The sequence below is a fragment of the Primulina tabacum genome, chromosome 12 (assembly GCF_025594145.1).
Source record: "Primulina tabacum isolate GXHZ01 chromosome 12, ASM2559414v2, whole genome shotgun sequence".
Taxonomy (NCBI): Eukaryota; Viridiplantae; Streptophyta; class Magnoliopsida; order Lamiales; family Gesneriaceae; genus Primulina; species Primulina tabacum.
In genome coordinates, this window is record NC_134561.1 from 8,509,787 (window position 1) to 8,581,875 (window position 72,089).

At 36.6% G+C, this 72,089-nt stretch overlaps 1 protein-coding gene across 2 annotated transcripts; it reads left to right on the forward strand.

The window, feature by feature from the left end:
• Window positions 1-37,831: 37,831 nt before the first annotated feature.
• LOC142520815 (uncharacterized) lies at window positions 37,832-50,124 on the forward strand. Of its 2 annotated transcripts, XR_012813996.1 has the most exons (3): window positions 37,837-38,014; window positions 38,188-39,567; window positions 49,903-50,124. XR_012813996.1 is itself a non-coding variant. In XM_075623962.1 (2 exons), the coding sequence occupies exons 1-2, from the start codon at window positions 37,919-37,921 to the stop codon at window positions 38,305-38,307; spliced, it is 216 nt and encodes a 71-aa protein (XP_075480077.1). In that variant the 5' UTR covers window positions 37,832-37,918; the 3' UTR covers window positions 38,308-38,353. The 2 variants fall into 2 exon arrangements, 1 of the variants encoding a protein (XP_075480077.1); XM_075623962.1 differs by lacking the exon at window positions 49,903-50,124 and having other exon boundaries at window positions 37,832-38,014; window positions 38,188-38,353.
• Window positions 50,125-72,089: the final 21,965 nt, after the last annotated feature.

The window sequence follows — 72,089 nt, forward strand, 5'->3', positions numbered from 1 at the left end:
CCTTAGTCCAGCTTCGACGGCCTTAGCTCGTTCGACTGCCTCCGCGTAGCTCATAGGTAAACCAGAAATGACAAAAGTATATATAGCAGGATGTAAACCATTTACAAACCTGTTATATTTTGCTTTTGAATTCGCAGCTACGTGAGGTGCGTATTTCAACAAAGTAGAAAACTTCGAGACATATTCTGCAACAGTCATTGTTCCCTACTGCAGACTATTGAATTCATTCTCTTGGGCAGTATAATAAGAAAGAGGAGAATACTACTCCAAAAACTGGGCCTTGAAGACATCCCAAGTGACTTCAATCCCGGATCCTTTCAATCCAATCTCAGCGGCTTACCACCAAGATTTTGCTAGGACCTTTAATTGATACAAAGCAAGTTTTGTTCGCCGAGCCTTAGAATATTCAACAATATTAAACAGGTGCTCGATATCTTTCAACCAGGCCTCTGCTCTTTCTGTACTCTCAGTGCCAAAGAACCTCGGTGGTTTCAAATCCTGGAATCAAGCCATCACTAAATCCATGGACAATCCTTCAAATCGTCCAACTATCCTCTCAGTATTGCTACTTGCAGTTTCATTTGTAGGATCCATCTACAAATCATAGGATGAATATCACAAATCAATATCAATTTCACATCATCATCATCTCATATCATCAATCTCATCAATAACTTACTCAAACTAAATCAAGTAGGAGCAAGTAACACAAATAAATCAAACACATGCGCACAATTCATTTGTGCCTATTACGTGTACACAAGACTCAATTGAGCATTTCCAGCTATGCTCTTAACTCCTAATCGTTATTACAACACATCTGATTATGGTTAATTAAATACAGCGAAAAACGAGCTTAAATTTTCTTTACAATGAGCCCAAAATATCTCTTCTATAATTTGAATACTAAAAATAGTATTTTATCTCACATCATAAAACATGCCCATACATAATAAAAACCAATCACAGACAAACAACTCATATTCTCGGGACATGCCCCGGTATATAGATACATATACATATATACTGGGATAGACCAATAAACCTCAGATCAATCATAAATCCCTCCAGAAGTACCATCTCCGGTCTCCTGATAACCTGAAGTACCTGTCATTGTCAACATACAAAGAAAACAACAGCACCCTCTGGGGTGAGCAAAGCTCAGTCTGAAGCAACCACAATATATACCACAGATATCTAAACAATGATATATGATATTCAATGCATGTATGTCGTGTAGGTATCAAGTCAAATGCCCATCCATTGAGCACATGTCAGAATCAAACAAATCGCTATCAAATCAATGCTCGAGCTGGCACACCGGCCTCAATCAGGGATACTCGTATGATAACGTCGACAAAACGTCATCAAATCCCAAATCTCAATTAATCATCGGGACCACAATGACTATGCTTTAAGAGTCACGTAATACCAATCATAGCATCGTGTTCACAAATCCCAGAATCAAATCAAATCATATCAGGGTATCCAAGGATCATAGCTCAACGTGCATGTCATGTATGCCACATAACTCAACAAATAAGACATATAGACATGTATTCTCAATCCAATCAATCAAACATATATCATATGATACAAATACCTGTTGTATGTTACCCGATCGCAACATACCTCAATTCTTCGTTCCAATCGATGTAGCTTGAAGATATCAGTATAATAAGCTATCTACATCAATAACATATTCATTTCAATCAATAACACCATTCAAAATCAACAATATAAGTTTCAAATATCTTTTGAAACTTTTAAATTTCATATCAAATCCAAATCATAACATAATTCAATTTCGACTTCAAAACTTAGTTTCTTGTCGGTTATTCTTGAAACGTCTGCCCTTTTTATTGCTTTAAAAGTACTAGAATTTTTTTTAAACACTCAATTTTTGGCCATACACATTTACTATATGTAAATATTTTTATAAAATATTTTACCCTTTAAAATAAAACACCAACCAACTCGCCTTTTAAAAATCAAGTGCAATAGTCATAAAATGAAATCATCAACTGTTTTACTCAACCTAAAAAGCAATAAGTTTGAAAAGTATAGTCCGTACTAAACCTCTCAAAAATTTCTCAAAAAGCATAAATAAATAGTCTTAAAAATCTTTATCATAAATCATGAGTCATAAATCATAATGCGGAAAAAGTAGAAGCGCTGGTCCTCGGGTTGTATGTGCCATCAGTCCAGTCAAATTATCCGTCAAGACCTCCCTCAACCTCACCTGCATCCATCACACCTAGTGAGTCTAAAGACTCAACACACCATAATCATAATAACAAATAATACGTAATACAGTCAACATATAACAGTGAAAAATATTTGTACTTAAAATATCGTTTTCATGAAGATGCATAAACTTCAAACATGACCATTTTCATAAATATTTTCATGATGCATAAACTTTAAATAGAAACATTTTCATGATGATGCATCAACTTTAAGCATAAAAATTTTCATGACATGCATCACATAAACCTTTTTCCTCGACATGACATAAACCTTTAACATGATCATGAACATTTTCCTTTTCTTTTTTCCTTGTTGAATTCAGATCGTTAATTGTGACTTTTCTGACATGCCATGAACATGAAAAATCGATGGATCCATCTACATGAAACCGCAGTACTGGGCGGCGGGGGACACCAGCAACACTCTCACCGATCAACTGGGCCCTGGCCTATCCTGATCGAATAGAAATATGATCATCGGGGTTCCCTCGGGGGCCTTTTCCCATAAATGGATTCCCTCTGGGGCCTTTTCCCCTCACGATATTCCCATTCTTACAGTTACCACAAAACTGTTACCACATATTCGTAATGATGAAAATACGATCGTCGGGCTCCCACTGGACCGTCACCCTCACGACATCTCCAACATTAACGAATGAGTCACAATTACTTCATTTCCTTCAACATTTACATTCTCATCACTTTATAAAAATCATGCATAACATTTAATTTTGTTTTTGAAACCAAGCATGCAACATGTCTTTTAAATGTCTTCCTTAATTCATAAAAATCCCATGGACATTTAAAAATCTTAATTTAATCATGAACATTTCATAAACATTCAAAAATAGTCATGATATCATAAATATAGCATTTAGGGCACTGCCATGACATTTACTAATTTTTAGGTGTAAAATGACCGTTTTACCCCTGGACGTAAAATTTCCCGTTTTTGACATTTTCCTGTATTCATTGACTCTTACATGTTCCAAATAATTATTTAAGCCTAAATTAATTTTTCCATATTTTTATTTGGCTTAAATCGATGACTTTTAATTTAATATTTAAATATGACGTATTAATGAGTTTTAATCCCGAATTAAACCAAACCTTAATATAAAATTCACAAATAAAAAACTCAGACTTCTAATAATTATTTGAGCTTAAATATAATTTTTCATAATTTTATTGAGCTTAAATCTAGGCGTTTTCCTATTCGTTTTTAAACTTAGACGTACTTCCTAGTTTTGACTCGTATGGACTCGAAACTTAACCAAACTTTACGAAACTTGAACCAAAGATTAATAACACCTAACTAACCCATATACAACCAAATTCCAGCCCATTAATTCCCTTGAATATGCCTAGGAAGCTACTGAATTTTTCTGCACAAAAGTCCTAGTCCTAATATGATTCGAACCTAGGCTAGCTTCGCCTCCAGCCCTTAACCACCATGTACAGCCTCTACCCATCCCTCCTATTCAGCCCAATTAAGTCAAGTGGACCCTCCCTAATCGTATCTAGCAGCCGTGACCCTCAAAGACTCCTAGTCGAAGAGTCCTTTCCCTTAAGAAGTCTATTTTCGTTTTTATTTCTTCCATATTTTCTTCAGCCTTTAAACATACACCTATGGGTGGGTATGGTACGGTATACCGTACCGAACTATGGTACCGTATACCGTACCGAAAATATCGGTATGGAATTTTTCGATACCGATACCGATACCGGAAATTCGGTATACCGCACATTCGGTATACCGAATTTTCGGTATGAAAAAAGTTCATACCAGTACCGTACCGACACCAAAAATTTTGTCGGTATACCGAAAAAATTGTCGGTATACCGAAATGTTTTCGGTATACCGACATTTTTTTCGGTATACCGAACTTAAATTTAAAAAAATAATAATAAAAAATTATTTTCGGTATTTCGATATATACCGAAATACCGAAAAAAAAATATTCTGTACCGATACCGATACCGTACAGAAATTTTCGGTATACCGATTTTTTCGATAAGTTCGGTATTTTTTCGGTACGGTATTTCGGTATTTCGGTATTTTTTCTCCCCTACATACACCTAGGGACCCTTAAACATGTGGAAAAACATCCCTTCAAGTACCCCTACCATAGCAGCCCCCCTGTGCATCATTATGAAGAGTTTTAAAAAAGAAAAACTCTTGTTTTGTGCATGTATAACCATAAAAACGAAAATATAAAAGTTGTATCATATTTTAATATGCAATCATGTATCAAACACATAATATGGTGTGAAAGATGAGAAAATGAGATTAAGGCGTGCCTTTGCGTTTTAAACGCACGAATAAACGTTGACGATGAAAAACGATGACGCGGAGGACCAAGGCTTGCCAACCCTTGAAGCTTACGATTTTTTCTTCAATTGATATGTGTGTGCATGGTTTCGTGTATTTGGAGGAACTTTGGGATGAAAATTCAGAAAGTGGCGTGTGATTGTGTGAGGTTAAGGGTAGGTTTTAATATATTATATACTAATTAATTTACTAATCAAGGCTTAGGCCTAATTAGCCTACCAATTAGGCCCAATAGTCTTAAATTTGATTTAATTAAAATTTTAAAATAGTTTTGTTAAAAATGAGTTTGTGAATTTATTAGTCGGGTTGCCAAAAAACTCGTATTTTATTTGAAAAACCAACACCGATAAAATTTACGTCACGGCGTATAAAATCACCTCAAAACCTCTTATTTTCAAAAATAATAAAAATCCTCACCCATATTAATTAAAAACAACTATTTAATAAAAAAACATTTTCTATTTTTCAGCCCTTGGTCTCCGTTCCTCGATCGCAACTCGAATAATCTTTTAAAAATACATTTTAATGCAACAATGTAGAAAAATATATTTTAAACATGCAATTATGCACAACATAATTAATTAAGGCAATTAAAACATTTAAATAAAATACAAGATAATTTAATAATTACATGCATGTGGTTTGCGTGGACCTTTAAATTTTCGGGGCGTTAGACTTTCTACCACATTTATTTATCGGAATTAATAATAACTGACAAATAATTCTTCAATCTTGGCCCAACGATTAAAAATTCCCTAATTATAATAAATTGGGAATAATTCAAAATAACATCACCATAATCATCTCTTCTTCGTTAAAATCATACACTATTCAACAATCTTCAATTCCAGTATGATTTAACAATTTATCTTATTTATTCCAAAAATCGACGAATTTCAAACATCACCAAAACTATAAAATTTATACCTCAAATCGATGACCTCGTGTCAACGATCCCAGAACTGAAGTCAGTTCGTCGATTGGATAAACCGATAAGTCGCAAGACCGAAAAGAAAATTCGAAAACCTTCTTTCTCTTTTTTTCTTTTCTCTCTCTCTCTTCTGTAACTTTCTGAAAGTTACGTTGATAACTTTCAATTTATCTTTTTTTTATTTTTTTAATTTTAATATATACATGGTTTATAAAGATTTGTGAAAATGTTTTTTATCATCCTGCTCCAAATTGGTTTTTAATTTGGTGGAAAATATTTGGTCCACCTGCAAAGATTTTGCCAGAGGTTTTTATAAAACCCATGAATACTTGATTAAATAAAATTCTGCATTGATCTTTGCTCTAGCAAGAGATCCTTTAGTAAAATCAATCTTTGATTTATTATCCATTAAATACTAAAATTCATTTCTGAAACTGTATCAGTTTCTCTAACTTTTTGAAAGTTACTCTTATGAACAATATTATTTTGATTAATGATTAATTCATCTACTGTATCTTGTACAGAAGACTCAACATCTTCTCTTATGTGAGAAGTAGAAGCTCTAGAAGTCTGAGGAATATCTACCATATAATCTAAAGGTGAATAAAAGAATGACTAGATCTTGATCTAGTATAGATAGAAGATGGTAATAATCTTCTTTGTTCATTATTAAACTGTATTTGAACAGATCCTTCATTATTTTGTATAACTTGTAGTAAATCCCTATTTATTATAGGATTTCTAGGAACAACTTGTTCAATTATCCAGTTTTCTGGAAATTAAATTTCTTCCCATTTTATAGATCTACGAATTGTAATATTAGATCTATTAAAATTAGTTTCTATGATAATAGTTTCATTTAATTTTTTATATATTCTTTTACACATAGGATTCAGTGTAAATAATGGTTTATAATAAATACGATAACAGATACATATAACTTCTGTTCCAGGAGTATATCTATAACCATGAGTTTTAACATTTAATGTTAAAGAATCTAATATATTAATATCAGACAAAGATAAAGATAAATTAGGATAAATATCAAAATATACTGGTCCATGTGCCAGATTAGATTTAATTATTCCCATAAGGGATTGTTTCCAATTTAAATTTCTACCATCTCTTAAAGCTGCTATAAAACTTTCTGGTAGTCCTTCTAAAGTTAAAGGTCTAAAAGCAATTTGAATTAAACATATATGCATTAATCTATAATTTTTCATATAAGGCAGAATATCTTTATTGTTTAACAATCTAATAACCATTTCATTATTATGAAGAGATACTGATGATTCTGTAGTTTTAACTACTTGTTTAAAACCAATTCTTTCAAAGGTTCCTAATTTATAGATCATTTTAGATTCTATCTTAGGAATAGTCCATTTATTTAATAAATCTAAATTCTCAGGTAAATCATATTCTTCATTTAAACTGTTTTGAACAGTTTCTTTCATACCGAAAATATTCATTGAATAAAAATGCTAAATTATTATCCAGACTATTTCCATGGCTCTGATACCATCTGAGACTTGGAATCAAAGTGAATCTGATACGTGGCGTTGTTTTACCAAAATTTTCCTTAGTGGCTTTCACACATATGGAGATTATTGGTTTCCAGCCTATATATCATCTTCAACTCATACTGAGCTAAGAAAAGGAAGAATTAAAATTCCAGAATAATAATGAATATAAGGTTCTTATTTTGAAATTTTACAAAACATAAAAGGATTTATAAAAGATATACCAAAGAAATTAAATAACAGAGGATTTTACCGAGATCCCATAGAATCATAAATTCATAAAAATCGCCCATAAACGCGTTAAACGTCATTTCTCGGCTAAGCAGGCTGAAGGCTACAACATGAATTTATTTTTCCTGGTTAAACTCGAACCTTGTGTTTACCATTTCCTGGTTCATCTTTTTAACTTATTTTCTAACCAAAGACTCTTATATTACATTAAATTCCAAAAATTTAAATAAATCTTTTATTATCTCTATCTGATCCCAAGTTACAAATAAATATAGATCATGTCATAGTAAGGTAATAATTTAGCACGAATACTTTAGCCTGTCATTCAGGCTAATCTTATGAAAAATAAAAATTTAAAACAGTAAATAAAAACAGAAAATAGTAAGAACTTACAAAGTTGTTATCTGAACTTCAAACTTTTATTGATAAACTTCAGAAGGGTTGTTTACAAGAGAGAATAGAAGGGAGCAAACTCAACCGTGTCCTTCTAAGAACACAGAATGAACCTATAAATAGATAGAAGAGCCGGACATGAGACCCCGGATTCCATCTCAAAATATAAATAGTAAAATACTTTATTAAAGCAAAAGTAACATGGTTACAAAATTCAAAAAGTATACAGTGATATGTCACCCACTTTTGTCATGATATGCCATGATGTGTTATTCCACCAAGTCTGATGTGTTATTTCACCAACTCTGAATAGCAAGATTCCACTTGCAACGATTTTAAATCATCTTTGATATTGTCTTTTAGAGATTTATTCAAATTTTCAAAGATATCATCTATTTGGGATAATTGAGGAATATCATCCTCTGGATCCTGTGCATCCTGCATTTGCATTAGATGTATAAATTGATTTTCACTTTATTCAGACGCCATAAAGTTATCTGACTTTGAATCAGAACATCCAATATTCTGAAAAAGATCCTTTTTCATTTCTTCAATATAAACCTCAATCATTTTTTCTTTTGAAAAGATCTCATAATATTTCTGAGTGAGAATCTTGAATGGACTCATAGAGGCTTTTTTCTTTTCCTGTTGATTATGAAATTCTTTCTGATATAATGAAATTTTATCCTCCATATGATGAAGAGTGTCATGACCATAGGGTTTACCAGTTTCTGGATCATCACGTAATAATTTGTCCCAAAATTTAGTGGAAATGACTCGTCATATGCAAGGGATTCCTTCATCAGTGTATCCAAATTCTGGTTGCCATTTCCAGATCCAAGGAATTCCAAATTCCATGAAGAATAGACATAAAGTCTTTCCATCAATCCAATGTTCAGAGAATGATTTTTTAATACTTGGGGAAACATTTAACCAAGTATTCATGGGTTTTATAAAAATCTCAGACAAAATCCTTGCAGATGGACCAAATATTTTCCACCAAATTAAAAACTAATTTGGAACAGGATGATAAAAAACATTTTCACAAATCTTTAGAAACCATGTATGTTTCCTTTTTTCATTTTCATAAAATAGAGTTTTATTAAAACTCTCAATATAATCCCAAAATTAAATTTGAAACTCATTTTATGATTTTCAGAATAGAATTCTTTTTCAACCAATGGAGATATACCCCATTCTTCAATAGATATTATATTTTTGATAATGAATTTTGAAAAGTTATAACTTCCTTTTTGTTGAGTATTACTGAAAAAGTGAGTTATATCAACACTTTTTGTGGATAACAGAAGATTTTCATAAAATACTCTTTGCTTATAAGAACCATATACATATGATGTATTGGTTAAGTATCTCTCCATGATAGTCCATGGAGTTTTTCCCATTGGGTATATTTTTCTTCTATAAGAAGAATCAATTCACGATGTTTTGTTTCTGTATATAGAGCTGAATCATTATCATCTTCTTTGATGATATTAGTATATGATGCTGAAGATTGAGAATTTGTATTACTTCTCTGCTTTTGTTTCAAAAATTCTTGAAACTCATTGTATAACTTATTATTCTGCTCAGTATTACTGGCTGATGAACTAGATAAATTCTGGGCTATTAGCCTTTGTTTTTCATGCTGGGCAATAATATTAGGGGGTTTCCCATACCACCTCTTCCTCTATAAGAGGAATCTCCTCTTCCTCTAGAATTCATATCTGTAGATAAAGACATTAGAATAAATATTCTCGAGTTAAGAAATCAGGAAGATGATTATCTTCATCTTTTTATAAATGATTTCAAAATCAAAGGGAGCTAAATGAGCCTGCCATCTTGCAAACATTTGCTTAGACACATCATGTTTAAAATCTTTATTAAACATAAATTTTGCAGATTTGCACTTAGTTTTTATAATAAACTTTTGATTATATAAATCATCTTGAAATTTCAAAATACATCTGACAATAGCTGAGATTTCTTTTGCTACTGTGGAGTAATTTTTCTGGGCATTATTCCATTTCCCAGAATAAAATCGAATAAGAAATTCTTGTTTTGCTTGAGGATCTTTTTGTTTTAATATTCCTCCAAAACCTATATCCGAGGCATCAGTTTCAACTATTTTATTTCATTGGGGATTTAAAAGCATAAGACAAGGAAGATTTTTAACTTTTTCCTTAATATTTTTAACAGTCATAGTATGTCTTTCAGACCAAGGTAAATGATTTTTCTTTAATCTATCATATAAAATAGCAGAATCCTTAGTAAGATCTTTAATATAAGGAGAAATATAATTTAAACTTCCTAAAAATATCTGTAACTTAGTTTTATCAGTTATAATATCAGGAAATTTCGAACCAAATTCTATACTTCTTTGTATAGGAATTATTTTTCCTTTTTCAATCATATGACCAAGAAATCTAATATTAGTTTGAAATAAAATCATTTTAGATTTTGATATGACAAGACCATTTTGAATAACAATATTTTTAAACATATCTAAATGTTTAAAATGTGTTTCTATATCATTTGAAAAGACTAAAATGTCATCAATATAAACAATTATAAAATTGTTGTAATTATAAAAATATAATTCATAATTTGTTGAAATTCTGAAGGAGCATTTTTAAGTCAAAATGGTATTACTGTCCATTCATAGTGTTCTATTGGAACATTAAAAGCAGTTTTATATCTATCAGATTCTTTTATTTGAATCTGCCAAAATATTGATTTTAAATCAAATTTTGAAAATATAATTGCATGAACCAATCTATCCAATAAATCTTTTTTATTATGAATAGGATGCCTAATCCATTTTAAAACCTTATTAAGGGGTTTATAGTTTAATACTAATCTAGGAACTCCTCTTTCCTGCTCAGAATGTTTATTAACATAAAAAGCAGTACATGACCAAGGAGATTGAGAAAGTTTTATTAAACCTTTATCTAATAAAGAATGAATTTCATTGTTACATAATTCTAAATATTCAGAATTCATTTGACAAGGACGAGCCTTGGTAGGAATATTTTTTTCATCAAAATTCTCTTCATATGGAAGAGAGATAATATGTTTCTTTCTATTCCAAAAAGTATTTGGAAGATCATTACATATTTCTAAAGAAATTTTATTATAAATAATTTTAATTTTTTCCTGTAATTTAGGACTGTTTAATTTATCATCTATGGTTAATATTTTAACTTCTTCTTTAAAAAATTTATCTGAAAAGTTTTCCTATCAATCTTTTCCTGTAATTCATTAAGAATTCTATGAGCATGTTTAGTTATAAACTTAAAAAAAATAGGATTACCTTGAAAAGTTCCTATTATACCTGTTTCATCAACATAAGTTAAAGGATAAATTTGATAAATAAAAGGAAGATCAAGTATAAGTTGGCTAGAAATATCTTTTGCTAATAAAAAATTGGTTTGAATACATTTTTTATCTTTGCAAATATATACTTTAGGTAATTTATAATTTATTTCTAATAGTTCTCCTCCTGCATGAGAAAGAAAATGAGTAGTTTTATGAAAATATTTCGTTGGAATTAAACCTTCGTGTATAACATTTAAATCTGCACCACTATCAATCATGGCAATTAAATTTTTCTTATAAGAATTCTCAATTAATAAAGTTATATTGGTGTATCATTTTTGAGATATAATCATGCTTAAAATAGATAAATTTTTTGATTTGAATCAAGAAATGAAATATGTTTAAGATTATCAAAATTATCAGAATTATTAACTGAATTATTATTATTAGTTTCAATAATTGAAATACGAAAATTTAAATTTTTATTATTATGTTGTAAAATTTTTACTTGTTCTTTAAAATTTTCTATTTCTTTTACTAAATCCTGTATAGTAACTGGATTTTGTTTACTATATTTTTGTTGTAGAAGATTTTTTACTTCTTTCATAGAATAAGCTTGTTCTTGTTTAAAAAGAATGTTATTATTATTGCTAGTTGAAGCAGTATTTTCCATTTGATCTATAATTGTAGATTTTAAAACTGAATCCTTAATCATTTTAAGGAATTCTAGAATATTATTGTTAGTTAACACATTAATATTTAAATCATTGAATTGAGACATGAGTTTATAAAAATCATCATTTTTATCATTAATATGATTTATACAAGATTTTCCTTGTATACAATTATTACATTCTTCTAAATCAGAAATTTCTGATCCACTATCTAGTATTTCTTCTGAAATATAAGATTCTAACAAACTCTCAGTTTCACTGTCAGAATTATTATTCGAATCTATTATTATTTTAAATAATGTTTCTTTTAAATTTTTATCTATATCTAAATTATTAATTTTGTTTTTAGCCCAACATTGATTGGCATAATGACCTGGCTTATTACATTTTCTGCAAATTATTAATTTATTTTTGTATTTTTCTTCTCTCCGTAAATTACGGCTTTCTTTTCTTTTCTTCTTTTTATCTTTTTGTCTTTCAGACAAATGTCTTTTCTTTCTATAAAATTTTTCATCTTTTTTTTTAATTTTTTTCTTACCTTTATTAGGTAAGTCAATGCCAAATTGATCACAAAATTTACCTAATTATTTTTTCTCAAGTAAATTCTGTCTTTTAATTTGATTATTTAATTTTAATTCATTACAGAGAGCTAAACCCTCTTTAATGCAAGTATTAATTAATTTTCCATAAGTATAATTATCATATGGAATATTAATTTCATCTTTTCTTAAAACCTTTCTAATTCTTTCAGCAAATAGAAAAGGTAAACAATCTATAAATTTGGCTTTCCAAAAACTATTACTACAATCTGGTATCTCATAAATTCGAGATAAAAATGTATCTTTATACCATCTAAAATCAGTAAGTGTTTTACATTTTAGATTACTTAATAAAGTACGAATTTTCTCACTATCATCAATGAATTTATCAGTAAAATGTTCAATCATTGTCATTATTAATGAATATACTACATTTTCTGATTGTATATTATTCTCAATTTTTATTGAATTTATAATATCTCCTTTTTGGAATTGATTTAAATAATTATCCCACCAACCTTTAAGTTGGCCAGTAAATCCTTTCAACTTATTTACGAAAATGTCATCAAAATAAATTGAATAATTTTCAACTTATTTACAAAAATGTCATCAATGCTATTTTATTTTCGGGATCTCACAACTCGGACAGAATGTCTGGCGCCCGAGCGGTAGAAAATGACCGCCCGAGCGCCAGTGTACAACAAGTATAGTGCTCGGACAGAATGTTCCGCGCCTGAGCGGTAATTTTTAACCGCCCGAGCGCCGCCTGAGACTTGCAGTACAAGAATGAAGCCACATGGCCTTGCCATGCATTTATAATGTAAATCCTTTCAATTCTTCAAAAGATTGGCAAAGAGAAGAACCAAGAAGCTCCCACGAAGAAATCTCAAATACTTGATACTAGAATTCGATTCGCGAAATATCCGACCGTCAGAATTTCAATCCGTGTTTAGTACTGTGTTTCTATCGACAAGAGCTCCAAAAAGACGTAAGTTTTCTTATGTTTTGTTATGATTTGGAAATCTGATATTGGAGAAATCATGATATGATTGTTATTTGGTGTTCTTGAGATATTAGACATCGTATAATTGAAACCGGATCGAGAACAGACACTGTATGAAATTGTTATCATTTTTAGATTGAATTTGATTGAGATTATACAGATTTGATACCAGATTGAGTTTGTTATCGATTATGAGTTATGATTTGTATCTGTTGATATTATATTTATGGGTATATCGAGATTGTGCCGTTATACCGTTAAAACAGAATTAGATTGAGTTCTGATTATATCCAGTATTGGTTGGGTTGTATAGTGATATTGTATATTTCGAATGTCATTGCCAGATTGAGTATTGACAGGCTTCGAATTCGAGACTTCGACTTCGTCAGATCAACAAAACAAAGGTATAAATCAATGTTATTGCTTTAATACCTTTGTATTCTTTGAATGAATATTCTTATTCTATTGTTTTATAGAAAAGTAGGGAATATAAGATAGATATCAAGAAAGAGTCATTGGCAGAGGTGCCAAGTCTTTGGCAGAGCAGCCAAGACACTGGATGTTTGGTTTATATCGATGTGCTTAGAAGTGGATCGACTTCTATTGCAGAAATTCGATATAATGTGCCGACGTCCAGAAACCGGGATCCCTAGACTAGATGAGAGTCGAGTCTGAGATTAAGAGTTAAAGAGTTTGATTTACAGTTTTATATCGATTCATGTTTTTAAGATTTTGATACATGCTATTGATAATTGTTCCATGCTTTTATATCTGCTTATATGATTGCATGTATTCATTATTTATACTGGGAATTATATTCTCACCGGAGTTATCCGACTGTTATTGTGTTTCTCTGTGTGCATGAAAATAGATGGGACATGATCAGGGTCGAGAAGAGGATGAGAGATCAAGATTAGCATGGAGATCCGGACTTAGAAGTAGATTTAATTTTCAGCACTTGATGTAGTTGTTGAACACTAGTTGATCTGAACATATGTTGTACAAGACTTGTACTTTACTTTCGATGTTTATATCAGATTGATTATCATATGTTGCGCACTTATGTATTTAAAAAAAAATTTAGACCCATATTAATTAACTGATCCACTTAATCCCGGAAGACGAATTATGTTCGGGTCTCCACAAATATCGAATCTAAAAGGTTAACTGAGAAGACAATAATCAGTTGGTCCTCAACTGAAATGACTCAGCTTACAACTGATCACTCAGTTGCTGACCTAACCGATCTTCTCCAATAAGTTAACTAATAAATTGATAAATATTCCATAAAAGGTGATGTGACTGATAATTACGCATTTAATGCATGTCTTTCAATTAATAGTGTTTTATAATGTGGAAACACGTAGTCCATTTAAATTTTGCACACATTTTCTTCACACGTACACTCGATTTTATTCAATTTATTTTGGACTGACACGTGTCTATAAATTTGAACAGTCACATACATATGTACTTATCCCCGCCTCACTTCAGTTTTTCCTTTACGCGCATTTCAGTTTATAGAGCAAATCAATACACAGAACTTTCTCTCTCGCAGATAACCAATCCTTCAGCAATGGCAAATCAAGTTCCGGCATACATGTTGAATGCAATGGCAATCGACTTTGATTCAATCATGACTCTCCAGGACGAGGACATCAAGAATATGTTTCTCAAACTAGAGACTGCTGGACTCAAGACATTTCTGGGACTTTCTTCCCAAGAAATCTGTCCAAAAGAGATTCAAGATCTCTATGCAAATAGATTCATTTCTGCTGATGTCAACATCTCTACCACCGTCAACAATGAGTTGCTGATAATAGAAGAAGATTCCTTCAACAACTTCTTTCAACTACAAACTGATGGTCTGGCCAATATCTCTGATGTGAAAACCTCTGATGTAGAGGAGATGCAGACTCTCCCATCAGCTGATGGACGGAAAATCAAAGTTTCTGATCCTAAAAAGGAACTGAAGCCAGAAATCCAGTTGCTGGCGAACATCGTGGCCAAAGAAACTGATGGTCATTTGATGCTCTCACTCTAGAGAAATTTCAATTCATGACTGCTCTCATGGTTGGAAAAAGACTGAATTGAAAAGGTATCATCTTCAACCTCCTTAAAAACATGTTTCAGTCTTCAAAACAGTCAAAGGATTTGATGTGATGCTGAGCTATATGCTTAAAAGCAATAGCTTGGTGGGTGACTCCTCTGAGAGGTCATCTAAATTCAAGATATTCAATGACAAGAGTGTTCAGCTGCCGAAGCTCAGGCTGGACATCTCTCCTAAAAAATTTATTAATGTGAAAAAGGAGATTGGGATGAATGAGGCTCACAAACTAGTGAAGAAAGCCAAGAAGACATATCAGAAGAAAACTGATTGTCAGTGAAACTGATTGTCAGTGAAACTGATTCTGAAAAGACTCCTTCTCCTAAGATCGCCAAGAATCCTAGAACTCTGAAGACAAAACCAGCAATCGCTGTGGGCACCATTCCAAGTGAGAGGATGTTACTATCTGGAGCTGAACAGCCAATCCAGGCTACTCCGTGACGGACAATATTTGTTATAGCCTTAACTGAAGAGCAGTTACCTCCACATGATGCTCCTCTCAAGAAGACTATCACAGAATCTGGTGATAAGAAGAAACCTGCTGGAGTTAAAGCTCCACTAATTATTATCTATGGCCCAACTTCATTGCCATTTGCCAGACCCAAAGGGATACAGATTAGAGAAATGATTTCTGCAACCAGATCAGGACTGAATATTCCACATGTCCTGACTGACTCAAAGGGCAAGTAAAAGATGACAGAAGAACCCAGACCCACAAACACAATCCAAACCCATATTGACCTCATCAGGAAAGAGGTCAATGAATTTTTTGAGACTAAGCTTAAAGCTTATGATGAATGGGTAAGGTTTAGGACTGAAGTGTTTGTTAGGCAACTGCAAAAAAAATCAGTTAAGTTTATGCCTTTGAAACCATAGTCCTAAAAATGGTGAAAGCAGCTTCAGTGGTTCAAGCGTTGCAGAGGAAGAAGTACTTCTTTGATCAAGTACGAGAAAAGAAGTTAAGACAAATGGTTGTTCAGCTACGCCAAAACTATGATCCCACCAGTCCAACTGCCTTTAATGACAAAGCAGTTCATGACCAGCTAGACTCGGATCTTATTTCACTACAGATGGAGAATAAGCATTGGGAACTAGATCAAGAACTGACCATTACAGTAGATTCCCAAGATCTTTCATCAGACGAACTAGCTGAACAATCAGTTCAACCACAAAAGCCATCTCAGGAACCAGTTGCTGAATCTTCTTAGTAAGTAACTGCTCCTTCTTCAAAGGATGCACAAGCGTCAATTACTGCTCCTCAATCCTCAACTGCAGGACTTCAGCTTTATACTGATACTGAATTGTCGTTGGCAAACATTGATGAAGTTATTAAATCAGTTGGCTCTGATATTCAACAGACTACTACAGAAGCAGTTGAAGAACTATTCACAACTGACGAGCCAGCCCCACAGGCTACTTTTCAACAGACTGAAGAGCTAGTTCAGTCGACTGCCACGACTGAACAGTAAGTTATTACACGAACTGAAGAGGCAGTTCAGTCATCCGCCATGACTGAACAAACTTTAACTGAAGAGGTGCCAGCTGCACAGCCTACCACAGTTTCAGTTGTTCAACCAACTAAAGAACTTATTTCTGAATCAGATGAGCAACCAACAGAAGAGCCAGCTACTATTTCAGCAGATCAACCAACTAAAGAACTTATTTATGAATCAAATGAGCAACCAACTGAAGAACCAGCTACTATTTCAGCTTATCAACCAACTTTATAGCCTTCTAGTTCCGCTGCTGTTCAGAATCTCACTTCTTCTCCACAGCTTCAACAGGAAGCTATGCGAGAGGATACTTCAAAAGTGGTCAACCTTGAAACTGGAACAACTGACAGGGCGATGGTGATATTCAATCAAGAGAATCAGGAGCAGGAACCAGAAGCTTCTGAGGCCATGTCTCCTGGTATATCAATAGAAACTGAAACATTGTTTGAAGAAATTCAGGCTATTCATACCAACCTTTTTGGTGTAATGACTTCCATTTCTGACATCAAGTCAACCCAATTCTTGCACACTATGAGGTTCGACTCTATAAAGGAGAATACCATGGGAAGACTATAGCAAATCCCAAAAGAATGTAACATTATTTTTTTTCCAAATGGAAGAACTTCGAAAAGACAAAGCGTCAGCTGAAGCTCACTTCCAAACTCAAGCCTTGGTTACAAGACATCTTGATTTTTTGGAAAACACTGTCTCTAAAAGAATGGAATTGCTGCAAGAAATCATGTTGAATGCATTATCAACCATCTCCTCTGAAGTTCGTATTTTATACAAAAAGGTTGATGGAATTGACAAAAAAGGGGAAGAAGAAGGAAAAGATCAGCCGGAGCAATCTACAAAGTTGATCAAGAAGAAATAGAAAATTATTTGGCAGATTTTAAAGATTATTTTATCTACAATGAGTTCAGTTGATCATTTCTTATTTTCTAAGTTTTGTCAAACACCAAAAAGGGAGAAATTGTTGGAAACTGAATTTCGGAAATTTGACAAACTGAGCTTTTAATAGATTGAACTAACTGATCAAGAAGACTCAAAAAAACTGATCTAAAATATGCAAACTATCGGTTGTTCATAACTGAAGATTAGTGCGCAGTTTCTCTATGACAATTGACTGATTAGTTGGACCAACTGATCAGTCACTATTAGCAAATTGAACTACGCAGACAATTGACTGATCAGTTGGAACTGATCAGTTACTACAATCAGTTGTAAGCTTATCAGCTGTATTCTATCAGCAGATCCTTCAGCTATGAACGTCATCAGTTAAGGAAAATAACGTTCAACCAACAACTACACAAAAGCTTACTGCAACAAGTACTGGGATAGCCGCATATCAGAAAGGTTGCAGTGTACGATTGTCAGAAGAATGTTGACGTGGCAAACAACAAATAGAAAGTTTCAAATCGGATTTAATATTACCGCTGGCGGTAAAACCAATAAATAGTAGTGAAAAGCAGCTAAGAAAACAACACTCTGAATCTCAACTCTGAATCTGAATCAACCAAATTTATATAATGTTACTCTACTGAAATCTTTTCTCACTCTCATTTTATACATTCATATCATTCAAGGCTATACTTCGAGCTTACAAGCACAAACCATTATTTTTATAATACTTGATCTTGAAGAGATCAGTTGTGCTAAGTTATTTCAGTCCAGTTGAGTACTGTAAATTGTTTTGTAACTAAGAGTTTCAGTTTGTCATTGTTAAGTCCAAAACTGAAGTGGGTCTGTACAACTGTTTGTATCGATCAAAGTATTTTAGTGAATATCTTATGATAAAAGGGGTGACGTCGGAGTGTTTGAAATCTCTGAACATCCATAAAATCTTTTGTCTTCTTATTTCAGTTTTTATTCTATCTATTAGTAAGTTTATTTCCGCACTTTTATTGTTAACTGATTGATATTGACTTACAAGACTCCCGAGTGTCATTTTATCACTAAACTGACTCTTAAGTCAAAAGGTTGTGAAAATTGTGAGTGTTTATTCAACCCCCCTTCTAAACACTCTTCCACCCTTAACCGATACTATCACCAGGGCTCTACAACATGGCTCGGGGAAATACACCTCCAACATTCTCAAGTCCCGGGACATGATCCCCGGCCCAAGGCTCTGTACCTTGGTATTAATAATCCCAGGGCTCTACACCCTGGCTCGGGGCACCACACCTCGACCATTCACAAGTCCCGGGACATGATCCCCAGCCCAGGGTTCCGCACTCTAGTTATTGAAAAAGTCTAGGGCTTTGTACCCTAACTTTGGGGTTTTACACCTCGATCATTTTCTAACTACAGGGATTTTACTCAGTTCCGGACTCAACATCCCGACTACTTATTTGAAGTTAGCGGTTATTTTCTAACACTTAGAAAATTTTTGAGCTTCATCATTCACAAACAGTGTGGGATTAACCTTTCAGAGGACGGTTAGTTGCATGATGATTATTCATCTATGTAAGCAAAATAAAAAAAGATGAAATAAATGAAATTTCATTAATAAAGGCCCGAAGGCGGTGATTACAAAAAGAAGAGAAAAAAAGGAAAATACAAGCCTATTCTAAGTCTATATGGTCCGACCCTGGCTGCTTTCCTTCTTCAGCATCCTCCTTCTCCTCCCCAGCATCCTTGGCAAGGGATGCTATGGCTTTGTCAAGGTCAGGGAAGCCTTTTCTATTCCCAGGCAGGAGCCCGGCCTCTTCAAATTGTTCCCGGCATTTGTAAAATCCGGTCTTGAAAAGGAGATAGGCGCGATCTTTGACTTCCGCCTTGAATTTCGGAGATAGGAGGAAGGAGGCCTGCAGTTGATCTTTATTTTGTTCAACAGCAGCCCCCTCTCAGCAAGCTCTGCCCGGGACATTTTTCTTTCCATGTCCTCATAAAACAATTTACTCTTGGCTTCAAGGACAGAGAGACTCCCTTGTAGAGTCTCCTCCCGGATGAGGCCTTCATTAATATTGTCCTGGGCCTTTTCCAGCTGTTGTTTAGCTTTGTCCAGGGAAGCACGGAGGCCAGCTAACTCTTTTTTGTGGGCAGTTTGAGCCCGGGCAAGCTCTCCTTGAACCTGCTCATGAAGATCGCGAGCAGCCTGGGCCTGATGGTTCTTCATAGAAGCTGTTTCAACCACCTCTTCAAAGGCTTCCACCAGCATTTGAACACCCTGTTCAAAAAAGAGGATTAAAAAATAGAGAGAGAGAGAGAAGAGAAGGGAAGGAATACTTACGAATAAGAGCCGGTTTGAGCCCTTGAAGATTTTGGCGGTCGGCCCAGAGCTCTTCAAGAAGGCCTCCCCAATAGGAATCAGCATCTGTTTAAGGAGGTGCACACTGGTTGGAGTGGCTCCCTCCGAGCAGATGCTGGCCCTGGTTATCTGGCCAGGCTGAAGCAGCTCTTGACGTGGTTGGTCTTGTGTAGAAAGAGGGGTTGATCGAGTGGTCACAGAGGTGCCCCGGTCTTCATCCCAGTTCCGCTCAAGCAGCATCAGCTCTGGCTTCTTGTAGCCTTTTGCTTTCTCCGAATGAGAGGAACATGGTCTTCAGATCCTTCCTGGGAGTCAGCTCGAGACGCCTCCTTTTCTTGTTGAGTGTCTGCCCGTACAGATTCAGTCTGTCGGGCCTCCTCCTCCTCGGCCAGTCTTTTCTGCTCGGCACCTGCTCGCCGAGCTGCCATTTTATTCTCCTTGGCTTCCTTCTCGGTCTCCCGCTTTCTAGCAAAAGCCTTTTGCATCTTGGAGTTTTCTTCACACGGAGAAAGAGGGTTAGTTTGATTACCCAATAAAGAATAAAAAAGAGATAAAAAGGAAAGGCCTTAAAGAAGAGAGTTACCGTGTTGAGTGCCCGAGCTTGCCACTTCATCGGTTACCCGATCTAGAGGGTCTTCTACTCGGGCACTCAACCCATAAGCAATTAGAAATAAAGAAGTAGCGCCCTCTCCATCCCTTCTGGGCAGAAGCAATATCATCAAGGAACCGGGACTTTAGCCGGGCAGATAGGGAGAAGGTATTGTATCCTAGCCGACAAATGAAGAAATAATGGAAACCAAGGGGGTTGATGAGAAGGTTGTTCATTTTGAAGAGGATTTAGGTAGCGGCCATTATTCGGAAGGAGTTGGGATGGAATTGGTTTAAAGGCACACCAAAGAACTTGGCGACTTCAATGTAAAAAGAAAGAATGGGGAAGCGAAGCCCATTCCTAACCTGGTCTTGAAAGAAGGTAGTAAAACTAGGAGGATGTTGATCGGCCCTATCAAAGGAGCCGGGAATTAGAATAGGAAGTGAAGAGGGGATGGAGCCCAGACTCGGAGCTCCTTGTCAGCCCCTGTGTGCAGTGTGCAACTCATTGAGGTGAACCAAGGAACTCCTGCAGTCTCCGATTGAATTGGGGAAGAAGCTCGGGCTTTTCCCTTACCCTTGCTCTTTTTTAGATCTCAGGAAGGGCCGGAAGACGAGGGTTTTTGATGGTTGGGTTTTGGGTTTTGTAATAGAAAGTCGTGGGGGAGGAGAAGGGGAAGAAGATGAGCGTAGCACGGTGGACTCGTCGTTAGGCGTGCCTTGCGAATTCGCACCAGAAATTGAAGAAGTAGAATCGACATTGTTTTTTTTTTAAAAAAAAGAAGAAAATGGCAGAAAACTTACGAATTTAGATTGAAGCAAAGGATTGGTGGTCGGAAGTTAGTTGGAGTTGAATGAAAGCGCCGTGCGTCGGAGAAATTTTGAGAGAATTCAAAATTTCAGAAAATGACAAATGAAGGGTGTGTGTTGTTATATATAGGTGGAGGGAATTGATCTTAACCTTTGATCTAAAGTTGAATCAGACGGTTAGGAGAGGAATTGATCTTAACCTTTGATCTAAAGTTGAATCAGACGGTTAGGAGGCATCTTTGAAATTGTGTAGGAATATGAAAGGACGTGCATGGATATCAAAGCGTCAGATTTATCATATTCTCGGAATACGGAACGTTTCGGATCTTTCGAATTCTAGGGCATACGTCATCATGACATCAGCCCAACTGCCCGAAAATTCTAAACGATAATAATATTCAAAGTCCGGGAGACATGAGACCCCGGCACCTTATTCAAAGTCCGAGTGACATGAGGCCCTGGCACCTTATTCAAAGTCCGGGTGGCATGAGGCCCCAACACCTTATTCAAAGCCCGGGGGACTGAAGCTCTTGGCACCTCATCCCATCTCTAGGATATTTGAAGCCCCCGATGCTTTTGTAATCTGGAATTGGTTATATTTCTATTGAAATCCAAGTGTGACTGATCGGGACAGCGAGTAATACTCTTGCCCGAATATTTAAGGGATGGGTGGTGATACCTACATAAGAGGCAGGGTCATGGATGACCCGGGGAACTAAATGGATAGCCCAATTCAAAGTCATTATGCATAGTACTTTCTTCAGCAGGCGGGCATGGTGATGCCTGGGATATTTTCTCCACGAGCAATCAGGAGCCCGGGCTCTCGTGCAAACTCCTAGGAACTTTTATCCGGGCTACCTCGAGAAGTGCACCATACTTGAGTGTATAAATAAGGGCTACCTTATGCTTGGCAATCATTTCTATCAGAACTACATTGGTTTGGCGTGTCAGAAATGTCATCAGAAGCAGGGTATGGGCAGCCGCCTTACCATACTTAGCAGGTGGGCACTGAAACAAGGTAATCATGAGATTTCCTCCTATAAATAGTAGGTAGACTTCCCATTTACAGATTCTAGAATTTAGAACTCTCAAGCACTCACGTATATCACCACATATAAAGCCATTTTACTCTTGTTCACCTGCTGACTTAAGCATCGGAGTGGCTATGCCGGACACTCTTGCGGCGCCCATTCACGAGTTCATTTCATTGTCTGCAGGTTGCAGTTGAAGCCATATTACAGAGAAATAACTTCATCACAAGTTGTATTTCTGTAGAGCCCAATATCAGTACACGTAAAACTCATGCATTTATTTAATTGTTAAATTATTTATTTAAGTTTAAAAATGATTTATAGATATGCATGACCTATTTAAATTGCATTATTTTAACTATTTATGTTTATGTGATGCACGTTAAATGTTTTCTTGAGTTTCGTGTTTCAGGCGATTCTTGTCGATTTCCAGAAAAGTTCAGTTTTTGTAAGACCTTTGGGCATAGAACAATTTCTCTTTGAGACAGCGAGATGGAGGAATTTCCCTCGCATGATCTCTTGCATGCAGGCGCAGACTTATGCACAAGGGTTGTCAGGCTTTCTTGGCCAACATTGTGTCTGCACCTGACGTACCCACTCCGTCAATAGCTGATGTGCCAGTAGTCAGAGATTTTCCTGACGTCTTTCTGGATGACGTCACAGGCCTTCCACCAGAGAGAAGGTGGAGTTTTCAATTGATCTTTTGCCAGGCACCGTGCCAATCTTTAAGGCACCATACCGTTAGCTCCAGCTGAGATGTTAGAGCTCAAGCAGCAGATTCAGGAGCTCCTAGACAAAGAATTCATCCGCCCTAGTTTCTCACAATGGGACGTACCAGTGCTCTTTGTGAAGAAGAAAGACGGGAGCATGAGGCTATGTATCGATTACCGAGAACTGAACAAGGTAACGATCAAGAATAAATACCCATTTCCTAGGATTGAGTACTTGTTCGATCAGTTGCAGGGAGCTACAGTGTTCTCTAAGATAGATCTTCGATCGGGGTATCACCAACTGAAGGTAAAAGATGCAGATGTCCATAAGACAGCCTTCAGAACCAGATATGGGCATTACGAGTTTTTTGTGATGCCGTTCGGACTGAAGAATGCTCCAGAACTTTTCATGGACCTCATGAATCGAGTATTTCAGCCCTACCTAGACCAGTTCGTCATACTGTTCATTGACGATATTCTCATATACTCGAAGAGTGTGAATTTTGGATGGAGAATGTAGCATTTTTGGGTCATATAATATCTAGCAGCGGTATCGAGGTGGATCCAGCTAAAGTAGCAGCAGTTAAAGAATGGGTTGAGCCAAAGAATGCGTCAGAGATCCGCATTTTCCTAGGCTTAGCAGGCTACTACAGAAAATTCATTCAAGGATTCTCTTCGATAGCAGTGCCACTCACTTCATTGACCAAGAAGAATGCTAAATTCGTATGGAGTTATGAATGTCAAAAGAGCTTTGACACTTTAAAGTAAGCTCTGATTTCAGCACCAGTTTTAGCCATGTCGGCAGGGCAAGGTAATTTCGTGTTGTACACCGATGCATCTAAGCTCGGTTTAGGCGCAGTGTTGATGCAGCATGGTCGGATTATAGCTTATGCTTCCAGGCAGTTGATGGTGCATGAGAAGAACTACCCGACTCATGATCTTGAGTTAGCTGCAGTGGTCTTTGCGTTGAAGATATGGAAACATTATCTGTATGGCGAAAAATGCCAAATATTCACTGATCACAAGAGTCTCAAATATTTCTTCACACAGAAAGAGCTGAACATGAGACAAATACGGTTGTTGGAGTTGGTAAAAGACTACGATTGTGAATTTAGCTACCATCCGGGGAAAGCTAATGTTGTGGCAGATGCCTTGAGCCGTAAAGTTGCAGTAGTCGCACAACTGTCAGTACAGATATCTCTTCAGTCAGAGATTCAGAGATTTGGGTTAGAGGTTTATCCTAAGGGCATAGCTCCTAAGCTATCTAATCTGACAGTTCAGTCTTTGTTGTTTGATCGAATCCGTGTAGGTCAGCCTTCCGATGAGCAGTTGCAAAAATGCAGTATGAAGGATGAAGCCAAGGGCAGTGTACTCTACACAGTGTCTGATGGTATTGTGAGGTACAGAGGAAGGATGTGGGTGCCTAGTGTCGATTCGATCAGAGAGGATATTCTGACAAAGGCACATGCATCTCCGTACTCCATCCATCCCGGAGGTACCCAGATGTACAAGGAGTTGCATATTCTTAATTGGTGGCCAGGTATAAAGCGGGTCATCCACCGATTTTATTCTGAATGCCTCACTTGTCAGCAGGTGAAAGCAGAGCATCAGAGGCCAGTAGGGATGCTTAAGCCACTCCCTATCCCCGAGTGGAAATGGGAGAATATCACCATGGACTTCGTTGTCGGGTTGCCGAGGTCGGTCAGAGGAACCAATGCTATTTGGGTTATAGTGGATTGACTCACTAAATCGGCACACTTCTTGCCAATGAAGACGACTTTCTCCATGACGCAGTATGCAGAGCTCTATATCAGAGAGATAGTTTGATTGCACGGGATCCCAGTTTCTATTGTGTGCGACAGGGACCCGGGATTTATATCGTCCTTCTGGAAGAGTTTGCACGCAGCCATGGAGACGAAGTTGCTATTCAGTACAGCTTTCCACCCTCAAACAGATGACCAGTCTGAGCGAGTGATTCAGATTCTGGAGGATTTATTGCGAGCCTGTATAATTGATTTTCATGGGACTTGGGAATCTAAGCTACCTCTAGTGGAGTTTACCTACAACAATAGTTTCCAATCATATATTGGTATGGTTCCCTACATGGCATTGTATGGGAGGAACTTGAGATCGCCGATTCATTTGGATGAAGTCGGTGAGAGATCAGAACTTGGTCCAGAGATGGTTCAGCAGACTGCAGAGGTGGTGGTCAAGATCCGAGACAGGATGAAGACCGCCCAGAGTCGTTAAAAGAGCTATGCTGACAAGAGGAGTAGGGATCTAGAGTTTGCCATAGGTGATCACGTTTTCGTGAAGATAGCACCCATGAAGGGTGTTATGAAATTTGGGAAGAGAGGCAAGCTTAGTTCGAGGTTTATTGTACCATTTGAGATTCTTGACAGAGTTGGGACACTAGCTTATCGTGTAGCCTTACCGCCGAATTTAGCCAGAGTACACAATGTGTTCCACGTCTCGATGTTAAAGAAGTACCTAACAAATCCTTCACATGTTTTGAGCAATGAGCCGTTGCAGCTTGCTCCAGATCTGTCGTATGAGGAAAGACCTATTCAAATCCTAGACAGACAAGAACGGAGATTTCGGAACAAAGTAACCAAGTTGGTCCAAGTCCAGTTGCTGAATCAATCAATGGAGGAGGCCACTTGGGAGACCGAAGCAGATATGAGAAGCCGCTACCCGGAGTTGTTTGGTAAAATTTAATTTCGAGGACGAAATTTATATAAGTGGGGGAGGAACTGTAGAGCCCAAAATTGGTACACGTAAAACCCATGCATTTATTTAATTGTTAAATTATTTATTTAAGTTTTAAAATGATTTATAGCGATGCATGACCTATTTAAATTGCATTATTTTAACTATTTATGTTTATGTGATGCACGTTAAATGTTTTCTTGAGTTTCATGTTTCAGGCGATTATTTAATGCGGGATCTAGGAAAAGAGACCGGCGACGATTTTGGCGATTTTTAAAAATGTGGCACTTTATTTTTAAGTTAAGGTTGGGGCATTTTGATTAATTTAGTGAGTTTTTAGCATTTCAAAGACTAAATTATTTATTTAGTGGTTTTAAGATTTTAAAACCTTTAAATTTTAACACTTACGTATTCTATTTTAAATTTAGGGAGGTTAGTAATTTAAGGGGGGGATTGGTATTCTAATTACTATGTAATTGCTCATCAATTATTTAATTAAGCTAATAAACCCCTAATTACCTTAATTTTAATTAAGGAACACATGCACACACACTTTTTCACACACCAATAGCCGATCACTCACACACACACAATCACAATTCAGATTTTTATTTTCTTTGAGAACAAGAAAAACCTAGGGTTCTAAGAACTAGAGCAGCCGCCCCTCTCCTTGGTATTTCCCAGTGAATTTCGTTGGTTTTCTTCAAGGAATTTAGTGCCACGTTCGTCCCGGATCGTCTCTCGCATCACTTCCGCCTCAGTATCGCCGTTTTGGTATTTCAAATCATCAAAAGGCTTGTATATTATTTTGTTTCTGCATCGATCTTGTCATAGTAATAGCTTTGACGTTTATTGCATGAAAACCATGTGTATGTTATGTAGAAGTTTGAGCAAATATGGTTGGATCACTTTTGAAACTGTTTTTGATCTCAAAACTCGAATTTGCTGTCTTTTTAATTACTCCGACTTTTCGGTCAATTTTCTGGAAAAACTTTCAACATATGAAACGTAGAACTTTTTGATACATTGGATTTGATATAAAATTCGAGATATTTAGATAAGAATTGAGTGAGTTATGATCGTTTTTGTGGGACTGCTCAAACTTTGTTTTCCGAAAAATACGTCCTTGATGTGTTCTTGAAGTTTTATTGTTGCAGGCTTCGTTGGGGATAGACGGGTGATCACTGCTGCGTTTAGGTATATCGAGAATGATGTTGGGATGATTGTTGGTGTTTCTTTTCGTGTCATTAGGCACTTGGTCAAATTAGAAGTCGTAGGAATGGTTTTAGCGCCAAGTGTCGTGTTCACAAATTTGTTGCGTTGCTTATGATGCGTCCTTTTGGAGACGTTGGGAGGTTTTGTGGAGTCGAGTCAGTACTATAGTGTCCTAGGATGAGTTTCGAGGCATTGTTCACTGTCTGTGTAATCGAATTTGGGGAAAATAAGCTTCTAAGCCGCGGAGTCTAGTGCACTTGGCGCCCAAGCGGTAATGTTTTACCACCCGAACGCCACTCTTTCTGTCGGAGTATAGGTTTCCAAAAGACCTGGCGCTCGAGCGGTAATATGTTAGCGCCCGAGCGCGGCCCCAGCTGGAAGAACGTTTGGTTTCCACTTATTTTCAAGTTCAAATAGTGAGTTCATGTCTTTTATTGTTGGAAAATGTTCACACATCATTTTAGAGATTGTTCGGGGTTCGATGTCATGGGTTAGTACGATGATTTAACGAGGTCATGTCTCGAGTGATCTAGAATATCATAAGCTATTTATGTACTTCGGTGGTGAGCGCGATTACCTACCTCTAAGTTATGAAAGTTAAGTTCTTGCAATGTGTTAGTATGTGCAGCAGTGGCCCCAAGCGAGATCCAACGAATCCCTCAACGCCAAGCAAGTATGTTCGACGTGCAAAAGAAAATATTTTTTTTAAGTTTTTGAGGTATGCTAAATGTCTTGTGACCAAATTATGTATGGGTTTGGAAGTTGGTGAACGTGGCCGAGGATCTCTCCACCCTGGTAAAGCATGACCGGGTTTAGATAAGGATTGGAAGTGGTAAAGCATGACCAGGGACCAATCCACCCATTAAAGCATGAACGGGGATCTCATGTATGTGGTAGTGGACTTTCCCTGCTAGCCCAGTACTGTGGTTTAGTCTGATCAGGCGTGTTTATGTTTCGGTCACTTGATTTAAACATATCTCTACGCAAAATGATGAAGTTCATGTATGTATGTTGCAAGCATGTTTTAGAAAAGTTTCATGTTATGGCGCGTCTATGTTATGTATGTAAGTTCAAGCTTTTACACGCATGTTCAAGTTTCAAGTATGTACGCTCTATTTTAAAGATTGTATGTGGTTTTACTGCGTAATACTTGTTATGCCCAGTTATACATGTTGAGTCTTTAGACTCACTAGACTTGATCGATGTAGGTGAGGATGACTTTGAGGAGACGAGGGGTGCGGACCAGTGAGCTGGCTTGGACTGAGTGGGAGGCTAAACCGGGGACCGCTCATGTTTTTAATGTTATGCAATGATTAAACTACTCTGGTTTCATGTTCTGAGGTTACGATGTTTTAAACTAGTGTTTTTAGCAAACTTTATTCGCGAACTTTTTATTTCAATTATTTTTGGATGAACAGTTAATTTTAAATAGAAATTTGAGAGTTTATTTCTTATGTAAGAAATTTTTTAATTTTTCCGCAAATTTTAAAGTCGTTAAAAAGTACGGTACGTTACAATTTCCTTTCTCACTTTCCTAAACACAACACTTATATCACCATCCGGTGAATTGCCCCAACCCAGCTCAACCGATTCATAAGGATTACATCAATGATGATGTGGTAATCAATGGTGGAAAAGAAATTCCCTTCAAAATTCAGAAGAACCACCCATCATCACATTGGTAAAGTACACGAAGATGTGCAAACTATGAAAAAGGAGAAAGTCGACTAACCGAAAGATGATTGGGTTAGTATGCATGAGCTCCGTATACTCAAAGGTAAGTCACTCATGCTTCGTGTCACACGTTGAACGAAAAAATATTAATGATGCATTAAAACATGAATTTTGGATCAATGCTATGCATGACGAACTTGAACAGTTTGTGCGCAATGATTTATGGGATTTAGTTCCAAGACCTAAAAATGTAAATGTAATTGGAACTAAATGGATCTTTAAGAACAAGACTGAAGAATCTGGTAACATCATTCGAAACAAAGCAAGATTGGTTGCTCAAGGATATACACAGGTTGAGGGGGTGGATTTTGATGACCTTTGCTCATGTAGCCCAAATTGAGTCTGTCTGATTGTTGTTTGCCATAGTATTCCACATGCGTATTAAGCTATGTCAAATGGACGTAAGGAGTAAGTTTTTAAATGAGGAAGCATATGTAAGTCAACCAAAAGTATTTGAAGACTCACATCACTTGGACCATGTCTACAAGCTGAAGAAAGCTCTATATGGATTGAAATAGGCTCCACGAGCATGGTATGGTAGATTTGATGATTATTTGATAAACTTGGGCTTTAAACGAGGTGAGGTTGATGAAATCCTCTTTATTCAAAAATTGAAGCATGATATTTTGATCTGTCAAGTTTATGTAGATGACATTATGTTTGGTGTTTCATCACAGAAATTTGTTGAAAACTTTGTTGAATGCACGTCATTGCAATTTGAAATGAGCATGGTAGGAGAGTTGAATTTCTTATTTACATTGCAAATCAAACAACTGCATGATGGTATATTTTTGTGTCAATCCAAGTATGCCAAGAACTTGATCAATAAATTCTCAAATAAAAATGCCAAACGCATGAGAACTCCCATGGGGTCTAGTGAGAAACTGTCGAGAGACGATGTTGCCGACGGTGTTGACAATGCCCTCTACCACAACATCATTTGTAGACTTTCATATTTAATTTATAGTTGTCCCGATATCATGTTTAATATCTGTCTGTGTGCGAGATACCAAGAAAATCCTAAAATATTACATTTAAAATTTGTTAAACATTTTCTACGATACATAGCAGGTACACTTGATTTAGGATTATGGTACACGTAAGAGACCAGCACAAATGTGGTTGGCTTTTCTGATGCTGACTCGGTTGGTGACCTAGATGATAGGAAGATTAAAACTGGTGGTTGTTTATACCTAGGGAATAATCTGGTGTCATGGTACAGTAGGAAACATAATTGTGTGTCCCTATCCACCGCTGAGTCTGAATATGTGGCAGCTGGTAGTTGTTGCTCACAACTTGTGTGAATGAACCAAATGATTGAATATTATGGTTTCCACAGAGATACCATGATCATCTATTGTGATAATTATAGTTCCATTGATATTTCAAAAAATCCAGTTCCACACTCCCGAACAAAACACATTGACATAAGTCACTACTTTATTCGATATTTGGTTAAAAATGTATAATTCGGATGAAGATCGTTGGGACTGAGAACTAACTGGCTGAAATATTCACGAAACCTTTAGATTTTGGGAGATTTCCAACCTTCATAAATCTCTCAAATTATGTGCACGATGATCACTCACATGTGTTTTCGTGGGTGTTGCAACACCTGGGACAACACCAAGCATGCATTATCATTTATATGATACTAGACATATTCACATTCATCTTGTTTTTGTGTGAATTATGAAATTGATGACAATTTATGAAATGTACTCTCTTATAAGTGTTCAAACTTCCAATGATATATTGAATATTGATTTATGCTCTATCTAAGTCATCGAGTAGTTGAGAATGTTCATGGAAATCACGATCTTGTCCAATGTGAAAAGTGACTTGGAAAATGTGAGCAAAAAGGAGAAAAACAGAAAAAAGTGAATTGAAAAATTAAAATATAATGAAAAAAGCTACCTAAAGGAGTCTATTGAAGATCGTTCTTCTAATGTGGGAGCTACCACATTAAATCCTAATGTGGTACCAAGAAAATCCTAAAATATTACATTTAAAATTTGTTAAACATTTTCTACGATACATAGCAAGTACACTTGATTTAGGATTATGGTACACGTAAGAGACCAACACAAATGTGGTACCAAGAAGATCATTCTGTCTGTGTGCGAGATACCAAGAAAATCCTAAAATATTACATTTAAAATTTGTTAAACATTTTCTACAGTACATAGCAGGTACACTTGATTTAGGATTATGGTACACGTAAGAGACCAACACAAATGTGGTTGGCTTTTCTGATGCTGACTGGGTTGGTGACCTAGATGATAGGAAGATTAAAACTGGTGGTTGTTTATACCTAGGGAATAATCCGGTGTCATGGTACAGTAGGAAACATAATTGTGTGTCCCTATCCACCGCTGAGTCTGAATATGTGGCAGCTGGTAGTTGTTGCTCACAACTTGTGTGGATGAACCAAATGATTGAATATTATGGTTTCCACAGAGATACCATGATCATCTATTGTGATAATTCTAGTTCCATTGATATTTCAAAAAATCCAGTTCCACACTCCCGAACATAACTTATTGACATAAGTCACTACTTTATTCGATATTTGGTTAAAAATGTATAATTCGGATGAAGTTTGTTGGGACTGAGAACTAACTGGCTGATATATTCACGAAACCTTTAGATTTTGGGAGATTTGCAACCTTCGTAAATCTCTCAAATTATGTGCACGATGATCACTCACATGTGTTTTCGTGGGTGTTGCAACACCTGGGACAACACCAAGCATGCATTATCATTTATATGATACTAGACATATTCACATTCATCTTGTTTTTGTGTGAATTATGAAATTGTTGACAATTTCCGAAATGTACTCTCTTATAAGTGTTCAAACTTCCAATCATGTATTGAATATTGATTTATGCTCTATCTAAGTCATCGAGTATTTGAGGATGTTCATGGAAATCACGATCTTGTCCAATGTGAAAAGTGACCTGAAAAATGTGAGCAAAAAAGAGAAAAACAGAAAAAAGTGAATAAAAAAATTAGAATATAATGAAAAAAGCTACCTAAAGGAGTCCATTGAAGATCGTTCTTCTAATGTGGGAGCTATCACTTCTAAGTTAAAATAGTAATGGAAAAAGCTACCTAGGGAGTCCATTGAAGACCGTTCTTCTAGTGTGAGAGCTACCATTCACTACAACAAAATATGCATTCAACCACACTCTAAAGACAACGATTTTTTCGAAAAACCGTTGTCTTTTGCTTTTTGACAATGGTTTTAGTGAAAATCATTGTAAAAATCAACAAACGACAATGGTTTTCTAAAAATCGTTTTCTTTGACCCCAAAAACACGCAAAAAGACAACTGTTTTTAGAAAACCGTTGTCTTTTAGCTTGTTTTAGGGGGGTCAATGACAACGATTTTATAAACTGTTGTTTATTAGCGTGTTTTTTTTTACAAAAGACAACTGTTTTCTAAAAACGTTGTGGATTAGCGCTTTTTTAGACAAATGACAACGGTTTTCGTGAACCGTTGAGGTTTAGCGTGTTTTTTGGAGAAACAATAACGGTTTTAGTGAATCGTTGTTAAAATAGCGACGGATTAAACACAAACTGTCTCTAATAAAAATTGCAACAGTTTTACTAAACTGTCGCAATTTTGAAATTTGCGACGGTTTAACAAAAACCGTCGACTTAAATCGTCGCTATTTTAATATTTGTGACAGTTTTATGAAAATTGTCGCAATTTTAAAATTGCGACGGTTTAAACTAACAACGTCGCCAATAGCAACGGTCGTTTATTAATCGTTGCTATTGGCGATTGTTTAGTACATAAATGTCGCTAATAGCGACGATTTAACCAAAAACAGTCGCCAATTTTTCTATAAATAATCGCATTTTCGGTCCATTTTCTCCACACCTTCCCCATCTACCAAACATTTTCCTCTCTGGTACATTTTTAGTTTCGATTTATGTAAGTTTTTTCGCTTCAATTCTTGTTAAATTTCTTAGTGTTACGTAATTCGTCGCTAAATAGGGACGGTTTTTACCATCGCTAATTTCAAAAACCGTCGCTAAATTGAGCTACTACAACGGTTTAAAACCGTTGTCGTAGAACACACTTTCAACAACACTGTCAATTACAACAGTTGTAAACTGGCCTACGACAACGGATAAAAATCGTTGTCGTTTGGCGTTTTTCTTGTAGTGATTTTTGAATCAAAAGAAATTTTATAGAATTTTGACTCAAACTCAAGGGTGTTGCCAACACCAAAGTTTAGACATACCGCAATTTGTTCACTGTCTGATTTACTATATTTAATCATATTTTAGGCATAATAAGGACATGAATCTTGTTTTTTTTTTTGTGAATTAATCATGCTCAGTGAAGTATAAGCTTTCAATCCAAAACATTTGAAGAAAACCTTGATTTTCATAATTTTGAATTTATGTGGTTGCGTATACATCAATGGGCTATATTTGATGTGGCATTACAATTGGATTAGCATCTAAGAATAAAATTGCAATCTAATTTGCCATTGGATGAGGATGTGAAGTGTTATTAGGAAATTAAGTATGTTCCAAAAATTATTACCGTTACCGTGCTGATTGTCCGGGGCTGAAGAGTTAAATCGGTGTGAATCTTTTTTACCGTTAGAGTAAGAGTATATATATGTTGTTACCATTGCAGAAGACCCAATTTCTCTTGAAACCATCGCTCCAGACGAATCGGGAAACAATCGATGTTGATAATCCACCAAATTTTGAAGAGTTGTACCGTTCTTTCCCTGTTCCTCCACAACCCATACGTTCAAAGAGGCAGGCAAGGTATGAACCTGATTTTGTGCCCTCCAAGAAGTTTCGAGCCTCCTCCTCCACTTCAAATCCACTGGATCCTGATTTTTCATCTGGTGACGACTCTGATGATCAAGATTTCAAATTGGTCGCAAGACCAAAATCCATTGTTGCAGCAAAGAGCATATCAACTTCCTCTCCGTTGTTCAATCATCGTCCACTGCTGCGCCAAAGGATTTTTCAGGACCAAGTGATCCTATTGACTCTTCTGATTATGAGCTATTCTTGGCTGAGCTCCTTTCTTGCCTAAAAGAAGAGAAAACGGCAAAGAAAGTCACTTCTGAGGTAAAAGAACTTGACGAAGAAATGCTCAGAAAATTTCAAGAGAATCGCCCTCACTCGTCTGATAGTTCGTCGTCTGACTCCGACTTTGAGTCCGAAGAACTCACTGACCTGATAGAATCTGAAGAAACTTCAGATCCAGATATTGAGCAATCTAAAGACGTTGCTTGTGTTAAGGCTCGTACTATCAACACTGAAGACAACATTGATTCCAATTACTATGATTTGGATACCTGCTTCTCCACAAAGTTCTACTATGAGGCTGACCTATCTCAATGGCCCTTTATGTGAGTTGAGAATTCATTGAAGAAAGAATCATTGACACCGAAGCGTATGAAAGGCAAAATCTGAATTCCTTCCTCAAAACTCGAGGGATTTTTTCAACATTGTGCATCGTGCTTGCCTACGCTAGAAAAGCAGTTTTGGAGTGCTACTTCAATCTCATCTCAAGCATAGAAAATGATTGGTCAGTCAAATTGTCTCTCTGCAGCGAATCTAACTTCCTTTTATTATGTCTTTCATAAGACAGATGTCAGTAACTAGACTCTTTCCTACAATACAACTATGTTAACCAGACCACAAGCCCTTGTCCTATTTGCTATTGGTATGGGACGACCCTTCAATTTTGGGAACCTGACGTTCAAGACTGTTCTACTATTCACGGAGGGCGGATTGAAATCAACTAGGTTGCCATTTTTTCGTCCCTGATCTATGGGATTCTGGAATCTCCAGGATTAGTCAAGGAAGGACATTGATGAATCTCTCTCTGATATGGGCGAAACTCTAAAGATTGCACTAGTATACTTCAAAGAGAACATGAAACTGGATCTTCCATGATCTGCGATCTGTGTTGCCCCTGATGCTGGCAACATGACATCCTCGTCCACTCCAAATTTTGATGGATTTGTTATGCTATCTACCTCTCATTTACAGGCTCATATTGATTTTGGCCTACAGCAGATACAAAATGCCAAGGAACTCATCACCTACTATGAAGAACAGGTTGCTCAATACAGGCTGCTTTTGGAGGTTGGTGTTCATTCTGGTCAGAAAAGGGGAGTAGAACCAAAATTGAAAATTAAAATGGATGATGCTGAAGCGAGAGCTGATGAGACAGACGAGCTCACGGACACAGATGAAGACCAAGAATAGAGAAAGATATTCTATAGTCTGTGATGCTATTTTATGTGTGAAGGTTTAACGCGGGTGTAATATCTGTTAGTATTTTAGTGATATGAATTTTTCTTTCTTATGTCTTCAAATGTTTTAAGCTGGTGTTGACAACACTTTCAACAATACCAACGTTCTAACACATTTAATTCGTGGGGAGCTTAACAAAATAAGAAAAATTATCATTTTTGTATGTTTTGTCTAAAAAAGAAAAAAAAGAGAGATTGAAAGGAATATATTATTCCTTAATTATTCTATTATGTTGATAATATCAATTTAGAGTTTTACCTTTCTAGACTATGAGATTTGATTCAATTTATCTCTAAATTTTATATGATTTGTTCTAATTTGGTATTTTTCTCTAAGTATGTTATACTTGATTAAAAGAATTATTCCTAATGAAAGTCTTGTTTCCACATGTTGTAGGAATCTTTTATGGAATAAACTCTATGTTAAATAAATAATATAAAGATAGAGAGCTGGGTCAGTCGCGTAGGTTTTTTGCAGAAAGAAGAAAATACGTAGAGCTGAACATATTTGATCAGAAGGTTTTTCGTGATCGGTTGACCACTTTGTTGTGTTGCTGATCTGTGTTGAAGAAACTCAAAGAACAACACTAGTTTGGAGTGTTGGTTGAAGGGTTCTTGGTGATTTCTGTTTTAAGCATCACAATATTTGCATCTGTGACTTTATTTGGTTTAGTTAGATGCAATTTGTTTCTTGTGTTGTCAATGAATATAATTTTTATATGTGTCACTGTATTGAGTTTTGTAAATGATTTACAAGCTTTATATTGATTATTTTGCTCTGAGGCATTGTACTAGTATTTATACTTGTGCATAATTTAATCTGTCTTATTCTGATCATTAAAGTTTATGTGATAAATAAAACATTCCGCTGCATATCGTGAACAGGTGTTGACAACACCGACACATAACACTATAATCTAATACACACAACTGATTGTTTCTGCATTTTATTGTTTCTGCACTTTTATGTTAAACAAACACCTTACACTTCACAAATAATAACAAAAAATTAATCATCAAACAAATATTTACACGATAATCTTGTTCTCTATAATATGAAACGATATTTCATTTTATTCATTGATATATTTTCAAGAAAGTCATTCTTAGAAATAAAAAATTCCAAAATATCAATGAATATTTTTGTCTATGTAGTAAACAACTAATTAGGTTTTATCGTTTACGCAAATAATATATCAATGAGCAACTGCGGTTTCATTGTTCCCCAAAAATTTTAGAATTTTTATTATTATAATAATTAAATAAGCCAAGATTGTACATTTTTCATACATAAAATAAATAACATATAAATATGTTAGAATTTTCATTCTAGTTTTTATAACAAAAAATCCCAAAATTTTAAAAATGAATTTCGTGTACCAATTAAAGGGACATAAACCTAAAAATATATAATTTAGTTAAAAGAAGACGTTGTGTTTCTAAACAAATTATGGGAATTGACGACTCATATGTTCTCCTTTTGGGTGGGTTATGATCATGCTCAAGTGATGACATATATGAAAAAACAGGATTTGGAGCCCACAAGAGATAGCTTGGACTGTAGATTATGGTCAGCCTCTACCAAAAAATCAGAGATTCAATCTCTCAATACTTTCCGGCTTTAAGTCTGTCACACATTGGTTTATCTGATCAACGTGATTTATACGTTACTGCTTTGATTTTTTGATTTCACCCAGAGCACATCAAAAATAGCGTTTAGGGCTTCCCATAGTTTTTAAAAAATTGATATTTCAAAAATGTATTTATAAAATTTTTATCGAAAAATATCACTTTTCAGATTTTTATATTTAAATTTATATTTGGGCAAATTCTTATATTATTTTTCGTAATAATACGCACAAAATTCCAGATTAAATGACCATGAAACCTAGTTTTGGGTTTCGGAGGGGTGCATATGAAACTGGAAAAATATGTATATTTTGAAAAAGAAAAAACCCGTGTGTGTGTGTATTAAAAAAGATGGCCTCCCTCGTGAAATAGAGAAATCCTTCATTTTTCTAAAAACAAACATTAAGGTTATTTTTTAAATGCAAAAATTTCAATGACACCATCTCACATACAACTTTATGATATGAATCTCCGACTCATTATAATTATTAATTTTTATATCAAAATATTATTTTTTACTCTAAAAATATTATTTTTATTAGTTATGTTATAAAAAATATTACGTAATATATTAAAAAATGTATTATGCCACATTTAAAAAATGAATTTCGTGTACAATACCCAATTTTAGGCGGAAATCCTCATGGTTTTAAATATCGAGATAACATCATAGACTAAAAACATTCAAAATTCTTACTTTGTTTATCTTTGTTTTTTTCCCTGACGAATTATTAGAAAAATCAAATCATTTTAGACACAAAAAAAAAATAAAAATTAATTAGCTCGACCATAATCAACACTGAAATTCTTTAACCTTACATTTTAGCAAATAAAAAAAGAAATTGGTCCGATGAGTGTTCGAGTTGGTGGAGTATGTTAACGTATGGCCAATAGTCATTAGTTCAATTTATCAACAAACAATTTCTTGGGTTACCCCGTGGGAGTTATTTGACTAATACATTAGTCCGGATATTTATCACATGCGTAACAAATGATAGCAATTACAAGTTCCATCGTCATGAAAAAATTATTTTAAAAATGCTTGTGAAAATAATAATAATAATAATAATAAAGAATTGTACCAACAAGCTTGAGCATTATCTCCTAGTGACCACAATAACTCCAAACTACAAACTTATCAAAATCAATGGATAGCTTACAGCAGATAGGGCTTCCTGTGGTGGGCATTGTGGCCGCTGCTGCGCTTACTTTCTATGTCGTTAGTTTTGCCGAGATGAGGGAGGTAAGTATTATTTCTTCGTTTCGATTGTGTTTTGATCGATGGATTTGATTATTTAGTGTTTCGGTTTAATTTGATAAAGGGTTTCTAATAACATACATATTAACATACCCTTTAAAATTTATTTAAAGATTTATTTGTTTTCTTTTTTTTTTTTTTTGTTTTAAAAAAAAAAGAAATCATTGAAAGATTTAGAAGGGAGAGAAGCTGGTGATGAAAATGGGGGATTCAAATCATCTTTGAGCTCCAGAGAGAGGAGGGCAAGAAGGAAGGCTGAGAAGCAAGCTAAATCTTGAGTTTTAAATAATTTCTTGAAAATGTGTGTTTCTCGCAAAAAAATAATTGTTGGTCATTTGAAATTTGAGGTAAATTTTAACTTATCGTGCTTTTGATATTCTAATTTGTGATTTTGATAAGTATAATTTATCTCAGTTTCAAATTTAATGTTCTACGTGCTCGAGTGAACAAATTCAGTCCTACTTAAGGAAATGTAATGTTTATTGACTTTTGAAGTTCTTTTCAGTTATATTTATACCAAATATTTTATTTTTATAATATATTTTTTATTATTAGAATTTGGATGTGAAGTTTAATTAAAACGTGTTTACCTTATGAGTAGGTCTCTTATGAGGCGGTCCCACGAATTTTTATCTGTGAGACGAGTCAACTCTACCGATATTCACAATAAAAAGTAATACTTTTAGCATAAAAAATAATACTTTTAGCATAAAAAGTAATACCTTTTCATGGATGACCCAAATAAAAGATATGTATCACAAAATACGACCCGTGAGACCGTCTCATACAAATTTTTGTCAAACCTTATTTAGTTAATGTATATAGTATAGGTTATGCTTAATTTACATTTTCTCATATTAATTATATATTTATATTCTTTGGCGCATATATTTTCATTTTGTAGCATATACAGATCATACATACTTTTTATCACACTTATGTTTTATGAAGTTAAAAATTTGAAGTACAATCATAATATAATTCTTGTGATGATAAATTTTTTATACCTAAAATAGTAATTTAATCGTAGCTTTATAATCCGTAAATAATCCAATAATATAATTTTAAAATAAATTATTTTAAAGCATTAAAAAATTTATATAACAAAATTTTGACATAAAAATTTTAAATATATATAAATATGTAGGACCGAGTGTCTGTCGTTTCACCAAAAAATATAACGCATAGTAATGGTGTGACTTAAATTTTTTAAATCGTATGGTAGTCCAAACACTGAGATTTTATCGCTCTCTCGAAACAGACAATTAGTGCACCCTCAACAAAATATGTTCATTGGAAATAATAGACTACTCATGTTGGATAAATTTTTTCTTATAATGGTAACATGATACTATAATGGCGTGGATGATACTCAAATGAAATGGCAGTGCCCGAACGAAATTTTCAGACATCATGGAATGAGCAGCTCCTGTGTCATTCAATGTAGTAGCTGTCTTGCCTGAAATAAGAATGTTACATGTGATGATCGAAGAGTTGGGGGTCAATCTCTTCCTTGGTCATGGCAAAGATGCGACTATGTACTTTTTCTGTTGCTCTTGGACAGTCCTTGGCTAAATGTCATGTTTCTTTGCACCTGTTTGATCATTTCTTACATTCTCCTCAATGAATTTTGCCACAATTGACACATAGCGGTTTTTCTGCCCCAATTGTTTTCGTAGGTTTTTTGCCTGATGGTGTCCCACTATACTACTGTTGGAACATTCCATGTTCGAGCCGAAATTGAAGCTATCGATACGCAAACTGAAAGCATCAACTGATGGCCCAAACTGAACCAGTTCAACTGAAATATCAAAAGACCAGTTCAACTGATTGTCCAGCTGATATGCAGTTCATCAGAAAACCTTCAGAAGCCCGGCCAGCTGATCAAGAGCTCAACTGATGAAGAGTTCAGCTGACCAGTTCAACTGAAGCGGCGAAATCAGTCCTGCTAACGAACCAACTGATTTCACCGAACAAGTTCAAGATCAGTTCAACTGACCAGTTCAGAATATCAGTTAGGAATCAATCAGTTTACAGAACATGACAAGCTTACTCAATGGAATCCAGCTATTCGCAGTGAGGAAAAGCTTTTTGTCCAGTCAAAGGACAATAATAGACGTTGCAGCAATGATTAAAGCCAAAACGTTCCAGAATGGCTGTCGGAACGTACAAGACAAATATCGAGGAAGGGATTCAAAATGCAATTGATACAATAATTGAGTCTCACTGTACGATCAAGCTTCACGCCTATAAATAGATGATGAAGATCAGTGAAGATGATAATAAGAAGGGTGTGAAGTTCAAAAGAGAAATAGGACATGCCAACTGCTTAGTATTGAAGCAAAATTTTCAGTGTATGGGAACACCTTTGTGTTGTATTCATAGTTCAGTCATCACACATACACACCATCACTCACATTTACAGAGATTTGAGCTTATTGACTTGCCGAGTGAGTCTTGTACAAGACGTAAAACTTGTGTCAGTAGTCTTTAACACATAGACGTTAAACAAGTGTTGGCAGTCTAGGCTAGGAGTTCAGTTAGGTAGTAGGGTAATTTTTAAGATGAGTGGGTTTATACAAGGTGTTGTACAAATCAAAGTCTTCTAGTGGAAAGTTTTCGAACATCCATAAGCATATCTTATGTATTTAACTGCTTAACTTTCGCTTTAAAACTGATTTGATCACTTCAAGCTGTTATCGGTTCAATTCTAACTATAACTGAACTGATATATGCAAGAACGGATACCCCTTACATCAGTTAATCAGTTTACACAAGTTAAAAGCTTTAAACTGATTAGCTTTATTAACGAAAGATTATTTCGGGTATTTTTCGCTTGGTTTAAAACCAAACTCGATCTAATTAGTCGGTGTGTACATTCTTAGAACACGAACTATTACAGCTCATTGAGAATATTATGTTTGAAGCACCTTCAAAGGTGTCCGAACCTATCCATCAACTACCCTTATAACCACATCTTGATTCATGTCCTTAACTTATCCCTTTTTGAACGAGGTGTTGTCTTATTTGTTGTATTTCTCGTTCAATTTCATTTTCATCTTGTTCGGTCATAAATGCCTTTTCTACTATCTCCTTTTACCTCGTGGCCTTGGACATACAGACATCTCTCTTTAATTCTTCTCTTAGCCCTCTTATAAAGTGTTCCCCTCATTCACTATCATTTTGTGCTATGTAGGGAACAAATTGACATCATTCATCAAAATTCATAACATATTCATTCATTAACAGTCCACCTTTTTCAAGCTCAAGGACTTCTTTCACTTTTCTGGCTTTGGCATCTCTAGTGAATTACTTATAATAAAACATCATCTTGAATTCCTCCCATTTCAGTGTTTGAACATTCATTGTCACCTTCAGGGCTTCCCACATGTCATAATTTTTTTAATTAGTAAAAGACAGCAAAACTAACCTGGTCGGCATCAATCGAAGTGTAAGTAATCAAATATGGCATCCAAGGCTTTTGTGGGGACCTGGACGCTAATCATCTTCTTAATCGTTATTGGGATAATTGGATCAATTTAAATTATCTGGGTCTAAATTTTAATTTTTTTTTAACATGCGGAATGTAATGGGATTCAATCTAATATACATATCAGTATTAAAGTACAAATCTTGTACTATATATATATATACAATCATTTAACTAAGGTTTAATAACTAAATGTCAAGTGTCTAAACCCTATCTCTAATCCAAGTTCGTAGTCTCCACTCTAGTCACGATCTATCTTCATTTCCTCGACCCTGATCCTGTCCCACCTATTGTCATGCACACATACAAACACGACAACAGCCGGATAACTCCGGTGAGATACATATATCCCAGTATAAACAATGTAAACATGCAGTCATATAAAAGCATATATAAAAGCATGAAACACATATCAATAACAAGTATCAAATCTTAACAATATGTATCAATACAAACTCTGAATCACACTCTGTGACTCCTAAACTCTGACTCGACTCATCATAATCTAGGGATCCCGATCTGAATAAGAACGCAACGTTCTCCCATCTACTTTACCCCAGCTAGATGGTGGTACGTTCTTAGTCCCAGACTTTGGCTGTCTATATTGAAGATCTGCAATAGGAGTCGGTCTTCTCCTCAGTCTATCAATATATATCCAAAAGTCCAGTGACTTGGCGGTTCTGCCATGGCGGTTCTACCAAAGACTAGGCGGATCTGCCCAATTCTAACTCATGCTTTGCTACAATTCAATAGAGTAAGCATATCAATATCAAGCATTGCAAATATCAAATGCAATAATCATTCAGTTTGTGATTTTGGGAAACTCAAGTCAAATCTACTCGAGTTGTGCAATCCCGAATCAACATTTATTTATATATTTCTTTCTGTCAATCTGACTCTGTCGAAGTTCCGAACTCAAATCTGTCAATACTCAATCAGAAAATAACAATAACGAGGAATACAATATCAATACCCCACTCAATCAATACTGCATATAATCAGAATTGAATCAAATTCTGTTTCAACAGCATCACTGTACAATCTCAATATACCCAGCAATATCCCTCAACAGATATCAATTCCAACATCTCATAATCGATACAATAAAAATCTAATACCAAATTTCAATCAAATCAACTCAGAAAATTATAGCAATTCTATACGGTATCCGTTCTTCAATCCGGTTTCGATTATACGATGTCTAACATATCAGAAACACCATATATGAATCATATCTGATTCCTTCAACATCATATTTTCAAATCATATCAGAACATTAGAAAACTTACGTCCAGTTGAAGCCTGCGTCGATAGGAACTCAGTACTGAAGTCGGATTCAAAATCAGACGGACGGAATCTAAAGGCGTAAGAATTTCTGCGAATCTTCCCTCGTTTCTTTCTCTTTTCTGCTGAATAATGAAAGGAAGATGTGTATATATATATCATAGTTGCTTGTTAAAGCAACGTGTTAACTTTTCCTCAATTCCGGTTGGCGCTCGGGCTGTTATAAATTGCCGCCCGGGCGCTTGCTCGGCGCTCGGGCGGTTAATCTTTACCGCTCGGGTGCGGAAGTTTCTGTCAAGACACTCAACTGATCATCTCCTGGCGCTCGGGCGGTAATATTCTACCGCTCGAGCGCCAAACATTCTGTCCAAGAAGTAAACTCATGGTGCATTGGCGCTCGGGCGGTTCTTTTCTACTGCTCGGGCGCCAGATGTTCGGTTCAACATCTCTGCGCCAGATGTTCGGTCCAACATCTTGGCTTATACTGTAACGATGCCCTGCTTCTTCATTTGAGTTCCTATAACCTAAATTCTTTCAATTAATCAACGTCTGATTACAGTAGTTAAATCTCGGGCATTACATTTCTCCCCCCCTTAGATATGATTTTGTACCCGAAATCACAGGCAATCAATCATATCTATAAGAAGGTATATAACAGAAACTGAATAGAAAACTCACATCAGTTAAATAATGTTGGGAATTCCTGTCTCATATCTGATTCAGTCTCTCAAGTAGCTTCTTCAGTGCCATGACGAGTCCATTGAACTTTCACAAGAGGAATAGTCTTCGTTCTAAGTTGCTTTTCCTTACGATCGATAATCTGGATCGGGTTTTCAACATAACTTAGACTTTCATCAAGTTCTGTCTCGTCCGGCTGAATAATGTGAGAATCATCAAGGAGATATTTTCGTAGCATAGATACATGAAAGACATCATGTATCCCTGACAATGAAGGCGGTAATGCGAGTCGATAGGCACGATCTCCTATCTTCTCGAGAATCTCATATGGACCAACGTATCGTGGAGACAACTTTCCCTTCTTGCCGAATCTGACAACTCCTCTGAAAGGTGAAATCTTCAAAAATACTCTGTCTCCTGCCTCAAATACCAACGTTCTACGTCGAATGTTGGAATATTTGGCTTGTCTGCCCTGTGCTGCCTTCATTCTTTTCTGAATTACTTTCACTTTCTCTGTCATATCTTTGATCATATCAGGTCCAATCTTAGGAATCTCAGAGATATCATCCCAATACAAAGGGGATCGACACTTCTTTCCGTACAACGCTTCAAATGGTGCCATCTCAATACTCGTCTGATAGCTGTTGTTATACGAAAACTCACAAAGTTGCAATGCATGTTGACAATTAGTGCTAAAATCAAGCACTACGGCTCTCAGTATATCCTCCAGTATCTGGATAGTCCGCTCTGACTGTCCATCGGTCTGTGGATGATATGCGGTACTCAGATGTAACTTCGTACCTAGAGCCTGCTGCAAACTCTGCCAGAAGTGCGAAGTAAACCGAGGATCACGGTTTGAAACAATCGACTTTGGCACTCCGTACAATCTGACCACCTCTCTGACATAAATATCGGCCATTTGGTCATATCTGTATGTCATTTTGTATGGAATAAAGCATGCAGATTTGGTCAATCGATCAATCACGACCCAAATCGCATCGCAACTTCTGGAGGAACATGGTAACTGCGTCACAAAATCCATGGAAATGTGATCCCATTTCCATTCAGGAATGGACAAACTCTGTAACAATCCTCCTGGTTTCTTTTTTTCTGCTTTCACCTGTTGGCAATTCAGACACTTGGCTACAAAGTCAGTAACATCAGATTTCATCTGTTTCCACCAATATTGTGTCTTCAAATCATTATACATTTTTCTGCCACCAGGATGAATGCTAAAACGACTGTTGTGCGCTTCTGCTAGTATTCGCTGTCTCAAATCTGAAATATTTGGCACAACAATACGGTTATTCACATACAAAACACCATCACAAACCTGATACTCCGATTGATGTCCAGCTCTGACCATAGCAATCGAATTCTGTACATTCTGATCAACTTTCTGTGCATCTTTGATTCTCAATATCAATTCTGGTTCAGCTCGAATTGCACACAATCTCAGAGGCTGACGATTTGTTTCAAAAGCTAATCCGGACAAACAACAATCTTTTATCAAATTCGAGACATCAATCATCGATAAGGATAAAGAACATACCTTTCGACTTAGTGCATCTGCTGCTGCATTGGATTTCCCTGGATAATACTTGATTTCACAATCAAAATCTTTCAATAAATCGAGCCATCTTCGTTGTCTCATATTCAGCTCGGATTGTGAAAACAGATACTTCAGGCTTTTGTGATCAGAATAGATCTCAAACTTTTCACCGTACAGATAATGTCGCCATATCTTCAACGCAAAGACGATGGCTGCCAATTCAAGATCATGAATTGGGTAGCGATTCTCGTGTGGTTTCAGCTGTCTTGAGGCATACGCAATAACATGCCCTCGCTGCATCAGAATACAACCCAATCCTCGGTGAGATGCATCACAATAAACCACAAAGTCACCAGTACCTGATGGAATCATCAAGATCGGAGCACTGGTCAATCTTTTCTTCAATTCAAGAAAACTGGTCTCACAGTCTTCTGAACAAACAAATGGTGCGTTCTTCTGAGCGTGATCGGTTTGGCAATACTCGAGAAATCTTTAATAAATCGACGATAATATCCTGCCAAACCCATAAAACTGCGAATCTCTGGCACTGATGTCGGTCTCGACCAAGAAATCACTGCCTCAACTTTACTGGGATCAACTGATATACCATCTCCGGATATAATATGCCCCAGAAATACAACCTGTCTCAACCAGAACTCACATTTCGACAGTTTGGCATACAATTTCTCAGCCCTCAAAATTTTTAACACAGTTCTCAGATGATCAGCATGCTCAATCATATTCTTCGAATATATCAAAATGTCATCAATGAATATAATAACAAAATCGTCAAGATACCTTTGAAAAACACGGTTCATTAATCCCATAAATACAGCCGGTGCATTCGTCAACCCAAACGGCATTACAATAAACTCATAATGTCCATACCTGGTTCTGAATGCAGTCTTCGAGATATCAGAATCCCTGACTCTCAGCTGATGGTATCTAGATCTCAGATCGATCTTGGAATATACAGATGAACCCTGCAACTGATCAAATAAATCATCAATACGAGGCAAAGGATATTTTTTCTTTACCGTAGCCTTGTTCAGTTGCCGGTAGTCGATACAGAGTCTCATCGAACCGTCTTTATTTCTCACAAACAGTACTGGAGCACCCCAAGGCGACACACTCGGTCTGATATATCCCTTGGCCAATAGATCCTCCAACAGTTCTTTCAACTCTTTCAATTCAATCGATGCCATTCTGTACGGAGCCCTCGAAATCGGAACTGTACCTGGCATCAACTCAATACTGAAGTCTATCTCTCGAATCGGAGGAAATCCTGGAATCTCATCTGGAAAGACATCAGCAAACTCACATACCACTGGCAAATCCGCCAATGATGGACTCGATTTCAGTAAATCAACTGAATAGACAAGGAATCCTTCTGCTCCTTTATGTAACAATCGAGTCATAGACAATACGGATATCAAAGGAATTCTAGATCGAGGACCCTTACCATAGAATTTCCACTCGTCAGTCATATCTGGTCTGAATCTCACAATCTTGTGGAAACAATCAACAGTAGCTATGTACTTGGTCAGCATATCAATACCGATAATACAGTCAAAATCAGACAATCCAAGTACGATGCAATCTAACTCAATCTCATGCCCGTCATACTGTAGTATACAATGTTTCACAGAATTTACTGATACCAAACCTGTCCCCAACGGAGAAGAGACAAACACTACAGCAGATAAAGACTCTACAGGCAATGCATGACTCAATGCAAATTTCTCAGAAATAAATGTATGAGAAGCACCAGTATCAATCAATACATAAGCAGGGTAACCAAAAATAAAACAGTTACCTGCAACAACATCATCTGGTGCCTCCTGAGCCTGCTCCTCTGTCAAAGTGAATACTCTGGCCTGCTGTCTAGGAGGCTGGCTCACTGTCTGGCTACCTCCGGGCCTCTGCTGTGACTGAGCTGGGGCTGGCTGAAACGAATGAACAGCAGCGGATCGTCTATCAGTCTGCGTCGCTGATCCAGATGATTCGGCTCCCTGGGATCTTTGGGAACCTCTCTGTGGACACCCCTAGCAAAGTGTCTGTAACGCCCCGAAAATTTTAAGGTCCACGTAAACCACATGCATGCAATTATTAAATTCTCTTGTATTTTAATTAATTGTTTTAATTGCATTAATTAATTATGTTGTGCATGATTGCATGTTTAAAATATATTTTTCTACATGGTAGAATTAAAATATATTTTTAAAGGATATTCAAGTGACGATCGAGGAACGGGGATCGAGGACTGAAGAAAACGTAAAATATTTTTAAATAATTATTTTTAATTATTTAAAAGATGGTCGATGCTTTTTAGTATTTATGAAAATAAAGGGTTTTTGAGGTGATTTTATACGCCGGGACGTAAATTTTATCGGTGTTGGTTCTTCAACTAAAATACAAACTTTTTGGCAACCCGGCTAATAAATTCACATGTTTAATTAATCAAAACTTTGGTTAAAATTTTATTAATCCTAATTAAAGCTAATGGGCTTGAATTTGGTGGCTTAATAGGCCTAAAGCCTACTTAGTTAATGAATTAGTATTTAAAGTGTTAATTGTATCAAAAACCCTACACTTTGCAAAAGAAAACTCACGCCTCACTCTGAAAACTCTTCCCTCCCCACACCCACACACACACGGCAGCACACACTTGCAATTAGGAAGGGGTTTTCGAAGGTCTATCAAGAGCAAACCGTAGTCGTCCCTCCGTTCTTCGTCGTCAACGATTATTCGCGCGTATAAAACGCAAAGGCACACCTTAATCTCCCTTTTCTCATCCATTACATCATATTATTGTTTAAAGTATGTGTGCATGAAAAGCTTGAAGTCATACATGTATATATTCAGAATTTTCGAAAAAAAAAAAGGAGACCATCTTGTACATGCATTGGATTTGTGATTATATGCAATTTGTTTGATGCCATGACTCACGTTTTTTTTATACTAAGGGGCTGCCATGATGTCTAGGCATGGATAGGTAAGTATTACACGGGTTTTGGAGTCCCACACACCACACATGAATCGACTAAAACCAAGAAAGAGAGACGAAACCAGAACTCGTGCAGGAACCGGTTGTTGCTGTCAAGTTTGGGGTTCGGTTTTGTTGTGCAGGGACGGAGGGCTTGGTTGGCTCGTTCTAGGGGCTAGCCAGGGTCATGAGAGAGTTAGGAAGGGAGTCCTAGCCACGCTAGGACTCGCGCACTAAGGCAGGGAAGGAGTCCTAGCAAGCTAGGACTCCCACCCGAGAATCAAGGGGATCGCGTGCAGGGTTCTGTGCTTCGCACAAGCTTGGGCGCGCGGTTCAGGGGGTCTGGGCTGGGTCAGGTCTAGTCCTTAGGGTCCTTAGGGGGTGAAAATCAGGTTGGGTTGGTGGCTGGGTTCGTGGTTAGGGTCTAGGCAGTGCGTGCAAGAGACCTTGTCCAACAAGGTTTCTCGGCCAGCTTTTGTTCAGGAAGTAGAGGGCTCGTTTTTGGCATTAGAAGGGTTTCCTTGATAAAGTTAGGGTCAAGTAAGTTAATTTATTATGTTGGCACCTTTTGGCTCGACATAGTTCGGGGGTAACTCGTGAAAATCGAGAGTTGGCTCGGGGGTGAAATTTAGGTGTCAAATAGGGTTTTAAGTAAAGAAAAAATTGGAAAACGGCTCACGGGGGTCGAGTCGGGGTCCATAAGGGCTAAAATAATATAAAAAGACTAAATTTAGAATTTAAGAATTTTATATTAAAGTTTGGTATTTTTCGGGATTAAAACACTGTTAAAACAATTAAGAAAAGATAATTGAAAAAGTCTAACATTTAAGCCAAATAAAATTATGGAAAAAATTCACGTAAGCTTAAATAATTATTTGGGACATGTTAGAGTCGTGAAATCAAGGAAAAAGTCGAAAACGTAAAATGTTGAGTCCAGGGGTAAAACGGTCTTTTTACACCTAGAAATTAGTTAAGGTCATGGCAGTGCCCTAAATGCTATTTTATGAAAATATGATTATTTTTAAATGTTTATGAATTGTTCATGATTGAATGATGATTTTTAAATGTCTATTTGATTTTTATGATTGAGGGAAGACATTTAAAATACATGTTGCATGCTTGGTTTCAAAAATGAAAAACGTAATGATATTCATGATTTTTTTTCTAAAGTGATGTGAATGAAAAATGTTGAAGGATGTGAAATAATTGTGACTAATTCGTTAATGTTGGCGACGTCGTGAGGGTTATGGTCCCAGTGGGAGCCCGACGATCGTGTTTCCATCATTGCGAATATGTGGTAACGGATATGTGGTAACGGTTTTGTGGTAACGGAAGAATGGGAATATCGTGAGGGGAAAAGGCCCCAGAGGGAGCCCATTTATGGGAAAAGGCCCCAGAGGGAGCCCCGACGAGCGTATTTCTATTCGAATCATGATAGGCCAGGGCCCAGTTGACCGGTGAGAGTGTTGCTGGTGTCCCCCGCCGCCCAGTACTGTGGTTTTATGTAGATGGATCCATCGACCCTCATGAGCATGATCAGGAAAGTCACAATTAACGATCTGAATTCAACAAAAGGAAAAGGAAAAGGAAAAATGTTTATGATCATGAAAAATGTTTTATGTCATGTCATGTTGAGGAAAAAGGGAAAAGGTTAAGGTTTATGATTGCATGTCATGAAAAAGTATTTTACGAAAATGTTTATGTTTAAAGTTTTATGCATCATGAAAATATTTACAAAAATGTTTATGTTTATGCATCTTCATGAAAACGATATTTTAAGTACATATATTTTTCACCGTTATATGTTGACTGTATTACGTATTACTCGTTATAAAGATTATGGTGTGTTGAGTCTTTAGACTCACTAGGTGTGATGGATGCAGGTGGTATTGAGGGAGGACTTGATGGGTGATTTGACTGGACTGAAGGCGCACACAACCCGAGGACCAGCGCTACATTTTCCGCTTTATGCTTTATGATTTAAGTTAAAGATTTTTAATATTATTTATTTATGCTTTTAAGAGATTTTGAGAGGTTTAGTATGGGCTTTACCTTTCAAATTATTGCTTTTTAGGTTTGGTAAAATATGCGACGATTTCATTTGATCACTATTGCACTTGGTTTTTAAAATGCTAGTTGGTTAATGTTTAATTTTAAAGGGTAAAATATTTTATAAAAATATTTTCATGTGAGAAAGGTACATGGCCGAAAAATTGAGTGTTTATAAAAAAAAAATTTCTAGTACTTTTAAAGCAATAAAAAGGGCAGGACGTTTCAGTGTCCCTGTTGTTTGTAGATGTTGCAACTACCAGTCACTCCCTGGCATTGCTCGGTCGGATGTCTCCCTCCACAAGTTCTGCAGTACACTCCAATATAGCTCTGGCTCTGTCGAGAACCACCAGAGCTAGATGAACTTCTCACTGCCTTCTTGAATTGCTTTCCTCTAGCTTTCAAGAAGTCTTTCTTTCCACTACTGCTGCTGCCACCCTCAAATCTGGGAGGTGGTTGCTGTGGTCTCGGTGCTGGAGGAACATAGGAAGCTCCTTTCTATCTAATCAGACTAGCTTTGGCTCCTTTTGCTCTATGCAGGGCGTCAATGAAATTATTCGGTCGCCCAGTGTTCACCAATGTAAAGATCTCGGGGTTCAAACCATTGATGAACTGATCAGCAATAGCTTCTTCATTCTCGGCCACATGTGGAGCAAATCTCAACAAGGTAGAGAACTTGGTCACATAATCTTCAACGTTCAACTGCCCCTGTCTCAGATTGAAAAATTCTGCCCCCTTGTCTTTCCTGTACGACACTAGGAATAATCTCTGATAAAAATCAGTTCTAAAAACATGCCAGGTAATAGTCGTACCTCGGTGCTCCAATGCCCGCTTCGTTGTAATCTACCAGTTCTTGGCAACATCATGCAAATGGTGCCCAATCAGTCGAACTCTAGGCTCATCAGTGTAATCTAACGAATCAAACAGCATTTCTATGTCATCTAACCAGCTCTCACAGTCGACAGAAGTCTCTGTTCCTTTCAGGTTTGGCGGTTTAAATGACTGAAACCTCTTCAACAGTGTTTCCATCGGTGTTGCTGTAACATCCATTGGAGGATTCGAAGTACTACCCTGTTCTGGTAATCTTCGGGAAGGCATATCTGATTATCAAAAGGGTTAGCAACCAAATAAAAAAAACCTGTTTCAGTCCTCCTCTGATCATCTTACTGCTGATCAAGAATCGGTTCTGATTCATTCTCAATAATACACGTTACCAAATCAAATCAGATAGTCAAGTAAACATGTATTTTAAAGCAGTAAGTCATGCTAGCAATCAAAAGCAAGGAAAGAAACTCATTCTACCCTGCTCACTAGCTTCTATCTCAGACTAAAGGATCTATCGCTCTGATACCACATGTTGTGGGTACCCAGACGCTAATCATCTTCTTAATCGTTATTGGGATAATTGGATCAATGTAAATTATCTGGGTCTAAATTTTAATTTTTTTTTAACATGCGGAATGTAATGGGATTCAATCTAATATACATATCAGTATTAAAGTACAAATCTTGTACTATATATATATATATACAATCATTTAACTAAGGTTTAACAACTAAATGTCAAGTGTCCAAACCCTATCTCTAATCCAAGTCCGTAGTCTCCACTCTAGTCACGATCTATCTTCATTTCCTCGACCCTGATCCTGTCCCACCTGTTGCCATGCACACATACAAACACGACAACAGCCGGATAACTCTGGTGAGATACATATATCCCAGTATAAACAATGTAAACATGCAGTCATATAAAAGCATATATAAAAGCATGAAACACATATCAATAACAAGTATCAAATCTGAACAATATGTATCAATACAAACTCTGAATCACACTCTGTGACTCCTAAACTCTGACTCGACTCATCATAATCTAGGGATCCCGATCTGAATAAGAACGCAACGTTCTCCCATCTACTTTACCCCAGCTAGATGGTGGTACGTTCTTAGTCCCAGACTTTTGCTGTCTATATTGAAGATCTGCAATAGGAGTCGGTCTTCTTCTCAGTCTATCAATATATATCCAAAAGTCCAATGACTTGGCGGTTCTGCCATGGCGGTTCTACCAACGACTAGGTGGATCTTCCCAATTCTAACTCATGCTTTGCTACAATTCAATAGAGTAAGCACATCAATATCAAGCATTGCAAATATCAAATGCAATAATAATTCAGTATGTGATTTTGGGAAACTCAAGTCAAATCTACTCGAGTTGTGCAATCCCGAATCAACATTTATTTATACCTTTCTTTCTGTCAATCTGACTCTGTCGAAGTCCCGAAATCAAATCTGTCAATACTCAATCTGACAATAACAATAGCGAGGAATACAATATTAATACCCCACTCAATCAATACCGGATATAATTGAATCAAATTCTGTTTCAACAGCATCACTGTACAATCTCAATATACCCAGCAATATCCCTCAACAGATATCAATTCCAACATCTCATAATCGATTCAATACAAATCTGATATAAAATTTCAATCAAATCAACTCAGAAAATCATAGCAATTCTATACAGTATCCGTTCTTTAATCCGGTTTCGATTAAACGATGTCTAACATATCAGAAACACCATATATGAATCATATCTGATTCTTTCAACATCATATTTTCAAATCATATCAGAACATAAGAAAACTTACGTCCAGTTGAAGCCTGCGTCGATAGGAACTCAGTACTGAAGTCGGATTCAAAATCTGACGGGCGGATCGAAATCTAAAGGCGTAAGAATTTCTGCGAATCTTCCCTCGTTTCTTTTTCTTTTCTGCTGAATAATGAAAGGAAGATATGTATATATATATCATAGTTGCATGTTAAAGCAACGTGTTAACTTTTCCTCAATTCCGGTTGGCGCTCGGGCGGTTATAAATTCCCGCCCGGGCGCTTGCTCGGCTCTCGGGCGGTTAATCTTTACCACTCGGGCGCGGAAGTTTCTGTCGAGATACTCAACTGATCATCTCCTGGCGCTCGGGCGGTAATATTCTACCGCTCGAGCGCCAATCATTCTGTCCAAGAAGTAAACTCATGGTGCATTGGCGCTCGGGCGGTTCTTTTCTACCGCTCGGGCACCAGATGTTCGGTCCAACATCTTGGTGCCAGATGTTCGGTCCAACATCTTGGCTTATACTGTAACGATGCCCTGCTTCTTTATTTGAGTTCCTATAACCTCAATTCTGTCAATTAATCAACGTCTGATTACAGTAATTAAATTTCGGGCATTACAGCTTTTATCCATTCAACTGGTGCCATGGGATCTGTACTTTCATAAAATTCAAGAGGATTCATCCTTTTGAATCGATCATATGCTCCTACAATAGCGGGTTCACTCTTTGGTGGTTCCCTACCTTGTGCTTGAACATGTCATTGTGCTTGCTTGTGCTTATATTTGGATGAGTTGTATCTGTTCACTATGGGTCATGGCCTGTTCTTGCACTAGGTTAATAAATTCGTCCACCACATGGGATGAAATGTTTTTCCTCTCATTCACTTTTCTCTTAAGAGGGATGATCGTACAAGAGATTATTTTAAAAAAAAGATTTTGAACATATATATACATAGCAACATATGAGGTTGTCGTTATTTCACACCATGCATAAAATGCAGGAACATACATACCAGGTTTGTCGTAGGCTGGTGGAGTCATATGCCCTATACTGGTATGTAGAAACGTTTCTATGATATCATTAAATGTGACACCCTAGACTTAAACGTAAATATATAATGTTTATTTTAAAACTTATGCAGAACATGTATAAAATTTATGTAACATGACTTCAATGGTTGACTACTATTTTAAAAATTTCAATGGCATCTCCCCGTAAAATAGACTTAACGCCCTGTCACAATTTAGTAAACAACTCGCTACCACTCAACATGTTACTATTCTTGAAATACATAATCCTAACATATAAATTGAAATAACCTTGACTTTTTTTTCTAGTCATAAATCATAAATTACTAAATAAAATAATTTAACAAAATAATGAATCATAATAATTTACCATTTTAAAATTCAAGTGCATAAAATAAATCCTAACTCATAAGCTAACCAAAAATCCTAAATCGACCTTTAAAAAGATCAACTAACAATAAAATAAAGCATAAATATATCTTTAATAAAATCCTTAACATAAATCTTTAAATCATAAATCTATCTAGCTAGTGCGGAAACATAAAGACCCTCGGGTGTACTGCTGCACTCGATCCACTCAATCATCAGCACCTTCCAAATCATAAATCTATCTAGCTAATGCGGAAACATAAAGACCCTTGGGTGTACTGCTGTACTCAATCCACTCAATCGTCGGCACATTCCATAAATCATTAAATCCTGCATCATACAAACCTAGTGAGTCTAAAGACTCAGCACGTTCTAAACATGGATAAAAAATAATACATATACAATCACATACATTAAAATCATATTTTTATTTAAAATAGCTTTTGAACATAAATAAATCGTAAATTGTAAAATCATTTTAAAATATCTTTTGATAATAAATAAATCATTTTAAAAATACATTTAATCATAATAATAAATCATATATCATAAAATCATTTTCATCGTAAAGCTTTCAATCATATATCATTTTTGGTGAAGTTTGATCTTTAAAAGTGACCAGCTTTTATCCTTCGGTCGACTGTTCAATCTTCAGCTCTACATGGCCCATGGGGGTGTGCACTAGGTTCCACCATATAAATACATTGTCGGGACTCCCTCGGGGGCCTTCTCCCACAGACGGGCTCTCTCTAGGGCTTTTACCCATAAATGGGCTCTCTCTGAGGCCTACTTCCGTAAATGGCTCCTTTTAGAGCCTTTACCCCTCACGACATCCCCATAAAATTGTAAGTTCTCCGTTCCTTCTTAAAACGTATCCCCCACAAATGATATATCATATGTTACAGTCAGTTTACATCCCTCAAAATATTTTTTCTTTCTTTAAAAATCATAAAATAGCATACTTTCCAAAAATAACATTTTACACAGCAGAAATTGCACAGCTTAATAATAAATCATAAAATAACATATTTTCATCAAAATCACATTTTAAATCATAGAATATCATTTTACAAGCATTATGATCTTTCGGGACGTTGCCAACCGTTTACGTATTTTCCTAAGTGTAAAATTACCGTTTTGCCCCTGGACGTAAAATTTCTTGATTTTATCTTTTTCTCACTTTTAATGACATGGACTTATTCTAAATAATTATTTAAGTTTAAATATAATCTTCTATAATTTTATAATTCTTAAAACAAGGTTTTTCAATTAATTCTTTAATTAATGTTTAATGCGGCGATTAAATCCCGGATAAATGTAAAACTCATTATTTTGATCTAAAAATTTTAAACATAACATTTTTATTATTTATCCTACCCTTGGGAGCCATGAACAGCACCCGTGGACCCATGGTTCCGATTTTAGTCTTTTAAATTTCGAAATTGACACGTATAAGGACACACCGAGCCATCTCCTAAAATACAAGAGCCATGGTCGAGCCGCCTCGAGCCAAACCCAAATCAACCCACCTAAGCACCCGCCTGACCAAGCCCAGCCCAAAGAATCAGCCCCTAGCTCGCCCAAACTCGCCTGGAAATTGACCCAAGTTCTGCACACATGATGCTTATTCACTCGAGACTCCTAGTGACCCTAGGACTCCTCCAACCGAGCCACCACCAAGTCACCTGACCCTAACTATCCCTGGACCACGCTCAAACCCTACCCAGACCAGCCCAAGCCTTGGACCCAAGCAACGAACCCCTTCAAGCCAGAACACAACCTGCGCGCGAATGTGCTCTTTCACACCCTCACGAGCCAGCAACCAGCCCAGCCCTTGCCTGTCACGCCCCAAGTCCGAAGCATCGGTGACATCCGGCATTGTTTAACAATTATATTGCAAACAATAAAGCCTCGTATCAAATCAAACCAGTCTTTTTCATAAATAAAGTATTGTCTTACAATGACAATGAAATAAAATACATCAGAGTTGCGAAATGTGGAAAACTTAAACAAAAGGGATAACTTGATTTTTGCTCTTGATCATCGATCACCAACCCCAGAAAGCTTCCTGCTCCTCCTCATTTATTTGTTCTTCATTTTTATCTGAAATTGTAAGGGGGTGAGTGTTTTTGGGAAAACACTCAGCAAGTGGGGGTCGATCAATTCCAAAAATACATATAGAACTTAATTCTTTAAAACAGTTCTTTAACAATCTTTCAAATCTTAATACCTTTAACTCATCATATCGAAATGAACAAATATGAGACAGATAATTAAGAACGAATCAGATTTTTCAGAACGGTTCAGAAACAGATCAGATTATATGTGGGGCCCTTAGCTCCTAATCGTTATTACAATGCAATCTGATTAGGGTTAACTAATTACAGCGGAAAACGAGTTTAACTTTTCTTTACAATGAGCCCAAATCATTTTATTTGAATACTAAAAATAGTATTTAGTCTCACATCATAAACATGCCCACACGTAATCAAAACCAATCACATGCAAACATCTCATATCCTCGGGACATGCCCCGGTATATAGTTACATATACATATATACTGGGAACAAGACATAAACATAAAACCTCAGCCCAAGATGTGGCTCCCTCCAGAAGTACCCTCTCCGGTCTCCTGATATCCTGGAGTACCTGCCATTTTCCACACACAAAAACAACAACAGCCTCCCTTGGGGGTGAGCAAAGCTCCGTATGAAACAACCAATCATATATACCACAAATATCTAAACAATGATATATGGTATGCAATGCATGTATGTCGTGGAGGTATCAGGTCAAATGCCCATCCACTGAGCACATGTCAGAATCAATCGAATCGCTATCAAATCAATGCTCGAGCTGGCACACCGGCCTCAATAAGGGATACTCGTATGATAGCGTCGACAAAGCGCCATCAAATCCCAAATCTTATATCCAATCATCGGGGCCACAATTGTCTATGCTTTACGGGTCATATAATACCAACATAGCAATTATGTTCACAAACCCCAGAATCCAATCAAATCATATCAGGGTATCCAAGGTTCATAGCTCAACGTGCATGTCATGTATCGATGTATGCATCAAACGATGTGTGTTAACAAAACATTTAGTTTATACATCGATATCTCAATCTCAATGTCGTGTATGCCACATCAATCAACAAATAAGGCATATAGACATGTATTCTCATTCCAATCAATCAAATCAATCCGATATATATCATATAATACAGATACATGTCGTATGTTACCTGGTCGCAACATACCTCAATTCTTCGTTTCCAACTGATGTAGCCTGAAGATATTGATATTACACTTTATCTAAATCAATAGCATACTCATTCCAATCAATAACATACTCCAAATCATTAATACGAGTTTCAAATATCTTTTGAAACTTCAAAAATTCATATCAAATCCAAATCAAATCATAATTCAATTCCGACTTCGAATATGAGTTTATTGTCGGTTATTCTACTATATACAGGAAATTCAACTTCAAATACATGCTATTCCAGCAGTTTGATATTTCAAGCTGCTGGAACCCGAAGAAAACAGTCAGAAGCCCTCGACGCGACAATCACAAATATATAATTTGTTTCGCATTTAGACAGCGTTTCGAAGTCGATTTAGACGAAAGAAAATCAAAATCCCTCATGTCTCTCGAAGTCGCTGAAAGAAAATGAAGAAAACGAACATCAAAAATTGTTCTTATCATCCCACCGCTCTCGCGCTCGGGCGGTAGAATTCTCGCGCCTGAGAGCGAGAGGTTCTGCCCCCGAGTTTCAAATGCACCGCGCTCGGGCGGTCAAAAATTACCGCTCGGGCGCGGCATGTTCTGTCCGAGAACACCCCTTATTCCACACTGGCGCTCGGGCGGTCATTTTCTACCGCCCGGGCGCCACACGTTCTGTACAAATATTTGATTTTGTACTATATTGGCGTCCGACTTCTCCACTCGAGCGCTTACAACGTCAATGTATATTCGATACTTATTTTCTCAATTTCATTGTCATAATGTACATCAATTGCATAATCACATATCAAATTCATGAATTATCGATAATCACATAAGATTTACGATAATACGATACACGGTCCTTACATTATAACCAACGGAACACTGTTACTCATCTCATTTCCATGGTCAAATTGTCCCCAATATGTTACTCCTCTAAGGGGTGAGGCCAGAACTCGGTTTTATACCCACCGGTGGGGGCCAGACAGAAATGATTTTATACCCACCATTGGGGGCCAAACAGAAATGGTTTTACACCCACCATTGGGTGCCAGACAGAATCACAATTCTCGTCCCATTTCAAATTGACTCATAACAGTGTAACAAAGAGTTCAGAGGTAACATACAGAACGTATCAGATTTCTCAGAGTTCAGACTTTTAGACATGTACAGCGGAATCAAATAATTCGAAGAATAGCAAGAAAACATAATCGATCAATATTTTAAACGGAGCAAACCAATATTTTCGAAAAAGACATACCAACATGCATGTCATGTTATCTATATCAAAGTTTAAAAATAGAAAGAAGCTACGTAAAACAAAAGCCCACTTACAGATTTTTTTGTAGGAAGTTTCTTGTCGAAAATTGGGCAGCACTTCGATGTAACCTTGACAAATGCTGTATTCGATCCGGCAGCACTTTGACGCAAAGTTTCAGCACTTGATTGCACGAAAATTCCTTCCTCTTCCTTGCTTAGCTTGGCCGAAATTTTGGAGAGGTTTGATGAAGGGGAGTGGGCCGAAATTTTGGTGTTTTGAGGGGAACTTTTGGTGTAAGTTTTGAAGTCTATCATATAGTATTTATAGGCAAGAAAAACCCTTCCACCTAGCCGCATCATGGCCGAAATCTTGGTGAACAAGAAAGGCTTGATTGCTCATTATTTTGGTTCAAAGATTCATGTATTCCTCAAGCTCTAGGATGATTACCCAAACTCCCGTGCATTCTTCAAGTTCTAGGATGATTATCCGAACTCCCATGCATTCTTCAAGTTCTAGGATGACTATCCGAACTCCCATGCAAATTAAGTTTGTCTTAACCCTTAGCTTCTTTCAATGATTATTTCTTGCATATTTAATTTGTCCAAACCTTAGCTCAACTTATAGCTCCCTTTTTGGCCTTTTTAGGACAAACTTGGTTGATCTGCTTTGAGCTGAAAGATCGAGTCCTTGAGCTGGGGTTTTAATCCTCCCGTGACAATACTTCGATGGATGTGGTTACTTGTAGCTTGACTTCCGGTTGAGCTAATCCCCGAGCTTTGAAGTTGCTTCCTCGAGTTAAGTTTAGTGAAATCTAAGTAATCATTCAAGTTATTTAGTTAGAACAAACATTTTTTAGCTTAGTTTGAGTTAAATTCCATGTTTATATTACTTATTTGATTTGATTCGGATCGTAAAATCTTGGGTTCTCACATCCCTCCCTCCTTATTAAAAGTTTCGTCCTCGAAACTTGCATTAGCTTGATCTTTCGAACAGATGAGGGTATTGTGATCGCATACTCTCTTCGAGTTCCAAGGTGGCCTCTCTTTCAGTATGATTTGACCACTGTACCTTGACATAAGGTATTGTCCGGTGTCTCAACACTTGGTGTTTTGTGTCCACTATTCGGATAGAAACTTCTTCGTATTTAAGTTCTTCTTTGAGTTTTCCTTCAATCATCAGTGGTGTAACCTTGAGTACATGACTCGGGTCTGGGACATACTTCCTCAGCTGTGAGATGTGGAAAACATTATGTATTCTGGACATATCTAGTGGTAATGCTAATCGGTAGGCTAAGATTCCTACCTTCTCCAGTATCTCAAACGGTCCTACATATCTCGGATTTAAGTTTCCTGATTTACTGAACCAAACTACTCCTTTCATGGGGGAGACCTTGACGTAAGCATTTTCTCCAATCTCCAACTCGAACGGTGTGGGGCCCTTAGCTCCTAATCGTTATTACAATGCATTTTGATTAGGGTTAACTAATTACAGCAGAAAACGAGTTTAAAATTTCCTTTACAATGAGCTCGAAATATTTCTTCTATAATTTAAATACTAAAATAGTATTTCATCTCATATCATAAACATGCCCACACGAACTCAAAACCAATCAAATACAAACAACTCATATCCTTGGGACATGCCCCGGTATATAATACATATACATATATACTGGGAACAAAACACAAACATCAACTCAAACTGTGACTCCCTCCAGAAGTACCCTCTCCGGTCTCCTGATATCCTGGAGTACCTGCCATTGTCCACACACAAAGACAACAACAGCCCCCCTTGGGGGTGAGCAAAGCTCCGTATGGAACAACCAATCATATATACCACAGATATCTAGACAATGATATATGGTATGCAATGCATGTATGTCGTGGAGGTATCAGGTCAAATGCCCATCCACTGAGCACATGTCAGAATCGAACGAATCGCTATCAAATCAATACTCGAGCTGGCACACCGGCCTCAATAAGGGATATTCGTATGATAGCGTCGACAAAGCGCCATCAAATCCCAAATCTCATATCAATCGTCGGGGCCACAAATGTCTATGTTTTAAGGGTCATGTAATACCAAACATAGCTTTGTGTTCACAAACCCCAGAATCCAATCAAATCATATCAGGGTATCCAAGGATCATAGTTCAACGTGCATGTCATGTATCGATATATGCATCAAACGATGTGTGTTAACAAAACATTTATTTTATACATCGATATTCCAATCACAATGTCATGTATGCCACATAAACTCAACAAATAAGGCATATAGACATGTATTCTCATTCCAATCACTCAAACCAATCCAACATATATCATATAATACAGATACCTGTCGTATGTTACCCGGTCGCAACATACCTCAATTCTTCGTTTCCAGTTGATGTAGCCTGAAAATATCGGTAAAATACATTATCTACATCAATAAAATACCCATTCCAATCAATAACATAATCCAAAATCATTAATATGAGTTTCAAATATCATTTGAAACTTCAAAAATTCATATCAAATCATAATCATATCATAATTCAATTCCGAATTCGATTATGAGTTTCTTGTCGATTATTCTACTACATATATGAAATTAAACTTCAAATACATGCTATTCCAGCACTTTGATATTTAGAGCTGCTGGAACCAGAAGAAAATTACCTCAGTCAGAAGCCCTCGACGCGAAGATCACAAATATATAATTTCTTTAGTGTTTAGACAGCGTTTCAAAGTCGATTCAGACGAAAGAAAATCAAAATCTCTCGAATTCTCTCTCGAAGGAAATAGTGGAATGAAGAAAGAAAGAACGAAAGTCTAATTCTTATCCTCACCGCCTACGCGCTCGGGCGGTAGAATTCTCGCGCCCGAGCGCGAGACATTCTGCCCCCAAGTTATTTTTGTACCGCGCTCGGGCGGTCACAAATTACCGCTCAGGCGCGGCATGTTCTGTCCGCCTAACATTTACATCGCTCTCGGACGGTCACAAACTACCGCTCGGGCGCGAAGTGTTCTGCCCGAATACACATTTTACATACCCTGGCGCGCGGGCGGTCACTTTCTACCGCCCGGGCGCCACATGTTCTGTACAAATATTGACTTTTGTACTATATTGGCGTCCGACTTCTCCACTCGAGCTCTTACAACGTCAACTCATATTCAATATTCATTTTCTCAATTTCATTGTCATAATATACATCAATTGCATAATCACATATCAAATTCATTAATTATCGATAATCACATTGGATTTACGATAATATGATACACGGTTCTTACATTTCTCCCCCACTTAAAAGATTTCGTCCTCGAAATCTCAAACATCTATATATACATAACATTGGCAAATATATATAGGTCACCAGTTATAGTACATATCAAAACTAAAATCAGTAAATGGATCAGTTTATATCGAATAAAATGGAACAGATGGACTAGCATCAAATAAATGCGGATATGAATCTCGCATTTTGCTTTCCAACTCCCATATCGACTCTTCCACACCATGCCGTGTCCATTGTACTCGAACCAAAGGGATCGATTTGTTACGCAATATCTTTTCCTTTCGATCCATAATACGAACAGGTTGTTCAACATAGGAAAGAGAAGGATCCAGTTCAACCTCATCAAGTGCAAGCACATGCGATGGATCTGGTTCATATTTCCTCAACATAGAAACATGAAACACATCGTGAATGGCAGATAGAGCTGGTGGCAATGCCAATCGATACGCAAGATCACCAACTCGATCAAGAATCTCATATGGCCCAACATAACGAGGAGATAACTTTCCTCGCATGCCAAATCGAACAGTGCCTCTAAAGGGAGATATTTTCAAAAATACTCTGCCACCTTTCTGGAATTCCAAGGGTCATCTTCGTTTGTTCGCATAATTCGTTTGACGATCCTGAGCAGCTTTCATCCGCTGCCGAATCAACTGAACCTTATCGTTCATTTCCTGTATCATTTCAGGTCCACTCAATTGTCTCTCACCAATTTCATCTGAGAATAACGATGATCTACATCGTCTCCCATATAGAGCTTCAAACGGTGCCATAACGATACTCGTCTGAAAGCTATTATTATAAGAAAATTCAACCAATGGTAAGGAATCTTGCCATCCCATTCTGAAAACCATCACAATAGCACGTAACATATCTTCTAACGTTTGAATCGTACGCTCAGTCTGGCCATCAGTTTGAGGATGATAAGCAGTACTCATAGCCAAACGCGTACCCATCGCTTCTTGAAAACTACCCCAGAATTTAGAAGCAAAGCTGGGATCACGATCATATACAATTGAGACTGGCACACCATGCAGCCTCACAACATTCTCAATGTATAAACGGGCCATTCTTTTATAACGATAAGTCCGCTCATACGAAATAAAATGTGCAGATTTCGAAAGCCGATCAATAATGACCCAAATAGCATCACAGCCCTTGGGCGAACGAGGTAAATGAGTCAAAAAATCCATAGCAATATGTTCCCAATTTCATTTCGGAATTTCAAGACTATGGAGTAATCCTCCAGGTTTCATTCTCTCGGCTTTCACTTGCTGGCAGACGAGACATTTAGAAATAAACTTAGCAATGTCCTTCTTCATACGTTTCCACCAGAATTGAGGTCTCAATGTCAAATACATCTTTCGGCCTCCAGGGTGAATACTGTATTTGCTACAATGTGCTTCTCGAAGAAGGACGGATTTCAAATCAGAATTATCAGGAATTACCAGCCGACCATTAAGTCGTAAAGAACCATCAGAAGAAATCTGGAATCCAGAGTGATGTCCAGCATATACAAGTTCTTTCGACTTTTGGATCTGAGCATTGCTTCGTTGGACCTTTCGGATTTTCGATATCAAGTTCGGCTCAATTTGCAATGCTGAGACAGTGACAAAATTCCAATTCGAGTGAAAAGTCCAACCAGAAGTACATATATCCTCATGTACCTTGGCGACACAAACAGAGCTAGAACAGAATCATAAACTTTCCGACTAAGGGCATCCGCAGTAACATTCACCGATCCAGGGTGATATTGAATAACACAATCAAAATCCTTCAGGAGATCCATCCACCTGCGTTGCCTCATATTCAAATCAGATTGAGAAAAGAGATATTTCAGACTTTTATGATCTGAATAGATAACAAACTTTTCTCCGTACAAATAATGGCGCCAAATCTTCAATGAAAATACAATGGCAGTCAATTCAAGATCATGAACAGGATAACGTGTTTCATGAGATTTCAATTGACGAGACACATAAGCAACCACTTTGCCATGTTGCATCAGAACACAGCCCAAACCTTTACCAGACGCATCTGTACACACCACAAATCCTCCGGTACCTGAGGGAATAGTAAGCACAGGTGCTGTGGTCAATCTCGTCTCCAATTCAAGAAAACTAGCTTCACATTCATCTGACCAAATGAATCGTTGATTCTTCTGTGTCAGTTGAGTAATAAGTTTAGCTATTTTCGAAAATCCTTCAATAAAACGACGATAATATCCAGCCAAACCTATGAAGCTACGGATCTCAGGAACATTCGTAGGTCTCGGCCAATTCAATACAGCTTCGACCTTCGCAGGATCAACAGATATGCCATGTCTCGAAATGACGTGGCCCAAAAATACCACCTTGTCCATCCAAAATTCACATTTGGACAATTTAGCATACAAGTGACTAGTACGAAGAATTTGAAGCACCAATCTCAAATGTTCAGCATGCTCTTTTTTCGATTTCGAATACACAAGAATATCATCAATAAATACAATAACGAACCAGTCAAGATAATCTCGGAAGACACGATTCATTATATCCATAAAAATAGCAGGAGCATTCGTGAGACCAAAAGGCATAACCAAAAACTCATAGTGGCCATACCTCGTACGAAAAGCAGTTTTGGGCACATCTTCGTCTCGAACTCGTACTTGATGATACCCAGAACGAAGATCAATTTTCGAGTATACAGAAGTACCCTGAAACTGATCAAATAAATTATCAATACGAGGAAGTGGGTACTTATTTTTCACAGTAACCCGATTCAGTTGCCTATAATCGATACACATTCGAATCGTACCATCTTTCTTTCGAACAAATAAAACTGGAGCTCCCCAAGATGATACACTCTGTCGAATATATCCCTTATCGAGAAGATCCTGTAATTGTTCTTTCAATTCTTTCAATTCCAATGGTGCCATGCGATAAGGAGCTTTAGAAATAGGCGCAGTCCCCGGCACAAGATCAATACTAAACTCAACTTCTCGATGAGGAGGAAACTCAGGAATCTCATCGGGAAATACATCCGGGAATTCTTTCGCAACAGGAATCTCAGATAAAGAAGGTTCCTTTTTAGAGACATCAATAGCGTAGATAAGATAACCTTCATCTCTACTAATCAAAAGTCGAGACATTTCCAAGGAAGATAACAATGGAATTTTGGCTTGGGAACCCTTGCCATAAAAATTCCACTTGGGTCCATCAATCGGTCGAAATCGAACCACTCCATGACAACAATCAACAGTAGCTCGATTTGCCATCAAGATATCCATGCCAACAATACAATCAAAGTAGTGCATTGGGAGGACAATCAAATTCAGAAATACCACATTATCCTCATATATCAATACACAATTATGCACAACGTTCTCAGACAAAATAATCTTCCCTGCTGGCGTGGCTATCGACAAAGTATCATACAACGAGGTACACTCAATACCGTGAGATGCAATAAATGCTTGAGATATGAATGAATGAGATGCTCCTGTATCAAATAAAACACGTGCAGGATAATCGCAAAGCGTGCAAATACCTGCAATCACGCCACCAGGAGCTTCTCTCGCCTGATCCTCGGTCATGGCGTACACTCTCACTTGAGGAGGAACTTGGGCACTCTGACCACCCGGTCCTCGATATCGTGGGACACTCGACTGCTGAAAGGATGGAGCAGGAACAGTAGGTCTCATCATACTGGGGCCACCTCTAAATCCTGGCTGGGGTTGGTAAGAAGTCGTACCCCTGTTGTAAAACCCGTAAATTGGACTGTGTATAAGCCATGCATAATTCTAGTATTTAAAATTAAAATGATTTTTTTATCGTATGAGTATTTAAATTCTTTTTTTTAAATTTATTTATTTTACGCAGTAGTGTAATTGTTATCTTTTCAGTTAAATAAGTGAGGCCGGACCGGAGATGGAGTATTAAAGTAAGTTAATAAAGACTTATTTAAGAAGTGCTAATTTAGCATGTTAGTAAATATATTTTAAAAAGTTGGCATGCATGCAAGTTATTAAACTTCTTTGGTATTTTATTTAATTTTTTTAAAGCATTAAATGAATGTTTATTTCATTAATTATGTGATTAATTATTTTATGCATTTTATGCATAATTCATGCATGATAGGATTTAATTCATTCAATTTTAAAAGCTCACGCATTAGAGTTCTAGGTGCATTTCACGTTCGGACGAGGATCGGAGACCGGATAATTTTCAGAAAAATTATTTTATCACATGATTTATTTTTATAAATTAAGGTAAAGCATTTTTAAGTGTATTTTACAAAATTGAGAATTTTTGGGTGTTTTTACCCGTAAAATTTTATTTTTAATCGGTACGCAAATTTTATCGAATCGGGGGACTTTTTAATGGTTCGACTATTATTTTCAAAATCTTTCCAACTCGAAATATTTTTCGGGAGTGGGTTTTGGCTTAATGGGCCTACTTTTGAGTTTATAGGACTTAATCATCTTTTTAATCTTTAAATTAAACAATTTAGGCACATAAACTAATTTGTTATCTACTTAATTAACCCTTAAATACCATTTACCCTAAACCTAATTACCCCAATAGCCGACACTCCCCTCAGCAGCAGACACACCCTCGTTTTCATCATTAAAGCTTGAGGCCCCATCGGTTTCCTCTACACCCTTGAAAGAAACTTCCGGCTCGTGTGTGTGTCCTTCAATAAAGATCATCACCAGGCACGCTTGTAACATCCTTTGTGCATCACACATGCTTATATTACTGATTTATGTGCATACATCCCATGAAACTTTCGATCCAAGCATAAACAAGAATAGGTTTCGATTTTTGCATGTATTTTGCACCCTACGTTTTACACTCACGTTTTTGGTTTTCTGCTGAAAGGGACTGCCATATTTGGTTGGAAAGGGGCTGTCTAGATGGTGACACGATAGGGTTTGAGTGCAGGTGTGTAGATCGATTGAGTGGGAGAAGGAAGGGGGTTCGATCTAAGCTCACGGGTTACACCAGCTGTGCGAGAGCCTCCTCCAGCCCTGGACTAGATCCTGATGGGTCTGAGATGGGGTCTGGTGCGGCTTGAAGTGGAGGGACGGAGAGCTCGATCGGTCCAAGTAGAGGCGCATGGGTCTCGGTAGGGAGCTTGGGGTTGTCCTCGGTTACTAGCTGTTAGCCGCTTGCATGGGGAGGTTGGCTTGGTTCAGGGGTGTTCCTTGGTGTCTGGTTTAGGCCTACAGTAGGTGGGTTCATGGCTGGAACGAAGGATTAGCGTGAGGTGTGAGTTTGTGAGGGAAAGGTGTGGTTGAGGTGTTGAAATAAGAGAGGACCGAGTAGTGTAGCATGTTCTGGACTTTTACCATGGGTTTAAGGAGACTAATGGTAGTGCTTTAGGGCCTATTAAGTGTTTTTATGATATGGTAGAAGTTGTAGAAGATTTGGGTAAATTTTGGACCGAGTCGGATTAAAAACCGGAACTTCGAATCGAGTTTTTAAAACTAATTAGATAAGTTATGATACGGGCTCGAGTTTACGTCAAGGAATACTTTCAAAAAATGTTTTGGGATATTTTAAGGAGTTTGGTAAGCTTCGGGTCAATTTTAGAGGTCCAGGGGTTAAACGATAATTTTTGGATTTCTAGGGGCAAAATGGTCATTTTGCACCCGGGTTGAGATTTTGGTCCTGGCAGCGCCCTGAGCACAAATCATGATATTTTTAAATGTTCATGCATCACGTTTACGATTTTTACGCTATTATAATAATTATGGTGCATGCTTGGTTTAATGGAATTAAGAGAGAAAAAGTGAGAAAGTGAAGAGCACTCCGTCTCCGCCGCGCCGCGTCGTTGTTTCGTTTGTTTTCTGTCAAAACAAACCAAGGCATGTTTATATCTTCTTTCACTCTTCAATCAAGCCATATAGGTATTTTTAAATATCGCAAGTACATGATTTTAATGCAAGAAGATCGAAATTGTTCATATTTAATTCAGTTATTTAATTATATTACGTGCAAAAATACAAATTTTGAGATTTATGCGATATGGCTTGTGGTCACTTTACTATTATAATTAAATCCGGTCTTCAGTTACCGGTTATGAGAGCATTACAAAGTCCTGTCACAAGTTACAGGCCCGGTCGCCAGTTACCGGCCAGTTCAGTTGTTTCACCCAGTACTGTGGCAGTGGTCTGATCAGACGTACATTACTAAGTCCTGTCGCCAGTTACAGGCCCGGTCGCCAGTTATCGGTCAGTTCAGTTCAGGGACCACATGCGTAGACCATAATCTCAACAGAAAATTTATGACATGCTATTTTATTACAGGGCTCCAAGGAGCAAACATTTTCACTATGATTTTCAGTTCAGTTATGCACTTATTATAATTGCTCATGACAAGTTATTTTCACATTATGCCTCATAACATGATATTTTTATCCCATGCAAATTTTTACTATATTTACTCGTTATTTACGATATATGCATGTTGAGTCTTTAGACTCACTAGACTTGATTGTTGTAGGTACTGATGATGCCGGGGCCGAGAGCGGGGACCAGTGAGCTACTTGGGTCGGCAGTAGTGGAACCCGAGGACCTCATTTACAACACTTGCCATTTTTACGCTCAAACATTTTTTTATCAGTTGTTGGATACTTTAACTTGTTATTTTGGCGAGTAATAATTTCTTCCGCTGCTATTTTTAAACATTAAACTTGATTCATCAGTTTATTTTGTGAATGAGGCACCTTAATTATTTTAAAAAGAAAATTTTAAATTTTTCAACAATTTTTTCAAACACGAATTTTCGGGCCGTTTCAGCTGGTATCATAACCGACCTCTCTTAGTACGGTGTGGTTCGGGGACGAACCAAGCGGAAGCTGGTGGGCATGTGAGGCCCGGGGCCGAAGAGGGCTGGGGGTGATTGCCGGTGCCATCAGTTGCACGGACAATGAGCGGCTCCTGGCAGGCTTCTAGGTGGAGGGAACATGAATGAACCGACCCACACGGGAATGAGAGGGATCCCGAGCCTGTTCAATGTAATGGACTGTACAGTTGAAGAGGGCTTAAAAGATTTGATTTGTACTACTCATATCACGAAGGTGCATTTTCTTTTCGGTAGCTCATCACATAAGAACTTCAAAGTTAAGCGTGCTTGACTTGTGGCAATTTTGGGATGGGTGACCTCCTGGGAAGTTTCAAAGGGTGCGTGTGAGTGAGGACATAAGCACGCTGGAAAGACTCGTCTTGATACAGTGAGGACAGTCATCGAATCTGGGACGTTACAAGGCATCAGAGCAATGATTCTGTAAAGGGTTATACTACTACTGACCTCGAGAAGCTCATGAAGTCACGTCTTCGGTCTGTAAGTTTTACATTTTCGCATTTTATTTAAAGCATGAAATATTTTAACAGCATGTTTCATGAAATATTTTACGTTCAGATTTTGATTATGCAGTATTTATTTGAATTTAAAATAAATAATGGAATTATGCATGTTGGGTACGTTTGGAATTGGACATGTCTAAGAATTTGAATATTGGGCTTTAGGAGAGGTTGAAAATGATTTGACTATATTAATTTTTAGGTCTGTAGTGTTGATGTCCTCCTTATGGGTTATAAGTTAATCTTGAAAATTATGTATGCTTTTGAGACTTGTAGAATTTCTAAGAAATTATTGATGGTTCTTGGTTGCTAGTCGAGTAAATTTTTGAGGATTTCATATAAGCAATAGCGATTCGAAGACTACGACAATCTTTAGGATTATAAATGTACAATTTGAGGATTTTAAGTATCTATGGAAATGTAAGATTAATTATGAGAATTTATTTAGGTTGCATGCTCTACATAGTTTGATTTAAGGATTGAATTGCAGGAATTGAGAATTTTAAGGACCTAATTATAATAACCAATGATTTGAGGACCTAAGTTCAAAAATAAAATTCTAAGGGACTATTTTCGAATTTATCAAATTTTGGGATTAAATTTCGAGTTCAGAATCTAAAAGTTTAATGAGGTAAAGATGGAAAATTTTATGGGGACAATGATGCAAATTTCGAAGAGTTGTAGGGCCAAAATGTAAATTTGGAGAACTGTAAGGGTCATATTGCAATTTTCAAAATTTTAGGATTAAATGCGAACTTTTGAGGAATTGAAATTTTAAGTATTTATAGAAATGTAAGACGTGTTATGGGAATTAATTTTGGGTTTAATAAACTTAAAGCTATTGAACCTTATGATGCGGGAAATCTATAAAATGAAATTGGGAATACTGAGGACTAATGGGTAATTGTGGAATTTCGAGATTTAGGGAAAAGTTGGATGATATTCGAGGAAAGTAAAAATTAATTCTACAATTTTAAGAAATTTGAGAACCTATTTAGTAGTAAGTGAGAATTGAACGGTTCAAATGATAGGAATTTTCGGTTACTTATGCTCGAAGGAGATATAAAATATTTAGATATTTGGGTTATAATGCTATAATGAATGGTAACCAAGGACATTGTAGGATGAATCAATCTTAGGCGTGAAAATTTAAGCGTTGGTGAAATAATGTTGTGGCAAATTAAGAATTTGAAGTGATGACAATTTAAGGTGAAGTTGATCAGTCAGTTAAGTTATAAGAGTAGACATTGAGCTAGCAAAATTTTTGGAACTTAATTTTGGTGTATCATAAGTTTTAATCATGATCTTAAGAGTTAAACTTATAACTTTGTTGGAATTTGATTTTCTAGAAAGTTGGGTATGATTGATGATTAGGTTATTTGATAGACGCATGTAAGAATTGAGGTAGACACCTAGTCTTGAGGAATTTTTGTAAGTCATGAAGAAACTTGAGAATAAGTGAATATGTGTGTTGGAATTATGTTATCCAACACTATTTGGGTTGCGTAAGTTTGAATTTCAAATTTAGGGGATATGCGTTCATACGAAAATTTTGGGTGAAATAAAAACAAAAGGGAATTATTAGTTGTGTTCAACATAAGTTACCAATGGTCGAATGTTAAGATTTTTATCGAGTAAGAAATCTAAAACCTTGATATGGGGATTCTAGAACTCTACGGGTTATAAGTGAAGTTGATTATTAAAATTATTCTAAGGCTACCATGGGATGACTTAATAAGTTTTATACGCTAGCATGTATTAAGCATTGAGGATACGTAAGAATGCGACATTCGTTTCAATGAGGAAAGTCCAAGGGCCTTAGGCCTCAACTATATTGTAATTGGGAAGAAAATGGTTTAAGCATTTAATTGGGACTTGAAGGGCTTTAAAATATAGTTAGAAGTTTGATATTGTATAAATGGGTTTTATGAATTATCACTACTCGAAATTTAAGATTTGCGACAATTTAATATTTGGGATGTACTTGTAAATAATTAAGTTACATAAGTTTAGTGCCGTAAGATAAAGATTCGATTCAAGGATTTTAGGCTAATACTACTATGAGGTTGAAATAAGGTTTAACCTTTAAGCGTTCTACTGAGAATATAAGTCGATCAGTAAATTTTGGTACAAAGGTTTCTCAAGTCGAACTGCACAAATGCTAATATAATAGGTCGATGAATATTACGAGTATAGTATAAGAAAAGTAAGGTGCGATAAGTTTGGACATCCATTTCTAGAAGGAGGAATTGTGAGATAAGTCAAAATTCAAGGTTATAGACAAATAGAACTAAGTCACCATGGATCGTTTTAAGTTGAGATCCGTAAACGAGAATTTTGGTAGGCAAATTTAATTAGGATTGGGGAGACGTAAGGACGAGTTAACACTTATTTTATCAGAGTAGCGCAACAGAAGCGTGGATTATTGGTATACTAGAATTAAGAGTCTCAACTTTTTGTTTATCAAGGATAAGCTAATTTCGAGGACGAGATTTCTTTTAAGGGGGGAAGGATTGTAGAACCCGTAAATTGGACTGCGTATAAGCCATGCATAATTCTAGTATTTAAAATTAAAATGATTTTTTTATCGTGTGAGTATTTAAATTCTTTTCTTTAAATTTATTTATTTTACGCAGTAGTGTAATTGTTATCTTTTCAGTTAAATAAGTGAGACCGGACCGGAGATGGAGTATTAAGATAAGTTAATAAAAACTTATTTAAGAAGTGGTAATTTAGCATGTTGGTAAATATATTTTAAAAAGTTGGCATGCATGCAAGTTATTAAACTTCTTTGGTATTTTATTTAATTTTTTTAAAGCATTAAATGAATGTTTATTTCATTAATTATGTGATTAATTATTTTATGCATTTTATGCATAATT

Excerpts from the sequence above, each read along its gene's own strand:
- LOC142520815 (XM_075623962.1), top strand. The coding sequence starts at position 37,919 with ATGGATAGCTTACAGCAGATAGGGCTTCCTGTGGTGGGCATTGTGGCC. Across the intron at positions 38,015-38,187 it reads GTTTTGCCGAGATGAGGGAG|AAATCATTGAAAGATTTAGA; the intron begins GTAAGTATTATT and ends TAAAAAAAAAAG.